This window comes from Carica papaya, chromosome 1 (assembly GCF_054855325.1).
Source record: "Carica papaya isolate Zhongbai chromosome 1, ASM5485532v1, whole genome shotgun sequence".
Taxonomy (NCBI): domain Eukaryota; kingdom Viridiplantae; phylum Streptophyta; class Magnoliopsida; order Brassicales; family Caricaceae; genus Carica; species Carica papaya.
This window is the reverse complement of record NC_142309.1, coordinates 21,353,556-21,414,503: the sequence shown is the minus strand read 5'-3', so window position 1 is coordinate 21,414,503 and position 60,948 is coordinate 21,353,556. Positions and strand designations below refer to the sequence as shown.

The 60,948-nt window shown below is 35.9% G+C and overlaps 2 protein-coding genes and 1 pseudogene across 10 annotated transcripts; 1 reads left to right on the top strand and 2 right to left on the bottom strand.

Annotated features, from left to right (window-relative positions):
- Window positions 1-680: 680 nt before the first annotated feature.
- Window positions 681-1,775, top strand: LOC110818765 (abscisic stress-ripening protein 3-like). Its single transcript, XM_022047743.2, has 2 exons — window positions 681-954; window positions 1,365-1,775. The coding sequence occupies exons 1-2, from the start codon at window positions 748-750 to the stop codon at window positions 1,545-1,547; spliced, it is 390 nt and encodes a 129-aa protein (XP_021903435.2). The 5' UTR covers window positions 681-747; the 3' UTR covers window positions 1,548-1,775.
- Window positions 1,776-2,119: 344 nt separating this feature from the next.
- Window positions 2,120-49,148, bottom strand: SAR1 (SUPPRESSOR OF AUXIN RESISTANCE1). Of its 9 annotated transcripts, none has more exons than XM_088221451.1 (28): window positions 48,616-49,142; window positions 48,352-48,484; window positions 45,970-46,234; window positions 45,797-45,857; window positions 43,995-44,152; window positions 35,569-35,654; window positions 28,466-28,570; window positions 28,242-28,339; window positions 25,234-25,363; window positions 18,411-18,593; window positions 18,112-18,301; window positions 17,412-17,959; window positions 14,567-14,729; window positions 13,162-13,439; window positions 12,827-13,014; window positions 12,491-12,567; window positions 12,000-12,358; window positions 11,436-11,504; window positions 11,016-11,325; window positions 10,732-10,860; window positions 10,325-10,433; window positions 10,171-10,242; window positions 9,927-10,062; window positions 8,160-8,267; window positions 4,337-4,477; window positions 2,872-3,045; window positions 2,646-2,790; window positions 2,120-2,527 (listed from the first exon to the last, which is right to left on the bottom strand). In XM_088221451.1, the coding sequence occupies exons 1-27, from the start codon at window positions 48,816-48,818 to the stop codon at window positions 2,749-2,751; spliced, it is 4,515 nt and encodes a 1,504-aa protein (XP_088077577.1). In that variant the 5' UTR covers window positions 48,819-49,142; the 3' UTR covers window positions 2,120-2,527; window positions 2,646-2,748. The 9 variants fall into 9 exon arrangements, with proteins under 9 accessions (XP_088077577.1, XP_088077574.1, XP_088077573.1 ...); XM_088221448.1 differs by having other exon boundaries at window positions 2,120-2,546; window positions 17,394-17,959; window positions 48,616-49,141; XM_088221447.1 differs by having other exon boundaries at window positions 17,394-17,959; window positions 48,616-49,140.
- On the bottom strand, window positions 5,754-8,153 carry LOC110818764 (small ribosomal subunit protein eS19x pseudogene; annotated as a pseudogene).
- Window positions 49,149-60,948: the final 11,800 nt, after the last annotated feature.

The following is a 60,948-nucleotide window of genomic DNA, read 5'->3' as shown; positions in this document are numbered from 1 at the left end:
AAAAATTGAAAGTGCCACTCGAGAGGTTATAGTATTTCATGCAAGCTAAGCACTTGATTTCTTGAATAATTGACATATATATATATATATGTATTATAATATGACACATGAAAGACAGGCGGTAAGAAAATAAATTGACATGTTCTCGCACGACTTCGTCACTCCCGGGGGGGCTACAACATTAATTTATGTTATAAGGAATTCAATCTAAAGAAGGAAAAAAACTAAATCCTAGACGTCTCAACCGCTGTTATAAATTTAAGCTTTAGTCTTCACACTTCATTACTTTTTTTAACATATATTCATTTGAGCCGATAAAACAACTTTTGGCCGGTACACCGTCCTCATTTTTCCAATAGTTGAAGAATATTTCAAATTCTAAAATCATCCCCAAAATATATATATATATATATATATAAAATAAGTTTCTATTTCTCTTACACTTAAATTAATCCCCATATTGATAGACACACACACATCAACGACTATACACTAGTAATAAAGTATATACAAATTCTGTCATCCTTGATAAACCTACTAATAATTATGTGAACCCCACAAACCATAACCGTGTCAGTCAGGAAAAAAGCCAATTAATTATTGCCAATCACAGTATCTCATTAAGATAATTCCCTTGTCAACACAATCCCCCAACTTCTATAAATATCCCTCCCTAGTTTCCTCATCACTTACATTTACAACTCTCTCCCTATTTATCCAGCTATAGTCAATATAACCACTACTGCGATGGCGGACAAGGAGAAGCACCACCACCACCATCTCTTCCACCACCACAAGGAGGAAGAGAATCCGGTAGAGGCCACATCGGAAACCGTTGTCTACTCTGAAGGACATAAGGAACATGAACATGATTATGGGAGAGACGAGAAGCATCACAAGCATCTTGAGCACCTTAGTGAGATGGCTGGTCTTGCTGCCGGAGCTTATGCCCTGGTATGTATATTTCTTGTAATTTTTCTTTTCTTAATCCCCAAGTCAGTTATATATACACATAAATATATTTTTGTGCATAACAAACCCTGTGTACTAATTTCGATTCAGCTATTCATCTGATACTAATTGATAATATTGTCAAATAAATTAAAATAGTAACATGACAATCAAGTTTATAAAGAAAAAAGAAACAATAAGATTTTGGTTTATAGAGTGAGCAGCAGCAACGCAAGTGCAGAAAAACTAAAAATATAGTAATAACATATTATAGAAGTACTAAAAATGATATTTAGCGTATGGAAAAACTAAAATTTCATTTTCTTTTTTAAAAATTAGCTAATTTACTCATAACTATACTGACATGAAGTATCTCTTTTTTTTTTTTTGTCTTTTGTAAATTGACTGGATAGCACGAAAAGCACGAGGCTAAGAAGGACCCTGAACATGCTCACAGGCATAAGATTGAAGAGAAGATTGCGGGGACGGTGGCAGCTGGAGCCGGTGGATTTGCACTCCATGAGCATCACGAGAAGAAAGAAGCCAAGGAAGAAGAGAAGGCTCATCATGAAAAGAAGCACCACTTCTTCGGCTAATCTATATGCATTAATTAATTATTTATTACCCATATATATATATATATATATTTCAAGCTTCAACTTCTGTATCGTCTGTCACCCTAAATAAACTCTACATGCGTGTGTGATCATGCTAGAGTGACATATTCTGAATTTCTGTTTGTTGTAAACCACTTTTGATTTGCTTCTCATTCGCTGCTACTATGTGAATAATAATTATTACAATAAATAATTTATTCTATCTTAGTTTCCTTTTTTAGTTTGTTTTAGTCGAAGCAAAAGATCTATTTTTCTAGTCTATTTTCAACGTCAATTGTGTCTAATAATTGTCTCAAGAAAGGAAGAAAAAAAAAAGAAGTGTAGTACTAATGATCTAACAATCTTGCCAAATATCTGTTTGGGGTGGGGGGGGGGGGGGGGGTGTTCTATAGAGGTTTATATTAATACTTAATCCCTATATAAGTAAAATTATTTTGTTTACTCCTGACACAATAAATTCCCAATTCAAAAGAATCTAGACAAAAGACAAGATGGGAGAATGCTTTCTTCCTGGTTTTTCTATAGCTAGATCATACAAAACAGAGATAATCTTGTCATAATAAGAAACCAACTCGCTTTCTTTCAAGATGTTTAGAAGACTATGCATATATACATATACACACATACATGCGTACATGCATGCACGCAGACACATAAATATGTATGATAATGATAGATGTACAAAGTGGATTTTACAAAAATTTATCTATGAACTAATGCGGCAGCTTAGATGAACTCTCCATCTCCATCAGTCGAATGAATTCCGAAACTAGCAATTTTCTTTTTAACTTCAAAAGATTAAAAATAATTTATAGCTCAAAAGCCAAGGAACCTACCTCTCCACTAAGCACTGTAAATGAACTATCCGTCATCACTTGCCAAAGCCTTTAAAAGTGAGATTCTTATGCACCCCCCCAAATCTCCAGACTAACCCATGTATAGTTCGTAGGTCATAGCAGCTGCAAATAATAATATCACCTGTAAGAAAAAGCTCATACCAATGGTTCGATATTATGGTCCTGTTTGCTTGCTACAAACTGCTATCTCAGAAGTAAAAATTGACGCAAAAGTACCAACCTGCAGATGGGTTGCCGGTTTCTGTAAAGAAGGATCTTCCGTTATTTTCTTTCATTTTCTCAAAACTTGAATCTGCACTATGTTAGTCACATTTTCCAACATCTTAACCAGCAGAAGAAACTGCATCATCTGAATCCACCTTCAGCTGAAAACAAGAAAATAAAAATAGTGAACAAACCAATAAACCTGCACCTAAACTACTTTCTACCGTAAGATTGTAGCACACCAGCTTCAAATGATTTAGCAAAGCTCCCTCGAGAAGCTTTTTGAGTTTATTGCACTGATCAACCATGTGATCCGAACTGATTGATTCATCAAGTCGACACCACAGTCTCTCTATTGTTGTATATGGGAACCAAACTCCAAATGGTCTTTTCCGGTTAATTATGTCTACAGGTCTCTGCAGAAGATTATCATTGGAGCACATTACCAGGTAAACATACCGCTTAGTGCAAAAAGATGTAAAATATGGAAACAATGATCAAGATTTTCCTTGAAAATAGTCATTGCAGTTCAAAGCATCCAGGAAAGGAGGACAAATAGCAAAAAATCACATCTCCCATAACCGAACACATTATAGATTAGTTCATGTTTCAAAATGATTCTAGAATATAAGATTCTCCGGAGCAGATATGTTAGACCAAATCACAATGCACAATCATTTAGTTTACAGACATTGTTCAAAACTTGATTATATTGTTGAAAGTCTTTGACTTTTGAACTTATTATACAATGTCTTTGACATTGTCAACATCTTCTAAGATTTCAGTCAATTTGTGTTAGCATAAACAATGAAGCTCGGTTTAAAATACTGGAGAAATTCTTAATACACAGCAAGTATCCTGCTAACTGGATCCACTTTTACCATTATTGGCCAGACAACTTACAAATGAGAGAAATCATTTGAAAATGATGCTAATATAGCTAGAAGTAAGTAAAGCGAACCTAGAATGCGAAAATTGGTTAGACTACCAAAATCAAAACATCAACACTTCTGTAAAGGCAAGGACAGCTGGTCTAATAACTGCCAAACCTTGCACTATTAAATGTATGGATGAAGACTGTCCTTACCAAGTTTCATTTCATATCGTCCTTGTTCATAAGTTTAAAATATTGCCTTCACAGTTCTTTCCATTTTGGCCATTTTTGTTTATGTTCTCATTGTTAGTCAAACCCTTGTTTGTATCACTCTGTTTTGCAGAACTTTTACAGTACATATCTATGTTTATCTTTATACTGAAAATAAATAAAAATTAATTAGTTATTTATTATTTCATTAATTAAAATATTAATATTAGTTTGTAAACTATTTAAAAATTATTTATATAATAGTTCAAAGTAAAGAAAAAAGAAAATATTAATATAAGCTTAAAAAAATCAAGTATAATATAAGAATTTTACTTGAAATCAAATTGACTGAATTTGATCTGAAATTAAATATAAACCCATGTGATCCCCATATACACGCACAGACCTTTTACAGAGACACTGTGATGTAAATTGAAAATTTTTTAAAACTTTTGCAACTCACTACAATAAGATTGTAAAATATTTCAACCTATACGTTAAAAGCATCAGTTCCAGGCTTATAGATATGCACTGAACAGAGTTAAAAAAAAATCCACAAACAACCTAGGAAGAATGAATTTTGATTACTAATCAAATGAATATAAAGAAAGACAGCAACTCACGGTTGATGCAAATGTCTCCATGTACTCAAGCAACAAATTCGTAGCTTCTGAATATCGATGAAAATCAACATACAGTTGAAACAAAGATGCAGGACTTGATTCTTGCCCAGTCATCCCAAAAGTCCTTACTTTTTGACCACCCTGTCAAAACACGAAAAAGAACATGACTAAGATGGGTGATATACAAGAAACTAAATTGTATGAACAGATACCATCAAGAAAACGGAAGCAATTTCTAGACGTGCTCAACCTGTCTATGCTCATTTGACAGTACAACCTGTTACTCATCTCTGAGTTGCAACAGCTTTTTGGAGCTTTAACAAGAAAAAGTACAAAAGAGATAAGTATATCTAATGTTGCCTCGAGCCTTTGGCCATAGTGGCAGAAATCCTCCTGTTTGATGTTAAGATCATGGATTTAACCTTATCATTCGATTTGGACCAGCCAAAAACAAAGTACTTCATTGCCTTGAGAGGATAAATATATATTGGGAACAACAGACAGGGAAAAAAGTGTAGAGGCTTACATGATAGAAGAGAGTTGTCTGGAAGCAACACAAAGCTACAAATTAACCAGGGAGGTTTACCTCTTATTGGTCTTTTTCTAATTTAAACCTAACTTCTGCAACTGGTAAAACAAAATCAAAGAAGAGGAACTGGCTATTGGCCACTCTGTTGCTTGAACAAAGTTTTGTCAAGAGGGGTTTTATGAGGCACACTTATTGCAAAGGTCCTCGAACAATGATATTCCTTATGATCAGAAAAATTCTAATTGTATTTTCATTTTCTTTCAAAGACAAATCACAACTTCGTTTGCTGAACCAAGTCGTAGTTCAATAGTCAACAATTACCTTGGCACAAACTCTAGCACAATAGAGAAACATTAAAATAAAACTCATTGTTATAATCAACATATGAAAGAAAAGGCTGAGGGGGGACCCACAAACAGCAAGCAGAAATAAGCAATCAGCAAACAAGAGTTGTATTCTAATTTCAGCAACAGGGGAGGAGAACAATTACTAAAAAAAAATTAGAATCCTATAACTGGGGAGATTGACGAGTTCTCTGTAACAAGCACAAATCCTAGTTCTATATATATCAGACAGATCCAAAGTCCAGGACCATAACAACTTGGTAATAAAGTGGCTGGTTATGGGAGAATTTAGTAGTTCCAACAACAATTTGTTGAAAGCTTTAGTGTGCAAACCAAGGGCCTATTTAGAGAGCTTTAGACTAGCAGAAATACAGTGCCAAAAAAGACATAAATGGTTGTAGCAAGAAATCCAACAAGAAGGCAGAAACATTTGAGAGGAAGGAAATTGCCCGCGCAACTAGTGCTGAAAGATAGTATTAGGATCTGATGATCAGTTAGTCATTTTATGGGATAAGCAAAACATGACGGTTTCTTTTTTTTAGAAGACAAAACAGACAATAATATAATTGGAATGGGTTTTCACCAACTAAATCTAAGATCAAAGAAACCCAAGGAGACAACAACTGCTTGAAGAAATAAAACCATGTTCGTTAAGTATCGAAAGTAACAACCTGAATATGAACTGACACAACGCCTATTATATCTACTCTTGACTCATGATTGATTCAAAATTTCTAAAATCTTTCAATTGATGGTGAAGCTGAATCTCTCAACGGGCAACTGCAATCCTCCCAGCAACTTGGTCAAAGTCTCGCTGGCCACTGGACGTAATTCTCCTCCCAACCTTGGGATCAACATCGATGATGTTCATATTTTGCAATTGTTGAAGTATGTGACGAGCAATAGCACCGCTGCTCTTACAGAAATGAGGAGGTCTACTGCCATTCCTCTGGCTTCCTCCATAGATCCTCTGGAAGGCACCAACACCAAGGCCCCCTCAAGTATATTTTCCTTGCCATGGAAGCCGCTCTTACAAAGTACCAGCCGGGATCGTAAGGAGCAAGCTCCTTGAATTTCCCAGTCTTGACAATATCAGTCCATGAAGGAAGTTTGATCTTGCGGACCGTTTGAGGTGGGCGGCGTATCCCTTGACGAACTCGTGGGGGGACACGTCTTTCACTGTTCTCACAGTCTCCATATTCTTCTGATTTTCAAGGCGCTCTGCCTCTACTCGTGCTTCTACTTCTGCAGCGGGAGCTCTATGACGGAGAAAACATGACAGTTTCTTGAAGAAATGAAGGGCCACAATGCGCAAATCAGCTGTGTTCTTATGTTGTCTGGCAAGCATGTACTAACTGCTACCCTTGATGGAACTATGAAGATGTAGGATGTTAAGACATATACTTATGTTGAAATACTCGGTGCTCCAGTGTAGTCTTGCGCGTGGCTATGATGATTCCTCTAGAATTTTGTTACCACTGGCCCAGACATGATTGAAAACATCTGGGACATATCTGCTGATAGGCAGATGCACTAGTTCTTATGACATACAAAATGGATTTTGTCAATCAGATTGGTTGAAAACTTTTGCATTAACATTTTATTTGGTCATCTCCATCACCCTAGGGATTTATTGGGGAAAGGCACCTAATGAACGAGGGGTGTAATGTTATAATTGATAAGCAAACAGTAAAGAGAGTCGTTCTAAACTCTTTTGTGTCTTTGGTTAGGTTTAAATATCTTCTACTTTGGAAATTAATACTTTTTAGTTATTCAAATAAATAGGCCAATTGAGAGAAGTTAAAACTGTGCTGATAAGATTTTAGCCTAAAATCACACTGATTTATCCTAGATTCTAGGAAGAAGTTAGCCCACTTATTTCTATTTACTTGCATTCAAACTTCAGCAAAGGGGGAAGAACATAATTATCAAAAGGAAGGTTTAGAGTCTTTAGACCTGGAGATCAATGGGTTTGCTCTAACAAGCCCCAAGCCCTTGTTTTATATATCTCATTCAATAACCAAATCCAAAGTCTGAGAACATGACATTTCATCTAGGTTATGTCTCTTTTTCTAGGAGATTAATGTTTCGGATATTAGATTGGATGTGAGTTGAAAAAAAAAATAGTACTCTTCACTTGCACTTTATGCTTTTTTTTCCGAAACCTCATGAACTACATATTTTAATTGTACCAATGCAGTGACAACTGTATATTCCATTAAGAGATTATTCCACTACCACATTCTGATTTACAGGGATTTCTTATCCTACCTTGTTATACCTTTTTTCTCCTCTTTTTAATAATATTTCTCTTCTCATCAATAAAATTTCTACTGCAGCACTGGAATTTTAATTGGTTTCTTTTGATTGCCATTCACCTCCATCTCATCTATATACCTTAACCTCTGTCCGATTATGTCATGAGTAGTTCATTACTAAGAGTTCCACCATTTATGTACTCAATTCCATATAAAAGAAATAGGGATAAAGTTTTAAATTAAACTCGATCAATAATAATGACCTCTGCTAGAGAACCGGAGGAGTTGTTTTTAATGAAACATGATCTCTTTCTAAGTAAGATTAAAGGCCACTTTTGCACAGTTATTTGAATTCCTAGACATCTGTGTACCAGCTAGAAGGTTGCAGCTTGCATTCATGGTGTATAAGTTTAATAATTTTGTATATTATTTTGAAATGCTTTACATGTATTGTAAAAATGAAAGAAATAATTGTAATTACTAGTTTCAGCTCATCTCGGAAGCAATGAAATCATCTTAACAAAAAATGACAATATGGGCACTGTTTTGGGTCATGGTTAACAATCATTGTAAAAGATGCATGTAAATCTATTCTTAGTCCAGCAAACCAATTCGAAAAAAAAACATGCATTACATTATCTCATACCTAAACTATAAATATAGTCAGCTTCTCCAACATATCAGAAAATTACCTTGAACATATCAACCAACCATAGAGGCAACTCAATCTGAGGATCCGAGCGAAGAAGAGTCTCAGCAACAATTACCGGTAGCCTAGCATGAATTGGTTTGTACCTTTGCTGCAAATTGAGTTTCATAGATGAGAAATAAACAGAATGGAGGCTTCATGAGGGTTGGAAACATAATGCTTAGGTGGATAAACTGAACCTTTTTGCACATTGTATGATACAAAAGACTCTTGGTCTTCACTTAAACAGATCTTAATGATGACTTCATTTAAGAGTGTGTTTAGCTTCACTTGTTTGCTAGTTATAAGTAGTTTTAAACACTGTTCAACCTATCTGTTTGGTAATACAAAAAATATCACTTGCACGATAAGACATCTGTCGTAAGCCAAAAGGTGAAGAGATTTTGGTCGTTGGGAATCTGATCACTAAAAATATCACTTTATTGACTTACTGGTTGTGAGATTTTCCTTCGGGACCAGTGGCTTTGTGCCACAGGATAATAAAGAGCAAACTCACCAGAATGGATTGCATACCAAAGGAGGAACTAGTATAACTCACAAAAGCCCAAGTAAGTTTAGGTCTCAGGGACATTCCTCATTCTGTCCTTTGCTTTCATTAAAGGTGACAGATGATCCAAAGTCCTATTTTAGGAAGACGTCCTGCTCTCTTTTTTAAAGATGAAAATAAGCACTATAAACAAGCAACAAAAGGCTGCTGTCCAGAAACTGACAAAAGATCAGAAGTCAGAATATCTAGCAGGTAACCAAGGTCCTCATCTTGAATAACTGGTTTCCCTAGTAACAGCTTCCCAAGGTCTTCCTGGGACTCTCCATTGCTTACCTTATGCCTGGACCATCATAGATTATCTTAATCAAGTCACAGTGCTATATCTTTCTATCACGTACTAAGATTCTTTTTCTTGGAACATTCACTTCATTTCCAATCTTAGTGATAGAGAGGCCACTTATTTAAACTTCACTTACCACGCTTGAAGCTTTTCATCCAGTGACTAGAACTAATAATTGTCTGTGGACATTAAATTCTCAGTCACTTTGCTTGTAAATCTTCTCTTTATAGAGGCAATTCACCAGCTCAAACTTTGGTTTTTAGTAATTCCCTTTAGAAGGTTAAAGATCAAAAAGGTTAAAACCTAACCAATTTGAGCTCTCCGATATTTGTGTGCTGCCTTGATAGAGTTCAAGAGATAATCACACATTCTTACATTGTCAGGTTTGCATGCAGGTTATTGTATAAACTTTTTGCAGTCACTGAGGAAATTTTATAGTTTGGAAGCTTCCTTTACTTTTCCACCATTTGAGAGGTTGACTTAAGGAGGAAGGAGCTTAAAAGCTTAAAACTTCATGGCATAATGTCTTTCTTGCTAGGTGTTAGGTCTTCCGATTAGATTGCATAGCCAGAGGTTTCAATAAATCTGCTCAACACTCTTACTCTTACTTGGGATAGGGTGTTGTTTTTAGCTTCTTTATGGGCTACAGCACAGGGTATTTTGAGAGCTTGGCATTATCTAATCTTGCAACACAATAGAACAACTTTCTATGTTGAGGCATTTCCATTTTCTTTTCTTCTTTTTCAGTTTTCCTTTCTGTGCTTCTGATAAACGATGCCTTATCCTCTCTTTTTCTAAAATTTTTCTGCTCTTATTAGTAATAGTTCTCTAAAAGAATCCCTAATTCTTTTTTTTTAAGGAAGAAAAGAAAATTTAGAGCTGACTGGAATATAAATCTCAAGAAGCAAGCAGAAGATACGAACAAGATACGCCTCAAGTGTTTCCCATTGACCAGTAGCCTTAGAATATGAAATAGTAAGACCAACGTCAGGTGAACCATGAAAAGTCACTTCATTCTCCGATGATGTCAACAGAAGACTATTACTTCGGAATTCATTCCTGAAAGTTACAGAAAAAAATTAAATTGTGTAACGAGGAAGAGAATTTGAAAGAGAAATACATAAACAAAGAAGAGGAAGCAAATGCAGAAGGGTAAAAGAACCAAACCCAACATATAATGGGCCCGGTCTATTTGGACAGCATTTGATTGCCATAGCAGCAAAAGCCTTTTCCAGCTCCCTGAGCAAAAGTAACCAATTTACATTCCACAGAATATATAATAAAAATGCTCTCCTGTGTAACCCTATTTCAAGAATTTCACCTCTTCAATCTTGAACCCCTCCAAAACTTCAAGATAACAGTAAAGGCCATATCATATAAATTTGAATGGACCAAGAGATCAACCAAGTCTGAAGGAGGCTTTTCAACTCCTGGAAAGAAGATTCCAAGAACAAAATAATGAACACTAAAAAGGACAACAAACACTCAAACTCTTCACTGTATAAAAATTCAAAACAAAGGCCCTTAAAACTTCTCATAATCGTTTACTTCGATAGGACAATAAGCAGGACATCGAAAAATATAAGTATATCTTTGTGTTGTCAATCACTTTAAATTTAATAGCCAAAAGATCCTATCTAAGGTTAATTCCTCCAATGACAACAATCCAAAGAAAGTGACGGGCCAAAAGAAAGTATGGATAAAGAAAATAGGTGAACAAAAAATTACCAGAATAGGTCCATTTGACATTTTCCAGTGAAAGCAAATATTCTGCTGAAGTTAGAACAAACTCATTTTCAAGTTTCTCAATATCAATACAAGATCTTGATCTCTGCAGCTGATCATCACTGCTGACTGCTGCAGCAAAAATAAAAAAGTCATTGCTTTATAAAGAAAAGTATGCTGTCGAAAAAGCCTAGTCAATAAGCTGTCCATAATACAGGTAGAAATAGACAAAAATGTGAAGACAAAATGCCAGACATGTAAAGAAGATTCATGCTCTCATTTCTTACATTGTTCTTGCAGTGCCTTTCTAGCCTTTTTACTTGGATGCTGAAGAGAAATTCCAACGGGCAGAGGATCAATCCAAGCATATTCAGGATGAACAAGATGTAAGGAATTGATAGCGGCAGAGAGCCCATTCAGCCTCTCCTGCAACACCACTGATACATTTTGTAAATCTTTAGAAACTGGTTCATTTCTCAAACGAGCTGAATATCGATACATGCAACTTGCTGCCCTTCGCCAGTTATGTCGATGCATTTCAAATGCATAAAGCAACTTATAAGGGTTCGGCTTTGCCATTACATCTGAACGTTCAGCCTTTATTTTGTGTATAAAATAAAATAAAAAAAAAAGAAGAGATTAGCATCAAAGAAAAAAATAGGAGAAATATGACAGCAGCATTCTTCTTCTTTGCATCCATGACACACCTTCCAGACAAGCTCCTGCTCGATCTTCTCTGTTAAGCCAATGAAGGGAAGTTGACCCCCACAAAGAACCTGTTAAGAAGAAAAACAAAAAACAAAAAATAAATAACTAAATACATGCTATTAGTCAGGATGGTAGGGAATATTTCAGTCTTCCCAATAAAGAATGATTATTCATTTGAATCCACAACAAAAGTCATTCGGTTGCTTACCAAACTGACTGAGACACTATCTAAGACTGGCAGATTAAGAAGAATATGCAAGACATATAATGGAAGTGCTGAGTAGTAGAAACCATTGAAATTCAAAACTTCGCAGCACTGCTCTTTCCTGTATGCTTAGAACTACTAGCAAAAATCTGTGGCTTTAGGCCAAATATTAAATATGGAATTTGTTTCAAAAGTCACTAATCGGCAACTTCCAACTAAGTTACAAAATTTTCCAAGGTTCCTAAATGAAGTTTCAAGAATGAATTTAAGCCTATGTTTCCATTATAAGTTGACAACTGATGAAGGAGACAAACAACATTGAATAACAAGGTGCATAATGTATTGTTTAAAAGGGAACCTTTACTCCACCACGCTCATATAGAACTATGATAAAACGCCTCAAGCAAATGTACTTGCTCTCCTCATCTGGATTTGAAATGATTGCACAGTAGGCATCATTCAGTAAATTAAGATCTAAAGTAAACTTGAAGACATTTGCCCAAAGTCGTCCTTTCATTGTAGTGACTGATTCAATGAATGGATCTCTGGCATCGCCACCATCTTTCAGATTAAGAGCCTCATCAACTTGCTCAAGTGCAGCAAGAGCAAACTGGCAGGCACCTTCACTAATGTTATATTGCTCAAATATTTGCATCGCCCACTGATAGTAATAAAGCTTCCATGCAGCAGCTGACACCTTACCATCTGAAGTTTTCCCTATCGCCCCAAGGCCCCAAGAGAAAGAAAACATAAATCCATCCATATCTCAAAAAAATATTAAAAAAAAGGAAAAACAAAAACCATCTGCTTGTTCAGGACATAACTATGATTTTCACCTAATAAACTTACTAAAGCTGAGATGTGGAAATCCTGCTTCATTAGACAAGTTCTGCAAAGCCTCAGAAGCACATTCTCCTGATGAAGCTCTGAAGAAACAAGAAAGATTTGTGTAATAAATGAGCAAACAAGCACATAGCTAAAACTAAAGTAACTAACTACAACCTGCTAGATATTCACCCAATAATTACTGAGGACAAACATAGCATAAACTATCAAAAGAAATTCTGCAGTTCCGTCGCATACGCAGACTAATTTGCAGCCATTTCCAGACAATAGGAAGAAAATAAAGGCTGGTACTAACATATTCACAATAATAAATTGACAAATTAAGAGAACATCAAATACCGGAAAAAACATCGAACAGCTTCCTCAATTTTTCTCTCCTTTAAGGTTCCTCTTAATCCACGCTGTGCTTGATTGAGAAAGCAACATCCCAGGAGATGTTGGAGTAGGCACCAATCACCACTAGTATCCTGAATACTTCTAAAAATTTTCTCCCTTCGTGAATTTTCCTCCACCGCAATAAGTAGGGACTTAAATGACAAAAGATTAAAAGAAAGAGTACTGGCATCAGTTAGAACAAAAAGGCAAGTTACATGTGTACCTCAAAGAAAGAAAAGCAAGTTATATGTATGGATATCTAATGAAGATTCTTTTGAAGTGGAAGGCAGGGAACTAACCTCAACAGCATCATATTGTCCATTCCTAAGTAAGATAACAGCAAGCTCAGTTGAACGTCTCAGGAATGATGAAGATTCATCTCCCATTTTACCCCATATTATCCAGCTGATAAAATTCCACATGAGAGTATTAATAATTTGTGTACTGGGGAGAAATCTTGAAGAAAGTTGTTTCTGTACTCCTGTATAACTTTGACTACTCAGTAGAAGCACCATTGCCAATGTGAAATCACATTTCCCAAGCCTCTTATCCCTTGATCTTTTATTAAAGTTGCCATCTGAGTAGATGAAAAGAGACAAGAATTTCAAGCCAAAGTCATATGACTGATTTCTGCCAATCTCAAATAATCAAAAACCTGTAACATTTTTGCAGAGCACCTAAAATGGTTGAGCACATTTCACTCTTCTCCCACCAGCCCTTAAAATGGTGACCTTAGCCCTACAAAGGAACAAATTCCTCCCAATCCAAGAGCTTTCAACACTAAATTTTACCCTCATTAAGGATAATTTCCATTAGCTTATTACTTGATTCCCTTGAACAAATTTGTTCCTTCCCATCTACCACTAAATAAACGACCTCAATTTTACAGTTACAAACGTATCACCCAAACAATTTTGAAAAGACGGAATAAAATTTATCATATGAACTAAAATTAACATTTCAAAAGAATAATTATTCTTTTTTTTTTTTACTTAGTGGCATATGTTAGAGGATAATTAAGTTCTCTTTTTCTGTTCTTTTTTTAATGAAATAGAAGAAATTTGGATATTTAATTTCGAAGAACCCATCTTAGAGTATTTATTAAATATGTAAGTCACATACTAATATCAGATAAGAAAATATAAAATTTCCAAACAACCAAAAACTTTGATAGTAGATCCAATTTTAGTTACAGTATGTTAACTTCTCGAGTCTCCTATGTTATCATTTCAATTTAAATTTCATATAGCCACTAAATTCCTCATTTGCTTCGTTTAATTACAACGGATAACATATATCAGTTCCTTTTTCTTTCTTCTTTTAATTACAAAACTGTGGGAAAATTGAATTTTTGTCTAATTTCTGTAAATTATGTTAGAGCATAATATCAAATTTAGAAATGCAAATATTAAAAATACCACATAGAATAACATATAATCTACAAACGAATATCAATAAGTATGAGGAGACTCCATTTGTAGGCATTTTCCTTCTAGAAATATATTAGAAACTATATTCTGAAAGAAAACATAGATATAAATTCTTCTGTGGATTGTAGCTGAGTCTTTGCAGCCAAATCCCAAATTTATTAAATACATTTCCCATTTTAATGAAAATAACCAAGACTATTAAATCACTATATATAAATTTTGGTATGACCAAGTCAAGCTAACAATTCTACCTTAAAACCCCAATATAACTCACCGATTTGCAATGATGAAAGCTGAGAACTAAAATCTTCAATTGAAGGCGATTCAGATGGAGAGGTGCTAAAGAAGAGAATAATGGACCACTCGAAAGCAATTTCTTGAATGAACGGAATCAGCTCGAGTTTTATTTTGCATATGTCATCATGTGACATGTTAATCTGCAAAAGAAAGAGATGAAAGTAATGAATATCAGCTTATCTAATCATGATATTTAAAAAATTCTCAAAAGAAGAAACCATATATAACACATGCAACTGCACTCGTACAAACAGAGACATAATTCAAAGAACACTTTTTTGGATGGCATTTAGAAGGTGTTTCTGGTTTCTGAAACATAGTGCTTAAAACACATAGATGCTAATGCGGAAATAGGCAGTAACATGTTTGAATAGAGGTGCTTGTTTTGGCAAAAAAAGATTAGGATAAATAAGTAATTGAACATATTAAGAAAAAATAAGCCCTTGCCAATAGATTAGAAGTCAAGAGAGATGCTTTTCTCCCGCATAAGCTGTTCTAAAAAACCTGAAAAGCAGTTTGCTTATTATATTACCAAATAAGTAAATTTAATCAGAGAGCTTCAAGTTCTTTACAAACCTAATAAGCTCAGTGGACTACCATCTTCAGTCTAACCAGTCTGCCCCTGGTGCTTGTATCAAACATTTAAAATAGGAACAACCAAGCATGAACGAGAAAACGTCCATGACAAGCACAAAGGGACTTTTTCTCATACATGTATCTGAAGTACGGTTTTACATTTGACTCTTTGCATGCCTAGGCCACTATCCTTCGAATAGCAGATTCACTTTAAGCCTAAAAGTGCAGTAACACAAGTACACTTGACATGATAAAATCCAAGTTAGAAGCTAATACTTCTCTTTCCCTAGCTAATAAATGTAAAAATCAATACTTCGCCTAAGGGAGTCTCCTATTTTCCTTGGCAAGTAAAAATTTGTAGAAGAAGACAGAACAGGTAAAACCCAGGAATAGTAGTACATATGAAAAAAATTTCCATGAACCTACCTGCAAAAAAAGCCTAACCATTAGCAAAATAAATATACTGAGCTTCCCCGACAGATGACCCTAACAAATCATCGTTCCTTTTTCATTCTTTATCTCCTTGAACGAGATTCTATTAGTACCCATTTGGTTGAACTTCAGCTTCTACTGTGCAGTAAAAGGGCAGCCCATGCCCTCCTTTAATTAGCAAATAAGCACATTATTTCTTTAATTTCCCTTACATGTTTGAACAAAAAATAGTAACAGAAGGGAGGGCGAAAGAAAGAAAGACAGTTGTATTAAAGAGAGGATATAATTAGGTCAAAGGGCATTATAGTATATTACACCCTGCGTAATTAATGGTTTGTTTTCTTTTCTATTCTTAAAAACTTGTATATACAAGAATTGTAATATTCAATAAAATACATATTCAGTCATTCTTAACATGGGATCAGAGTTCTAGGTTAAGAAACCCCTAAATTCTTTAAATTCAACCTTTATTGCTTAAATAAGGAAACTCTAAAAGGAGCCAGCCTCTATCGCCGGCCAACACCAGATTGATCATCTCCACCACAGGCCCCCTAGAACCTCATGGCCAGAAGCAGCCAAAAGGTACGGCTCAGTCACCAGTCGCCAGAACTGCACGCCTGTACCTGCACAACCCCAGCCCGACTAGCCTTGCCGCAACTGCGTGCTTAGCTGCCTTGCCTGCACACAGCCAGCCGCGCACACAACTAGCCAAGGCCCCTCCTACCACGCGCATCTTTGTCCAGGTTGTCAAGAGCCGCACTACCGCCTTTTTGCTCAGCCATTCAAGCCGGTGGTTCTGTTCAGAGCACGCAGCCCTGCTACCTACTGGAAACATCCTTCCCATGACCTTATATTTGGCTTTAATTTGTGCTATAACTCTTAGAATATGTCAGAAGTTACATCCCAAAGTACGGGAACAAATTCCCACATGGGAAACCCTACCCAAAATAATAGTGAATTTCAGTAAATCCAAACAAACTACTTATCACTACAGCGGAAAAGACTACTTGAGTTGGACGTAATTAATTTGGATCACCCTTAAGGGAAAAGGAACGCTCAGCCACCTCTTAGGCACTAGATCAAAACCAAGAGACCCAACCTTTGACACATGGGATGAGGAAAATTCAATGATTAAGCATGGCTTTGGAACTCTATGTCGCCATATATAAGTAAAACAGTTATGTTCCTGTCCACAGCCAAATAAGTGTAGGATGCAATCAAAAAAACTTATTTTAAAGTGAAAAATGCAGCTCAATTTTATGATTTGGACGTCAAGACATAATCCATGAAGCAAGAAAACAGGTCAATCATTGATATTCTAATATGCTGAAAGGTTGATGGCAGGAATTAGACCAATACCGGAGCCTTATGATGGACTACAATAGGCATGCAGCCCACCTCAAACAGTTTATGGATAAAGATCAGGCTTATCAGTTTTTAGCATGACTCAACCAGGACTTTGATCAAATAAGGGTCTAGGAGGAAATAGCAACTTCAAATTGTTTTGTTTAGAGAAGAATTAGCAGCATGCAACGATATGCATAAAATTTTCTGCAAATCAATGTCAGACCAAACATTAATCCAACTACTTGAGTTTGCTGCTAAGGAGTCCCGAGCATTTCCATGCCCGAATAATATGAAACCAAACCTATGCTAAGGCCAATTTATTTTTTATGTCAAAACAAAATTTAAGGAAGATATCTTTTAAAAATATAAAGTGTAGTATTAATATGAGCACCAAGGGGATGTCAACCCAGTACAAAAAAATACAAGATATGAAGAAAAGGAAAACTGACCTGCCCACTTATGCTCACCAGATAGTTTACAAAGAGTAGAATGCTCCATGCAGATTCAAACATCACCTTTGCAATCTGGGAAGTCATCTGGACCAGGATGGAACTGCCTATATTGAATATTGTTTCAGCACCACTGTTGTGTCTTGTTTTTTGAGGAACTAGGAATTGTAGATAGCTCTCAATTACATTCAAGACTTTTCCCCAGTAAACAGCTTTTTTAAGCAGCGCATGAAGAGACAACAGCATGTCAACAGAGAATTTTCTCAGAGATCTATGATCTGACAGTTCCTTCTCCCAAGCAATATCAGCACTAAGGTCTGACAAATTATTCAGAGCTAGTGATGAATAATCTCCTGTTTGCAGAATCTTCAGTAGGCGACGGATAATTTCCTCAGATGAAATGCTAGGTGTGCCAAAAAGTGATTCATAAAATATAGCAGAGGAGCTTTTGCCGAATTGTTGGCTTATTCTAGTGATGCATCTAATAACTTCAGTGAGAATCTCATCTTCATCATCAGGTAAATCCACACCAAAGTTTACAGGATCACCAAGTTCATCAGAAGAACCTAGAAAAGAGGTTCAAAAGAAAGTACATTCAAAAAAGGATTGCAAATTTTTTTGCTTTGCTTGCTAAAAAATAGTTGCAATACGAAACGCCACAAACAGCAAGAAAGGAAATTCATTCTGCTCTGCCAAAAAGGAAGAATCCTCTATATACCATCAACAAGCAGTTCAGTTTTTTCCAAGTCACGAAACAAAGACAAAGAATGCTTCCTGATTAAACCAACAACTCCTTCTGAAGACTGGACAAGCAAAGCAAGTGGTTCATTGCTTTTGCACCAGTAATGGAAATACCTAGCACAAAAACTCTTCCACCAGCAAATTGACATGGAACTTTCAGAAAAACCCTGGCAAGGCATAAAAAGAACATCAGCTTTCTTACACCACTATACTCATCGCATCACCACGTGAAGGACAAAGATGAAACATATAGTAAAATAACAAAGAAGCGAGGACCTCATGTTCAACCAGTGAAATGATCTCGGTTTTGAGTCTATCTGCATTTAAGGACTGAAACTCTGAGTCAGTCCAGTGCTTGTTATAATCCAGCAACGTTGCCCGTAGAACATTATTATTATAAACTCCTGGAAGAAAAAGCCTGCGTAAGAAAATAGAAGATACAAATGGCATGATTTGTTCCTGCAAAACCATAAAAATGTTGTTAGCCAACATATATTTTTATCAGAAAAAATTCCATATGATTATGAAAAAAATCATTAACGGAAGAAAGCATGAAAAGGGCACCAATTATAGGAAAAGAAATGCATTTCACTAGAGTACAACTCTGTATTTTTACTTCACAGTTTCAACCCTGTATTTTAACTAAATCAAAACAACCTTCTCATTTACTCAATCATGATATATCTAGACAACATTTCACAAGTCACATGTACAGGTGCCTCAGCTGCAATCACATTACTTGTTACTGAGAACCAATTGGTCATTCATGTTTTTTGTTATTGATTTGATAATTAAAACTCTCACCAAATAAATCGTGACATAACTGCACACGAAGTGTTCACATGAATTACATGTCTAGGAGAACTGAGGAAATGTCACTGTCATTAAGCCAATAAAGGTAAGTTCTAATCAGGAATCCCCATCTAACCTCATGGAACAAATTGGATTTTGGGTAAAGCAGCGAGAGATGAGAGGAGTTTAGGATAGACCAACCCCTAGGACGTATACCCGAAGGAGGAAAACAATAGAGAAGGGGATTTTGGTGTCATGGTAGACGTGATGTGCATGTCCAACTCTCTTTCTGTTCCAAGTTCTTATTTGCCAGCAGCTTATATTCTTCTCCAGCAACAAATTTTTGCTTACCGGCCGTATCTCTCCTTATCTCTCTCTCGATTTTCTTTCTTACTTCTATAGAAGACAAACTTTAACCTAGGTCACATTGCCGTCCATTCTCCTTGAGGGCTGCTACGAAAGTAGGTCAGAAAAGTAAAAGGGGCGGGATTTAGAAAGGGTCCGCTGGCCCTGGCCAGCTAGGAGGGGTGAATGACGTCAATTTGGAAACAGTTCTTCCTGGTAGATCATAAATCCTTTGATGTAATCAGTGAAGGAAGGGAGAAAGAAGTGATCCACATATGTGAGAACAGGAGGGGATTTAGAGTTTCGATCACACTGGTTGACAAGGATGTGGGTGGCCCATTGATGTCTTTGCCGATTTTTACTAGAGAAAAGGGGGGGGGGAGAACTTGGGGTAAACAGTTGGTTGGGGAAGATCACAATCTCTTTATCGTGGTGGGAAAGAACAGATTTGGAAGGTACCTTGTACTGACTGAGATGAGAGGAAAAGACAGAAAGCAAATTCTATACCTGAGGGCATCAAGGCTAGGGGATGGTGAAAAATGATGAAAGTTGTGTACAAGTTGATGAGACAGCCACTGACGAACCCAGATAAGGAGACTGAGGTGGAAGGAGGTAACAAGATAGAAGTTGAGATTAAAACAATTAAGCAGTGAAGTGCTTGGTTACCATGCCCGCATTATGGCACCATCCTCAAAATCTTGGTGGAAGTGGAGTGCAAACAATCCTTCGCAGATTTGATTGGAGATGGAAAGATTGATTGGAGTCGGGTAAGGAAGACAGGATCCAAGAAGCAGATGGGTCGGGAAAATTTCAAAATTCAAAAAGAAGCCTGTGGAAGTCACGTGATGGATGAAGGGAAGGAAGCTATGGTTGGGCTGGCAGGTGGTGGGCCAAAGAAAGGAAGGAATATTGACCATATGGAAGAAGATTTTGTTGGACAGGCAGGGTTTCATGAGTTATACAAGGTGGTATGTTGGTAAATGGGATAAGATAAGGTTTTGGGATGATGAATGGATTGGTAATTTCATAATAAAAGACAGATTTCAGAGAACTTTCCCCATTGCACAAAATAGAAACATGTTTATGGAAGAGGCTTACTTTGTCAGTGGGGTGGACAGAGTGTGAAATGTGCAGGTTACCAGAAATTTGAATGATTGGGAGGTGGATGACTACCAACAAGTAATGCTTATTGTGTCCCAAGCCAATCTAGGCAACTAGCCAGACCTTAGGTCATGGACTCTTGAAAAAAAAGGTTTATTCTCTGTGAAATCCTTCTACTGGCAGCTGAATAATGGTGAGGATAGAACTCTTCTCGTTTTTCCATTCAAACAGATTTGGAAGATAAAAGGTCCTCCAAGAATGGCGTTTTTACAAGGGAAGCATGCAAGGGAAGTATTCTGATGATTGACATGTTGATGAGAAGGCGCAGATGCATGGTTAAATCAATGTTTCATGTGTAAATTGGATGCAGAAACGTGTAATCATTTACTATTGTGGTGCCCAATGGTGAAATGTAAATGCATTGTACAAGGGTAGGTACCTCCTTGGTATCGATGTTTATAACATATACTACATTTTTATTTTTATTTTTTTAAAAAAAAAGTAAATTTGGTGGATGTTCATAGTGTATTGGATACCCGATTTAGGTAACAGGTAGTTCTTCCTTCTCTAAGAGCTTCGCAGGGGCTTTTAATTATACGGATACTAGGGCAACCAGGAAGGTAGATATACTAGAAGGAAATTTCTCATTGTCCTCGTTCTAGCTTTAGGGACTTACCATTATCTAATGCCCAATTTACATGGTTAGTCAATAGACAGGGAGTAGTTTCCTCTCTACTGGACCGCTTTCTGGTCTCATCACAATGGCAGGATAGTTTTCCAAATCCGGTGCAAGAGGTGATTCCTAGACCTGTCTCTAACCATTTTTCAGTCTTCCTTGAATCCCAACAGGTAAGTTGGAGCCACACCCGTTTCAGGTTTGAAAATATGTGGCTGCATCACCCAGGCTTCAAAGATGTGGTTAGAGAAAGGTGGATAGATAAGAATGACAACAGGCTGGGAGGGATTTAAACTCAAACACAAATTTAAAAATTTGAAAGAAAACATTAAAAAGTGGAACAAAGATGCATTCGAGAATGTGTTCTTAAAGAAGGTAGGCACTTTAGAAGAAATGAAACATCTTGATAAATTAGAGGTGGAGGGCACCATCTCTGTTGATCAAACTAGGAGACTTGCAGATCTCAAGGATGAGTTTGAAGTGTGTTGATTAACGGAAAAAGAACTTGGAGACAGAGGACAAAGTTAAAATGGGTTAAGGAGGCGGAGATGCCAATACTCGCCTTTTTCATAGGATGGTTAATGGTCGTCCGAGGAAGAGTATCATTAAAGGAATTAGTTCTTGATAACAATCAGAAGGTTAAAAAAAGGGAGGATGTTGGTAGGAAGATCAAAAAGTTTTTTCAGGGATTGTACTCGGAAGATAAATAACCAGAGGTCTTTCATTGAAGGCTTAGATTGGGAATTGATACGTTTTGACATGGCTAGAGGATGGGAAGACCATTTGAAAATGAGATTACGGGGGCCTATGTGGACTTTGCACAGTGATAAGGCACCAAGCTCCGATTGTTTCATTGTATGGTTCTTCAAGAATTGTTGGAAGTGGTGAAAAGGAACTTGATCAAAATTTTTGAGGAATTATTTTCTTAATGGAAAAATTTGCAAGAGTACTAATTCAAAATTTATCACCTTAATCCCGAAAAAAGATAAGCCCAGGAAGGTGTCTAATTATAGACCTATAAGTCTAGTGAGTAGTATCTATAAGATCTGTCCACCCCCTACAAATGTATATGATTTCCAGTCATCAGAGTACATTTGTAGGGGGTGGACAGATCTTAGATGCATTTCTAGTAGTAAATGAAGTTGTAGAATACACTAGAAGATCTAAAAGGAAATGATTAATCCTGACACTTGACTTCGAGAAGGCTTATGATCGAGTGAATTGGAGATTCCTAGATAGGCTATTGGAGCGAAAAAGTTTTGGGATAGATGGAGAAAATGGATATAGGGATGCTTGAGTTCTTTCTATTTTGCAGTAATTGTCAACAAGAAACCATAGAACTGGGTTAAGACTATCAAAGATTTGAGACGAGGGGATTCTCTATTCCCTTTTTTATTCATTATTGTTGACATTTTGAGCAAAATGCTCTCAAAAGATGAGAGAAGGGAATGCGTGAAGGTCTTGAGAGTTGGTGATAAAAATGTTGAGGTGTCACACATCCAGTTTGTGGATGATACAATCATTTTCCTACAACATGACAGCCAATCCATCTTAGGATTCTTATTCTTATTCAGGTATTCAGGCTTAAAGATAACCTGGGCAAGCGTGGCTTAATAAGGATCAATATAGGTTAGGTTTTGATGAATAGATTAATGACATTTTAAGTCGGAGTGGCCTATTAGCTACCTAGGGGTTCCCCCAACAGTAACCTGAGCTATAGGCGGTTTTTGGGAGAGGATAGAGAATAATATTGCTAGGAGGCTAGAGAGTTGGAAGAATAGTCTCTTCACCTTAGCAGAAGTGTCACATTGATTAAAGCGTGTCCTTCTAGCATTCCACTTTACTATTTATTCCTGTTTATGTTTAAAATGCATGGAGGGTAGTTGATAGGATTGAGAGTCACATGAGAAAATTCTTATGGTCTGGGATTAGGGATGAGTCTAAGGACCATCTAGTAAGTTGGCATATGTGTATCAGATGATTGGGGATAGAGTCGTTAAAAGCATCCACAAGAGCAGCAGAATTGGATGCGATGTCATTGCTCAAAGGTATGCCTCTCACCGAAGCCCTTAGAAAGCCATCTCACAAGTGTACCCTATATTCCTTTCTCATACCCGTCTACAAGTGGGAAATGGCTGCACGTTGAGATCTTGGGAGCTTGTTGGTTGGGTAACCAATCAATAGCCTCTAAATTTCCAAGGATACATAGGCTCTCTTCAAGATGTAATGCCCCTAAATCTCAACTCGCAACAATGCTAGGCAGGATGTCTTGGAATTTCTATTTCTCTAAAAACCTTTTGAATAGGGAGACCATTGATACGTACACCCTTTTGGATTTATGGGTATCTCCATTTCCCCCCAACCTGACAAAAGACTCTGGAACCTGAAAACCTCAGGCCTATTTTCTTGCTAATCCCTCTTTGAACACTTCACTTAAAACCCCACCGACACACATATCAATGTTGCTAAGGGATTTTGAAAAGCTTATACCCCTTCTAATGTGAAGTGCTTTGCTTGGACAGCAAGTCATCAAAGGCTTAAGACAAACGCCTTATTCCAAGTCCACTGTCCTAGTGCCTTTTCTCCTAACATGTGTGTGATGTGTTTGAGAGGTGGGGAAACTCATGCACGTTTGCTCCTTCATTGTAATATGGCTTGGAGGCTGTGGACTGATGTACTTAAGATGTTCGGGTGTTATTGGTTTTGCCTCCAAATGTTGAATGCTTCTTCTGTATGTTTATTGAAGGGAATGGGATTAGGAAGGCAGACAAACCTCTTTGGCAAGGGATTATCTTTGCAACTCGTAGAAGCATTTGCTGGTGTCTAATTCAATTATTTTTAGCAACGGGAAGCCCTCATATTTCAAGTTGTGGGAGGAGCCAACTATATTGGCCACTTTATGGGCCAAAGGGCACGGTCATTTTCCTGATATTTCTTTTACCGACCTCCACTCTCAATGGGATATTTTCATAGACGTATATAGCTTCTTTGCCAAAGGCTATTTAGTTTCTTTTTCTTTTTTGTCCTTTTTTCTAGTTGTTTGGCTTTGGGCCTTCTTTCTCTTCCCTGCTTATTGGGGTTTCTGGTATCTTTCTTCTCTTTGTTGGGTTGTACTTCTCTCTTTTTTCAATAAAATCTTCTTTTATCCAAAAAAAAAGAAACTTCAACTACAAGCTTGAGATTCTTGCAATTGGAAGTGTTAGGTGACAAAGCAAGAAATAAAGGGTGAATAAAATTTTCAAACCCCGAAATGACTATGACAAACAAAAGAACAGAAAACTAGCTTTATTATGCTATTCTGATGCCAAAATATTTGTAACTAAGACGTTAGAGAAAAGATCTAGTCAATGGGTTAGTGAACAATTAGAAGTTTCCAATCACTATTAACAAAAGTAAAAAAAAAATGACCAGTTCTAAAATCCCTAGCCACTTTCCCTGGTTGGATACAATAGACAATTATACATCTTGATTGACCTCAAAGACAATGTTAGAGCATTTCAGAAAGATAGCATAACTTCATTTTTTATATTCATCAATTGAACTTAATCACAAGTAGATGAACATCCAGAACTTCCAGAGAAGTTATTTGAAACCAATCCTAATGAAGCTTGATAATGTTTTTCTGACAATTCATTATTTTAGTGCTTAAATAAAACCTCATTAGAAAAGCAGTTCAATCCTTCTAATAAATATATAAAAAATTAACCTACGCTCCTCAAAGAAGGACAATAATTAGTCCATGAAGTCTCCAGAAATATTTTCCTATAACTAAAGCTAACACGTTGACAAGCTACAGATGTCATTCTAAGATACAAGTATAGGTTTTCAAAGTAAAGAATCGTGGCTATAATTCTATATGAACTCATTAAAGTGTTTGTGATTTATCCTGGAAGATTTTATTGCAAGTACTGACAAAGTTAAAATACGAAACTATAAAATATATGAAATGACAGCCTATACTTGTTCAGGAAAAAAATGAATGCCAAATAATGACCAATACAAGGCCTGCAACACATCCCCCAACAACATACAGTTGGAAACCACAATGAATCAAAATTAAAATTCAAAATTTCTATAAAAAATGAAATTTGAAGATCAAAGTAAATCAATTACACAAAAGCTAAGCAACAACGACAAAGAAAGATAAAGTCAAAATGACGTTTTTATGCAACGAAAACAACATACTAACAACACCTTTGCAGATGAGAAAATTGAATGCATGATCAAAAGAAGATCATCTGAAGAATGCTCAAAACTTTGAAATAGCTGATCAGCGACAAAATCCTCTTGCAAAGCATAGCACCGTGCTTCCTCCCTATCAAAGAGTCCATGCACAAATAATTGTAAGCCATCAAGAAAAAAAGTGAAGAGATTTATGCATAGAAGCTTGTCTAGATCCCTATACATGCAGCAACAAGTCATTATTTTGTGATGCAGAATGCATTTATCCTATATCTATTAAGCAGATAATCTAGAGCTAATATATTAGGATCTATTATTACAATTTTAGTAGTATCATTATCTATACTTTAAAAAATTCATAGCCTTATCTTCTTTGGGAAAGGTAATTAGATAGCAATAAAAATGCGGGCATAATCTGAATCAATGACACATATTATACTTTTTATCTAAAAAAATTCCTGCATAATCTCACTTTTGACAGCAGTCCAATTAGTAAAAAAAAATCCTTTTGAGATTTTTCTCATTCTTTCTTGTTGTGAGATGCAATTAGCCTAATGACACGTAAGAAACCTTCTCTTAGGAATCATGTCTGGGAAATTTTGGTGCAATATCAATTTTTATCTCAAATCTCAAGTAAACAAATTAGCCCTAATTTGTTCCAATCAATTGGTATCAAAGCAGAAATTCCAACACCCACAAAATCTCAAATCCGGTTAAAACAGATCCTATCATTTGAGGGAAAAAAATAAAATAAAAAACCAGAAAACACAACCCTAAACATCTATTAGATGTCAGTTGCGAAACACCCACAACCAATCGGTAATAATTGACACCAGACCCACTAACAGCTTCATACCACATTGACCAGCCTCTACCCTAAGCTCTGGCCTAAATCTGAAGGGAAACGCACCACACCCTGCTATAAATCTGCCTACCCGCTGAATTACCATATCAACAAATTCATGGCTATAAGGCATCACACTGATGCTCCATGTGCAACCACCTCTTCAAGCTTAAGTCTTGTGCTGGAAGACCGATGTCCTCCACTAACTGCAGATCGGCAACGAATATGTGTGCCCCACAAGTACACCCTTACAAATCTGCTCTATTTTGGTTGTTCTCAAACCAGGTTTGACCAAACATGTTCGAAACTGATTCAGCCTCACCCTTAGTGATTTTGCACCTGTCCAGAGTGCTCTTCTAAAAAGAAAATCTAAGAGAAGAAATTGATAAATCCTGAATTTTCGGATACGTAGAATGTTGGCAAAGAAATTGAGTGATCTTCCTTAAAGTATATTTAATTAGTTAAAAGGGACAGAAAATTGCATTCTCTAACTTTTCAAACTTTAGTCAATTGTGAGAATAAAAGTAATAGGCTTGTAATTCACGAGAGGATTTTTATATAAACAAGTCCATTTCCAATACAACCACATCCATACCAATTCATAAATTATCCTAAGTACACAAATTTGACAAGAACTAGGCGATCTAGAATAACCTTGTCATTCCCTATGGTACAAGGTGACAGGATATTCATGGTATGCACAGGAACAGATCGGATTCTATTGCCAAAATTTCACTACTCAAAAAAAGGCCCCGGAAAGTTATTTTTTTATCTCTTTCATCTTCATCCTGTCTCATAGTGGAGAAGACTGCAGCATCTTGTTTCTGAAAGATCTTTGGCTTGTTGATACCCTTAGCCAACTGATTTCCTCATTTCTATGATCTTTTTCTTCTCATAATGCCCCTATTCAAAACTTCTTTAATCATTTTGATGGGCATTCTCACGGAGCTTATACTTTTTTTGGAAACTTTAACAATCAGGAGACCATTGATAGCTTACCCTTCATAAGTTTACCACAGACTGTCCACTTTCTCACAAGGTTAATACCAAAATTTGGATTTTAGTTTAGACTCTTCCGAAAACCTACACGAATAACCTTATTTGTTAGAATACTTCCTTCCCCAATTTCTAAATTAAAAATTCTCTCTAAGATTAGGATTTTTTTTTCCTGAACCAATGTTCTCAACAAGCTTCAAACAAATGATTTGTTGCAAGCCCAAAGGCATAATCATGTTCTCTAATTACATGATTTGGGAGGGAGGAGAGCCACAATCACCTCTTCCTCACAATGATGTGGCTGAAAACTACGAAGTATGTTGTTTAATATCTTTGAGTTGGTGTTGATAGCTCACTTTCTATTGAATGTTTCATTAATTCATACTTGAACAGGGAGAGAGTGAAAAAAGATGCTAAAAAGCCTTTGGAAAGGAACCTTGATTGCAGATTTTTGGGTGTTGTTGTTGGAGCGCAATCGTACAATTTTAGAAAATCGCTACTTTTCCAATTTCTTTGGGATAGAGTGGTCTTCTTGACCACTTTATGGGCTAAGGCTGATGGAAAGTTTAAAGATATTTTTTTATCTATGTTACATAGAAATTGGGGATGACTGTGTGTTGACCTTGTTTTGTCGTTTTAGCTGCTTTGACTTCTGCTTTTCAGAGGCTTTTAGAGGATGTCTTATCCTCTGTTTTTGTATTTTTTTCCTGTCCTCTATTCTAATAACATTTCTTCTTGTATCAGAAAATACTAGTATTTATATACTTGGACATTTCTTGGTCTAATTAATTTGGGAAATATTACTTAGGAAGCACCAAAAATTTTCTTAAGGACAGTTTTCTTAAGTGTGATGCCCAATAAATATTAGATGTCATAACTATGTTTAGCTCAAATCTCCCACTAGGCATATTATCCTAATTTTTCCTCCACTTCTTTTTTCTTCTTCTAGTTTTTTATTTCAAAAAAAAAAATTATCCTCCATATTTTCTAAGAAACCTTAGAATCATTTCTAGGTATAGCATAAATCTTTGAGTAGTCAAACTAAACCTCATTTGTTCTATAATTCTAGTCAACTTATTACTTGAATTAAAACTATCATCAAAATCTTTGCTGGTGTCAAACAAAGTGCACCAGCATAGATCAAAAAGTAAGCAAATGTGTGACAACTTACTTAGCAGCATTCATACAAGATAACTTGTGAAATACTAGCCCATTATCCTTCAATATCCATATCTTGTCATAAGCAACTTTGACATCAATGTGGGCCCCCTAAATATCAGAACATAAGCAAATACAGTCAAATGAAAAAAAAAGTATATATATAAGAAAAATAAAAGAAATGGAAAATGAAAACACCAGTGTTTTGCCAAAAAAAAAGAATATGCATATTATTACCTCTTCCAAACTGATAGTTTGCATTGTGGACTCCAGCGACAAAGTCATCCTGTCGCCAAAACTAGAATGGAGACTATAGACACTGATCATATCAATGCTACCTTCCTTCAAAAGTCGGAAATGCAAATCAAACAGCAATAGTGAGAACATTCTTAATGGAACAAGAAATACTATTAAGGAGAAAAATTGAAAGAACACGACTCAGGACAAGACATCCTCCTGAAAACTAAGAAAACGAAAAAGAAACCCAATCCCTTTGCAGGTTAGATAAAAAGATATCCTAAAAAAGCCATAAGCCTTGGCCCATAAAGCAGCTAAAAAGGCTAATCTATTCCAAGAAAACGCAAAAGAAACCCAATCCCTTTGCAGGTTAGATAAAGAGATATCCTAAAAAAGCCATAAGCCTTGGCCCATAAAGCAGCTAAAAAGGCTAATCTATCCCAAGAAAAGGAAAGAGGGTTAAATCAGTCCTTTAAGATCCTAGTGTTCCCCTCCAACCACATAAAGAACACAGTTCAGGCTCAGTTATCAATAAAGAAAACTTTTTGAATAAAATCATTAAACAAAACTAAAAAGACTCTCCAGTTCAACTTAGCATTTATCTGTTGATTATCTATTGAAACCATTGATCCATACAACTGTTATGTTTTTTCTTCTGAAAGAAAAAGATTGAACATATAGCAAGGGGCAGAAAGGGGCTACGATGCATGTAAAAAGAGGAAATATTTAAAACTGATCACAATATCAACAAGGTCTCCTCATTTTTCTTAATAGAAAATAAGATCTTCTTAATACTCGTCGTAAACAAGGGACAAACCCTTAGACAAAGAACACAGGTTTTGGAGTCATAAATCTCTCAACACTACCAAGAGAAGATGACACGTCTCCAAAAGACTCCTATTCCTCTCTTACCGAAGCATCTAGAAAGTAGCCAAGGGGATTTTTTTTTTTTGAAATAAAAAGTGTAAGTAGATTAATGAAGGCACCAAGGTAGTGCCGTCCATATACAAAAAATTTACAAGTGGTCAGTAAGAATATCTACAAAGACCGCAAAATCTTCAGAACTATAAAAATCATGTCCCAAAACCATTAAGCCAAAAAAGTGTAACCATATATCTCTAATTTTGACAAATGGTTCTTCTTTTCCCACGAAAGTCCTATTGCTTCTTTCTTTCCAACTAATCCACATTATGGATAAAGGGATGAGACAGGATACACCATTATCGTTCCTCAGTCCCTCCCACGCTAATAATTCAGATCTAACCGTCCCAGCCATTACCCAGGCTGATGCCAAGAAGATTAAAAATAGAACACCATAGGCTGAAGGTGAAAGGAGACCCAATCAGACTGTAGTTACTGGACTCAGCATTGCACTTGCAAAGAAACAACTGTTCACAAGGATCTTACCACGTTTCATCAGATTATCCACAGTCAAAATTCCTTCTTTTACCGCTTCACAAGCGAAAAAAGAGAAACGAGTCGGTGCTTTTGAATTCCACACAGTTTTAGTAGGAAAAATATTGTGGTTCGTCCTGTTGTTACTCACCAAGTGATTGTAGAAGGATTTAACAGAGAAATTACCATTTTTCTTTAACTTCCAGGTGAGTTGGTCAGGGTTGCTGTTGAGTTTGACAGTGTCAAGAAGCTGTAGAAGGTCAATATATTCTCTGATTTCCCAATCTTGAAAGGTGTCTAGAAACAATCACAGACCAAATGCCATCACTGAAAGCATCCTTAACAGAAATGTGTTTGTTTTGGGCGAGAGCATAAATTTTTGGGAACTTGATCATAAGACTAACTGAACCGCACCAAGTATTGTTCCAAAAACTGGTTCTATTACCACAACCCATCAGCTAATTAGTGCAAGCAAAGACATCATTTTGTTGAAGCTGAACACTTTTCCAAAACCCATACCATGCTTTCTGCGATTGCAGGAACTGTCTGTGATTCCCAATCTTGAAAGGTGTCTAGAAACAATCACAGACCAAATGCCATCACCGAAAGCATCCTTAACAGAAATGTGTTTGTTTTGGGCGAGAGCATAAATTTTTGGGAACTTGATCATAAGACTAACTGAACCACACCAAGTATCGTTCCAAAAACTGGTTCTATTACCACAACCCATCAACTAATTAGTGCAAGCAAAGACATCATTTTGTTGAAGCTGAACACTTTTCCAAAACCCATACCATGCTTTCTGCAATTGCAGGAACTGTCTGTGATTCCCTCTCTGTTACCCCTGCCCCATTTGGTCTCAATAATCTTCTTCAATAAGTCGTCATCTTCAGTTCAATATCTCCAAATCCATTTACCCAGAAGAGATCTGTTCAGCTCTTTAAGTGATCTTAGACTGTGACAACCAGCTTTTAACGGGCGTTTCACTTCCTCCCACTAAACCAGGTGGTATTTCTTCTTTTCATTGTTATCCCCCCAAAGGAAATCACACTGAATGGTCTCTAGTTTCTTTGCAACCTTAGAGGGGATGGTACGCACTGACATGTAATAAATGGGAATGTTGGAAAGAGTGCTTTTTATCAAAGTTGATCTCCCACCTTTAGAGAGAAAATTCTTTTTTCTAACCAGCAAGTCTATTCGCAAAAATTTTGATAATTGGGTCCCAAGTTCATGCATCCTAGTACTTAGCGCCTAAGAGGAGACCAAGGTATTTGATAGGCAAGTGTGCTGCAATGCAACCCAAAACCTATGCAAGAGTGGACTCATCAATACCATTTCCAATTCTCACCAATTCTTATTTGTGCATATTGATTTTTAACCCTGAGACCGCTTGGAAGCAAAACAAAGTGCAGTGCAAGTTAAGCAGTCTGGTGATCTCAGGCTGACAGAAGATAAGGGTGTCATCCGCGAAGAATAAATGAGATATTTCAGTTTGTGACCTGCTGCCACCAGAAATTATGCCTTTAATCATACCCACTTCCTTGGCTTGTTCCAAAAGGCGATTTAAGGCCTCCATAACGATAATAAACAGGAGAAGGGAGAGCAGGTCACCTTGCCTTAGCCCCCCTGGAGGCCTTAAAGAAGGATGAAGGTCCTCCATTGACAATGACAGCAAAGCTAGAGGTTAAAATGCAGCTTCTGATCCACTTCCTCCATTTCCAGCCAAAACCCATTCTGTTCAGCAAATAATCAAGGAAATTCCAACAAACATTGTCAAAAGCCTTCTCCATGTCTAATTTGCATATAACGTCATCCCTTTTATTATTAATTATATCATCCACAACTTCATTAGCTATCAAAATGGCAACCGTAATCTGTCTCCCACCGACAAAAGCATGTTGGCAGCAACTAATAATTTGGCCCAAGATAGCGGACAGTTGTTTGGCGAGCACCTTTGAAAGAAACTTGTGTATACAACCAACTAAATTGATCGATCTAAAATCCCTGACATTATGGGCACCTTCTTTTTTTGGAATCATGACTAAGAAAGTGGAGTTGAGTGCTTTAACAAAAGAACCAGATTGATGGAATACATTGAACAGATCAACCACAACCGATTTGATAATTTACCAGTATTCTTACATAAGTTTCATGTTGAAACCGTATGGCCATGGGGCCTTATCCCCATTACACTCCCTAAGACAGCAAAATATTTCCTTATTAGTAAATGGCGCTTCAAGTTGTTTGCTAGCCTCCTCATCCAAACTCTTAAACTGTATGTCATCTAATTTGGGTCTTTTGTTGAAGTCTTTGTTGTACAAAGTCTAGAAGAAACCTTTTGCAGCTTCTCTGATATTATCATTGCCGAAAGTGCAATCAGAACCAATAACTATGTCTTCAACATAATTAGATCTTCGTCTTTGGTTTGTCAAACATTGAAAGTATCTAGTGTTCTTATCCCCGTCTTTCAACCACTTTTCTCTTACTTTCTGCTTCCAAGATATAGCCTCCAAATTAAGTTTGTGAGCAAGCTCAAGTCTAATGTTGTTCCTTTTCTCAGTATCATCAATTGTAAGACCCCCCTCACCCTCCAGCAAGTCAAAATCATCCAGCTCAGTCATTAAATCATTGATGTTACCAAACTCTTTCATTCCAATCTCACGAGTCCATTTTTTCACCTCATCTTTCAATAATTTTAGTTTTTCAACAATTCTATAGCTAGCGGTACCATCGATGTTGCTGATAGTCTAAATTCTCGTGACCATAAATCTAAAGCTGCCAAATTTAATCCATTTATTCTCAAGCCAAAAAGGAACCAGTCCCCAACGGATCCATCAGCAACCAAACAGATAGGAAAATTATCAGAGATTTGACGAGAGAGAACCTTTTGACATAGATCTGGAACAATAAGAATAAGGTCTGTAGCAACCAGGAAGCAAACAATCAATGCGGGAGAAGGAAAGCGAGTTTCTTTGGTTGCTCCAGGTCCATTTACTCCCCATAGGCGGCAGATCGGCCAATTCTACAATAAAAATCTTGTCTTGGAAATCTTGCGCACAGGAAGTGGAGAACTCATCACCCAATCTTTTTGTTCGGCTTAAAATCATATTAAAATCACCCCCAATAATACCTTGTTTCCCCAATCTCATTTGACAGTAGGCCAGTTCTCTCCAAAGACAAGCACACTCAACAATAGTACCTCTACAGTAGACCCCCACAAAGAACCATTCTTCTAAACTACTTTTGTTGACGAAGAGGCATGAAAGGGTTATAGTGTCAGCGTCAACATCTTAAAAAATAATTTTTCCCTTATTCCAAATCACCATAACGCCCCTAGCGGTGCCATTTGCAGCATTGAAATGCCAACCCAAGTCATGAGTACCATAAGCTCTTGATAATTCTCATGTCTACATCTTCCATTTTCATTTCCTGGAGACAGATCAGAGTGGGCTTCCATCTTTTCAAAACAACCCTTGATAACGTTCTTTTTCTTCACATCATTCAAACCCCGTACTTCCACGATATAATTTTCTCAAACATTTATAATAGATTTGTTTTTTGAATCTCCCACCTTCGTAACACTCTGGCTTTTCCCTTTGTAGTTAATGGATGATTGTAGTCTCCTTAGTTCTCTCGACCTACCATCCCCATGTTTTTTCTTGGTTTTCCCAGCCGAATCTTCAGTCTTCTTCTCCTCCCGTATTCTCTTTTCAATCTCAAATAACAAACTCATAGGCTGATCTTTGAAATCCTTAAACAACACCCCAAGGGACTTACTGATCCTTTGGATGTTTTTGAGAACCCATTTCGAGTATATTTGATCATCACTCAACGAAAACATCATCTCCACCATGAATAATATAGACAAGGTCAGGATTACAAGGCAAGATACAGTCACATACCTGAAAAAACCAACACCAATGCAAGACCCGTCGGGGCATTGTCATGAGCTTCAAGCATGTCTCCCGACTTTGGACTACCAGGATAAGAGGTCTCAATGGTTTCCAATGCGTTCTCATCCTCACCATGGGGCTCCATGGCAGCTTCTTTCGAAAACCCTAAAAGGCTCTCCTAGCTATTCGTTTTGCCCTTTATGTCCTCGGCAGAGTTAAATGTATCTCCCGACTGAGAGAGCCCTTCAATTACAACATCAAATGGCACTGTTTGAGTTTTCTTTTCTAGGCATCAAGTCCACTTGAAACCAGGACTTTTTTATCTTAAATTCCCTGCTCAGTCCAACCTAATCAGTCCGCTTCCCTTTCTCTAGCCAAGAGAACCTCTTGGTTGGGTCCGTCAACATTGTGCTGATACATTTTTTCTAAGCGACAAGAGCGGGATTGGTCGGCCCCCTCAGCTAACTGCGGCATTAGAACCCCTTGCTTCCTTCCGAGTTGAACAGTGGTGCGGTTAATCAGCGAGGGAAATGGAGGTGGGTGATGGAAAAGGAGAGGTGTTCGAGGAGAGGGAGAAAGAGAGAGAAAGAGAGTTTAGAGAGTCTAGAAAGAAAGAATTTTTAGCTGACTGTAGCTAAGGGGATAAGAGAAATAAGTTTTGTCCTCTTATATTTCAAAAATAAAATTGTCCTTCTCTTATCATGTAGGACACCCTGCCAGACATGAGCCTCATCTGCAATAAAGCCTACCATCATCCAATTCAGTTCCAGGAACTCAATAATTGTGTACAAAAGGCAAGAGGAGAAGGGGCATCACAAGAGAAGGTGGACTAGAAATTCTGCAGCTCTCTTACATATATAGCACCCACTAACTAAAACATTTTCTCTTTGATCACCAATGGAAAGAAAGGAGGGGTCTCAATACTAACTGGGTCATGACGGGAGAAGGAAGAGAAAAAAATTATAAAATTTCACCGAGAAAGAACCGCTAGAACGCCATTTATAAATTGGTACATCATCATCACAAAGGGAAACAAATTTCTCAGAGAGAATGTGATGAATAAATCAAGCATACTTGCCCACCTCCCAATCATTAAATTTCTTACTAATCTCCCCATCCAAAACCACATAACCAATTAAGACAAAAACAAGGTAACACAGTGGAAGCCTCCTTTCCTAGTAGGAGGAAGCACGATAAGAAAACATTGTTTCAAAACACCACCACCACGCCACTCATTAGTCTAGAACTGGCCTCTCCAACCATATACTATTCTAAACCCACAACTTTGCATCAACAGACCCACTAGCTTGCCACCTGAGATTGAGAAGATTGAGGATAGTATAGAGTAGCGTTCTAGCTTCAAGCCACCAAAAAAGCAAACGATCAAAGGATTCGTTCGTCATTTTCATTCATATATGGATAATACCTAACGACCATAAATCTTCCCCCCTCTATTAAGTTGTGATGATTAGAACCCTATACCAAGCCACTTCCTAAGCAAAATTAGCTACCAGGGTGAAGCCTTTCTCTAGGGAGGCGATTAATGATACATTAAGTTTGAGCGCATATACTTATTAAACAAAAAACCCAAACAACATAACATCCACAATTTAGCTCATTCTCTACGATATGTTAGGATGGAAAAAATAGAACAGTAAAAAAAATGCAAAAATGAGACTCAATTCATCGAACATATGAACTAGTTCCTTCTTATGCCTCATGGCTACCAAGCATAGTGGTAAAACTTTCCGCTTACATCCTCATTTTGAAAACAATCAAAAAACATAGTAAATCATTTATTTCAGAGATGCATACCATTGTTCTTTTATACAAGGCTGCCAAAGGAATAACCCCAGAATCACAATCAACTTCACCCACCCATAACCTTAAATATGAAGCCCCTGAAAAGAAGAGACCAAAAAACACAAGAAGTTCAAGTTAACTTTAAACTAATAAGAGAGCTAATAACAACATAACAAGCATGTCGTATAAACACAATAGTAATAGTACAACTGTTCAAAAAACAATCTTCCAAATCTAGAATGCGCTTGTTAATCTTTTCTTCAGATTCTTGGTGGGGGGGCAAAGGCAACACAGAAGCCTCAAGAGGCAATATGAGGTACTTGGTTTATTTTTGGACATTCATATCATGAAAGTCAAAACTTTAAGAGTTGAGAGAAACAGCAAAGGGCTAATACCAAATAAAAACAAAAAACACAATTACATAAAGTTTTAGTAAATTAACATGTTAAGAGATAAAATTCACTAACATATTAGGGTTTCGAGACTTGTTGCTCCCTAGAAAATATTTTGGTGCTAAATTCAAATTTGGGATCCTATCATTAGCAACATGGAGAAGAATCATCTTGTTGGAAGAAAATTTATCTTCCCAAAGGAGGCTCTTATTAAAAACACCCTCTCCAATTTACTCACCTATTACCTCTCTCTGTCCTATGCCTGCCAATGTCATCAAGAGTTGGAATCACTGCAATTCCATTTTCTTTGGGAAGGACTCCAAAGAGCAAGCGTGTTCCCATCTTATGGCTTGGGATATTGCCAAAACACTGATATGGTGGGAGGTTTTTCCATAACATCTTTGCTTGCTATGAATCACTGCAATATCATTTTTTTTTTGTTGTGTGTGGAAGAATAGAATGTTTTTCTCATTGAATATCAGGGCCTTATATATATAGGTGAATAGTAATAATAAAAGGAAACAATATTAATTACAAAAATCACAAAAATTATGATATATTACTAATATACCTTTTACGCTAGTGCAATCCTAATGTACACTTCTTAACACTCTCCAAATATCCATTTCACTAGCTTGGCAATAATCTCTGAAATACAGGATTGTTTAATCCTTTGGTTTATATATCAGCAAGTTGCGAAGTGGTAGACATATAAGGAGTATATATCAACCAACTATCGAGATTTTCCTTGATAAAGTATCTGTCTAGTTCAATGTATTTAGTTATGTCATATTGTGCATATTGTGAGCAATGGTATTTTTTTTTTTTTTGCAGATAAAAATAGTGTGTATATTATGTATATGACACCAAGAAGGTGTCACTCATGTACAAAAATATTTACAGATCAATTAATACATCAACTTACCCAAAATCATCTCACCCATTGAGATTATGACCCAACATTAGAGCACCAAAAGTATGTATCTATCTATATTAATTTTGGAGAAATCCCTCACACACCCATCAAATGCTCTATTGTTCCTTTCTTTTCCACACAACCCCAAAAATGATTAGAGGTATAAGCTTTACACCCATCAAATACTCTCTTGCGAGCAATACTAATTGTTGGCTTATTGTCGCAGTAGAGTCTCATAGGTTTATCCCACTATATCTCAAGTCTTCTAAAATCATTTTCAACCATAGAAGTTTACACACCCCTTGATACATAACCTTAAACTCTAACTCTACACTAAATTGGGCTAACATATTCTGCTTCTTACTTCTAATAAGTCACTAGATTCCATTAGAGAAAAGTACAATATCTAGAAATAGATCTCCAATCAACTAACAATCCTACATAGTCCGTATCAGTGTATGCTTCAATAAGCAGCCCATTTTTTCTTTTGAACATAATTTCCTTCCTCGAAGTACCCTTCAAGTAATGGAGTATCCTGTAGGCAGCTTGTAGGTGCACTTCGGGCTTGTGCATGAATTGGCTCACCATACTAATTACATATGCAATGTTTGTTCTGGCATATGACGAGTATATTAATTTTCCCACTAGTTCCTAGTACCTTTCTGTATCCACATATGCGTCTTCTTCTAGCAATCCCAAGTTTATGATTGGGATCAATCAATGTGCTAGCAGGCATGCATGCTAGTTTGTCAGTTTCCTTCAAAAGGTTTTTGACATATTTTTACTGTGAGATAAATACTTTAAACTTTGAGTAGGCTACTTCCATCCTGAGGAAATATTTTAATTTCTCCAATTCTTTAATCTCGAACACTAGCTAGTCATTGCTTGAGGACCACCTTTTTTCTTGCATCATTCTCTATAAGAATTATATAATCTACATATACCAGAAGTGCTATGACTCCCTTGACTCTAAGTGCTCAATGAATAGGGTGTGATCTCTCTAACTCTGCTTGTATCTCATGGATAGCATTACTTTTGCAAATCTTCCCAAACCATGCCTGAGGGTATTGTTCAAGCCCATACAATGTGTTTTTTTTTTAGTTTATATATCTTGTTCATTCCTACTCCCTTAGCAAACACAGGGAGAATTTCCATGTAAATTTCTTCTTCCAATTTCCCATGTTAAAAAACATTCTTAACATCAAACTGCTACAATTGCCAATTGAAGTTAGCTACTAAGGATAATAAGATACATATCGTATTCATTTTTGCAACGGGTACAAATGTCTCTTAATAGTCAATCCTGTAGGTCTGTATACTCTTTAGCCACTTATCTTGCATTGTACCTCTCTATGTTCCATGGGATTTGTACTTAATAGTGAACACCCACTTACACCCAACTGGTCTCTTTCCCTTAGGCTAGTCTACCACTTCTTAATTCTTTTCAAGTGTGTGCATTTAAATATTCCTACCATTTTTCTATTCACCACACTTTAAAGTTTAAGATAATGTTTTAGGGATGGATATTGCATTTAAACTCATGAGAAAATTATTGTGCAATGGTCAAAATTTTTCAAAAGAGACAAAATTTGAGATGGGTAGTGTTATGTTTACTAGTTAAGGATCGTGTTACCGGATAATTAACAACAAACTCGTTTTCTAACAAGGGGTTAACACCCTTATTCTTATTGCGAGAGCGACGTATTTTGTGAAAATAAAATTTAGGTCATCAAAGATAGCTGCTACCTTGGATCTCATTAGAGAGAGCTCCAATCTCGTAGTTTAAAATAATATTCTGATTTATCATTATTAATAACAAGCATATGCCTTTATATAGAGTTTACAATTTTTATTTAGGAATCTTAATTTAATTAAGAATTTAAATTTAATTAACAATACTCTACTAAAATACTAGAAATCCTATATTATTTAGGAATCCAATATTAATGAAAAATTATATACTACTTAGAAATTTAATACTAATTAATATTCCATGTTTACTATTTAGAAATCTAATACTATTTAAAATTTCATATTTAATTGAACTTCAACACCCTAATTAGGTCTTATAAATCCATCTATAACATTACTCCCCCCGGTCCTCAAGCTTGAAATGTAGACATAGCTGATTTGTTAGTTTTTTCTTATTGCTCAGGACCAGTGTCGCGCTCAATTTCAAGCCAGAACAACCGTTTACATTAGTGACCCGAACCAAATGGTTCACCACAGTTATAACACAACCCTTTCAGTCTCCTTTCTGTCATCTCTACTCTTATTAGTTTCTTTATAAATGGAGAAGTGTTACCAGATTGTGTCGTAACCTTGTTACCCTATAAAGTCAGTGTTTTCTAAACTAAATTGTTAGATTTGGTCACAGACTAACAAAGGTCACTAAATTGTATTCGGTCATATTCTACAACTGTTGTTTCTTTTCAAAAGTTCTGATCATGCTCATTGCATGCATTAGAGTGGTGGGCGATTGCATCTCGACCTCTAAACAGAGAGAATAAATCACTTTTGTTGTAAACAAATTGACTTGTTGATCACAACGTACTGTAGAGGCTCGGGCCAACAGCCTTTAAAACTATCATTGATACTCCTCAACCGAGTCCGTTTTCTTAAAGTTAACTAATTTGCACAATGGGTTGTTTTACAGGGGCGGTCCAAACTGTAAGATGCAATACTCCACGAATATTTCTCATGCCATGTTCGGCTCTTCCTACTATAACATATAGTACCAAAGTTGGGTTTCTCCTAACATGTAAAAAGTTGCCAAACTAACCTTGTTGGAAGCGACGGTCTGCTGATTAGTAAAAAATTGTCTGCATCGATTGAGTCAAATCAAATGATCTTTTGTACCATCGTAGGTCGGCAAATCCAATTTGGTGTAGTGTGGGATAATTCCTCTTTTTGCTACCTCTGTGTTTGCAGTGCACGATTCCGGCTGGTTGTCAACATGACTGAATTGAATTGTGTGGCTATTGTCGGCTTCTATTCCGCCCTCTAAATCTCTGTCGCGCAACTAGGTGGCTATCTGAAGAAGAGTCTCCATCTGTTGAGACAGCTGCCACAACTTAGCATCCATTCGGGCCTCCGATTCAATTATAAGATTTTTCAATTTCTCACGCAATCCTTCCTCGCCTATGTTGTCTAGCTCTGACAACAAATTATTGTTTCCTGGTTAAAAATCGAATCATCGGGCGATTAACAGCAAAGTCATCTTCTAACAAAAAGTTAACACTCTTATTCTTATTGCGATAGCGACCTATTTTGTGAAAATAGATTACAGCTCATTAGAGAGCTCAAATTTTATAATTTAAAATAATATTCTAACTTATCTTTATTAATAACAAGTATACCCATTTATGTAGCTATTACAATTTTTATTTAGAAATCTTAATTTATTAAGAAATCTAAATGTAATTAAGAATACTCTAGTAAAATATTGAAAATCCTATATTATTTAGGAATCCAATATTAATGGGAAATAATATACTATTTAGAAATCTAATAATAATTAAGATTTCATGTTTACTACTTAGAAATCCAATATTAATTAGCATTTCATATTTAATTGAACTTTAACATCCTATTTAGATCTTATAAATCCATCCATAACAGGTAGAATGAATGCTTAGTGCATTATCTTGTCCCTCTTCTAAGTATACAAGCGCAATATCATAAAAAAGGTGATTCTCGATGCTTACCTCATTTTCAACATTCAGTTCGGATTCTTGAACTTACTTTGAATCAAAATCCAATTTTGTTTCTTGAATACACCTGAAAAAAGTGTTGGTCTTATATGGATTGAGTTTCAGGCTCATTTTATAAGGCTTGAGGTTCAAACTTATTTTGTGTGCTTTGGTTTTCTTGCTTATCTCAAAAAAACAAAAAGTGGGCTTTGGTTTCCTAGTGACGTAGTTGTTTTAGAGAGTGTAGTGTTTAAAGGTAAGAGAGAAATGTCAAAGAACGAGTTCTCCTTATTTTCAGTATAATCTCTCCTTGGAGAAAAGGATGAGTAAGAAATGACTTGGTTTCAACAAAGGTAACATCAGCAAATACATAAAACTTTCGGATAAATGGATAATGACATTTGTATCCTTTTATGTTGATGAGTATCCAAAAAAAGACAAATTTGATGGCTCTAGGGTCAAGTTTCCCTCTTTGAAACCGATGTATGTGAAATAAGAAACACACCTAAAGACATGAAAGATTGAGGTTATTAGTGACTCTAACCTCAGGAAAGAATATAGCTTGAACTTCCATAGGACTGCAGAAGTCTAGTACTCCACATGATAATCGGTTGATAAGATAAGTAGCAATTAAAATAACTTCCCACCAATAGTGTTTGGGTACATAGTTTTGGAACAAGAAGGCATGTAAAGTGATGAGCAAGTGGCTATTTATCATTTCAACTACTGTGTCTTGTTGTGGAGCATAGACACAGAATGACTCGTGAACAATTCCTTTCTTTTTAAAGGAGGATAATGTCTGGTTAAAATAGTCAGAGACGTTATCAAAGTGAAAACATTTAATTGGTAACTCGAACTGTGTAATTAATCATAATGTGGAACTGGGAAATAATATGACTTAATTTAAAATTCCAATAAGAAAGCCAAGTGACCTGAATACAATCATCAATAAAAAAAACAAACCATCGGACCTTAGAAATATTATGAATATTTGAGTCTCTCCAAATATCACTATGAAACAAATGAAAAGAAAAATTCTCTTTTATTATTAAGAGGAAAAGGTACACATTTTTGTTTTGCCAATTCACATCCACCACAATTAAATTTCTATTATTGACATCCAAGAACCAAGAGGGAAACACAACTTTAACGATGGAGAATGATGGGTGACCTAACCTTCTGTGATAGAGTCATATCTTATCAAGGGTGATAGTGGAAATGACATTCATGGTATCTCAGGTGCATCTAGGAAGTATAACTCATCCCGAGTCTCATCATGTCTAATCTTTTTCCCCTGAGTTCTGGTCCTCAAAAAGAGAAGAAGAAAAAATCACTAACAATTGAGGTCTTGTGATAGCTTGGTTATTTATATCATATTGGTACCCAATTTCGAGATATGTAATAAGTGCAAAGTGATAGTCAAACTTTATGATTCCAACTCCTACTACTATGGTTAGTGAACTATCGGCAATAATGATTTTTTTATTGTTGGGCATGGGGCACAAGTGCTGAGAAATTAAGTGGAGTTGATCATATGGATTGTGCCTCCTGAGTATACAACTCATGGTAATACGAAAAACTTATATGAGGTATTTAAACCATAAGAGATAGAAAACGTACCTGAATGAGCAAAGTAACTGGTACCTTCTGATGTAACCTTCGACATGAGTTGGTGTTTTTAGGCAATTGAGGCCAATTAAATAAAATAAAGTTAGGGTTTACCAACTCCCTAGAACACAACTCCTTGTTTGAACGAGCTATCCGCAGATAGCGGCGCACGCAGCAGCACAGGATAGGAAAAAAAGCATAACAGGGTAGCAAAGTGAGTAACAGAGCGAGCAGCGGAGCAGGAAACAGATCAGAACAAGAAACAGAGCCGAAGAGAGCAGCTGGCACCGAAAACAGAGCTGCTGACACGAGAAACAAAGCACCCACGAAGCAGAGCACACAATAACAGGGCACTCGGAAACAAAGGCCACTGAGCAAGCCAGAAACAGAGTGCAGGCTGTTGTGGCTGTTTGCATGCAGAAACAAGAGCGGCTGAACAGGCCAGTTCAGGCAATCAAGGTCGGTTTCAGGTTTAGGGTTTATTTCGGCAACTAAGGCCTGTTTAGGGTTTGAAAGCTAAAGAAAATTTTTTTCCTTTTTCTCTTATGGCTTCGATACTTATGTGGAAGAATAGAATGTTTTTTCATTAAATATTAGGATCCTATATATACAAATGAATAACAACAATGCAAAGAAACAATATTAATTACGAAGATTACAAAGACCATGTTTTTTACTAATATACCCTTTGCCCTAATATTACTCTGACATACACTTCTAAGCATCTTATAGCAGTTATTTCTGGAAAGAGGTGATTATCGCTAAATACGAGTTAGGCAAAAGGCTTGGAAATTTTGCCAGGAGTAGCTAGATTTATGGTCCTAGTCTTTAGAAGTGGATTAGCAAGGGTTGTAGCTAATTCTTTGACTTGTCATTGTTTAGACTTGGTGAAAGTCAAGTTTTAAGCTTTTTGGTCGATAACTGTTGCAAGGCTAGACCACTCAAGAATGAGATTTTATAGTGTTTCTCTATTGCAAGGGATAAGGACTTTATAGTTAGCAATTTGTGGTCAAAATGGTTCCTCACCTCCTATGTCGGACATCCAGCTCCCATAGAATCTCAATGACTGGGAGATTAACATGTCTTCCCTTGTGAATCTTCTTAAGTCCTGCCATTTTGATCCTAGTGAATGCAATCTCCCTAGGCAGCCCTATACCAAGGACGGGATGTTCTCTTTGACATCCTTTTATGAAATTTTTTCTCACATTATTAGCTACCTGCAAAGTTCCCATGGAAACGGAGTTGGAAGAAAAAAGTCCCCACCTATGTGGCTTTCTTCGCCTGTGAGCCCACTTGGAACAAAATCTTATCTTTAAATAACTTAAGGAAGCAGGTAGACCAATTGTTAATGGATGCCCAATGTGTTTGCAAGATGATGAATCCCCTATCATCCCCTCTATGGTTTGTGGAGGGTAGAAGGCTATGGGTTTTGTCTTTGTCCCTCCTAAATTTGTCTTGGGCAGTCAACAGTTCGATTGTGGATTAATTATTGGTTTCAAATGGCATTAGAATGTGCAAGTCCAGAAGAAAAATTGTCTCTCTTCTCCTTGGTTGTCATGTGAGTCATTTACAAGGAAAGAAACAAGATGACTTTCCCTAACATTAAATTTTATTTCACTAACATCAGAGATATGTGATTCCAGATCTCGAGAAGTTTGTTGAATGGCAGCCTATTTTATTTGAAGAGAATTTTGTGAAATTCTTAGATATTTTGTTTTCTTGACTTTCATATAGTTTGTGCAGTTGAGTCGCATGCCTTTGGTGCACTATGAATATGATTCACTCCATTTTCTTCTCAAAACAGAAAACAAGATAAGAGATGGAAATTACCATCCAGCGTTGGAATTGTCAACTTATGACCAAGAACCCTGCTATAGCACAAAAGATCCCACACTTGTATAATCCCATCAATATGAAGCACAAAAAGAAGTTTTTTCTCCTGCACCTCCGATATCACCAAATCTTGAACAGCCCCTGCCATCCTACCCCTGAATAACATGTTCACTGAATTTTGTTAAATTGTATACTTTAGATATTATTGCATAAGCAACATCAGGAACAAAGAAAGGAAAATGGCAAAGAAATTCCTTTTATGGCAAAGAAATTCCTTTTTATGGAAAAAGAAATATTACTAGGGAGAAGAAATAAAAGTACACAACCAAACAAGAGCTCCTTATGAAAAGAAACTAAGAAAAAGGAAAAAAAAAAAACTACATAAAAATAATAAAGGATCCTCTTTGCATGGTAGATAAAAGAACTTCCTTAACAAAGTAGTGAGCCTTAGCTCACAAAGTGGCAGAAACGGCCAATCTATCCCACAAAAAGGACACATTAATTGGTCTTTGAAGATTCTCAAGTTTTACTCCAACCACAACACCCACAAAACAAACCAAAAAAAGCAACACACATTTAAACTCCTTTCTCTTAATCTCACCACTCAAGTGAATTTAAAAGCTTCCAGAGTAGATGAAACAACACACATCTCCCCAAGTACTGAAAGAGCATAACTACCAAGCCACCTCACAATGTAAGAACAAACGGTTATTTATCTGCAAAAAATCTAGTAATGCATCACACAAATATCAGGAGAGAGAGCTTACTTCGATCTTTGCATATGCAACAAATCTTATCATTGACATGATCAAGTACAGAATTGTGTCTGGAACAAATTGTTACTATTATTGCCCCAGTACCAAGGGAGAGATCGAAGATCATCTGCTGAAGACAGGAATCATGGGACAGCTATTGTAAGCCAAAAGATAGTTTGAGTATTGAGAATCTAGACTTATAATATTGGCTTAGAGGCTAATTGGTAATGATGTTCTTTTGGCTTTATGACACAGAGGGTAAAGAGCAAGTATGGCCTTCACTAAAATGGGTGGGCAGGATACCAAACATAGGCTAATTGGTAATGATGTTCTTTTGGCTTTATGACACAGAGGGTAAAGAGCAAGTATGGCCTTCACTAAAATGGGTGGGCAGGATACCAAACATAGAATTAACATGACCCAGAAAAGCCTCTAGAAGTTCATCTCTCATGTACATTCCTCTCTTTGTCCTTTGCTTCATTTAAGGTATGGGTAGATTCCCGTTCCTATCATGGTAAGATCCTTGGTTAGCCACTTTCTTTTCTCTTTATTATTCCCAACTTTATATATATGTTATGTCACTACAGTCCTGTATCTTTCTTTTATTCTTTATGATTTACCAAGATTCTCAATTTCTTAGGACTTTTGCAAGCTTGACAATAGAGAGACCTCTTTATTAGTATTATTGGATATCACAAAAAAGTAGCTCTCTCTCCTTATATTTGCGTGATGTGTTGCTAGAGTTGGATACATATAATGAAGTGAAGCATGTTCTAAAAGTGCTTGTATCAAGTAAAACTTCTCATCATCTCAAATAATACAAGGAATAGTTTTATTATCTCAGCTCATAGAGCATAACTAAAATGCCCGGATGCATCAGTAAGTTAAAGTTCCACCTTTATCCTTCTTTTTCCTTCTTGAGCAAATTTCTTTTCCATTGGCACAAAGGATGCACATTCACCTTCGGTTGTTACTTCAAAAGCCTATTCCTTAGTAAATAAAATGCTGCCTAATCAGCTTTCAATTAAAAGATGTAAGGTATACCTTGACACAAGGCCCCACAATCGACCAATTGCTGAATGATCCCGCAGCTCATGGACAAAACCTGAGGAGAAAAAGGTGAGAAACATATCTGTCAAGAAGCTTATTTCAAAAAAAATTATATCTGTAAAGAAGCTAAAACAAATTAGAAAAGAAAGATGGAGAATAAAGCACACCAGAAGCAGTTTGGTGAAGCGTGCCAAGTTGGAAACAAGCAACAGATCCATCACCCCTCCCAACAACAAGACATCCCGGCATTGCTGTGACACTTGTAACAGGCTCATAATTGGAATAAGCTGGAAGATTGACCTCCACAAAATCATCTTGTGGGAAAACAGAACAAGATGCATAGGCAGAAATGCTTGAAAGTTTAAGCAGGTAAGCAACTCCCGTCACAGTTAACGCATAAAGTGAGCAGAAGTTCCTTGAAGTGCTACCTATCTGCAACAGATGCATAAAAAGAAAATAATTGGTAATCCTAAAAGTAAGTCATTATGGGAGAGGTAATTAACAAAGTATCTAAAAGGCTAGAGTGCCGGAAAGGGGACTTGTTCTCTTTGGGGGATAAAGGCACTTTAATACAGACATGTTTGTCTAGCATACTATTTTATTACTAATTCTTTTTTAGATAATAGGAGAAGTGAAAGAGTGGAAGGAATTATGAGGAAGTTTCAATGAGCTGGAGCATGGAAGCAATATAGAGATCGTTAGTAAACTAGGAACTATGTTATTAGTCTAAAACTTTTTTTTGAAAATAAAATATGAAATTATATTCACAGCTACCAAAAGGGTGCAACTAGTGTACAATTGTCAGTCCAAAACTTATGATGACTTGGGCATCAGGAACTCAATATCAAAAAAATTAGCTTTATTGATTAAATAGCTACAGCATTTTTCCACAGAAACCTAGTTCTTGTGGCATAACGAGATCAAGATCATTCATGATAATCATAGAAATGGATGGGACGTTGTAACAGGAAGCCCCATCTCACACAAAAGCCCATGAAAGGCCATTTCCCAATTGCAACACCTCTACCTTCCTCTTACAAGACATAGAGTGGAAGATAGCTCAAGAATGTTGTCTTGGGAGTATCACTGGAAGATAGCTCAACCTTCCTCTTACAAGACATAAAGTGGAAGATAGCCCATGAAAGGCCATTTCCCGATTGCAACACCTCTATCTTCCTCTTACAAGACATAAAGTAGAAGATAGCTCAAGAGTGGATTAGCAGTAGCACTTTACCTAATCAATTTCCTTGTCTGTATAATATTTCATCCAGTCACAATGCACCTATTTCCCATTTTATACGTCCTACAGTCAAAATTGTTCCTTGGAACTTTCACTTTTTCAAAAACCTACCCCACCACGAGACTAATGAAATGCTAACCCTATTAAATTTCATAGAATTGTTCCACCATGTCCACTAGCCCAATAGCAGGATTTGGACCTTGGAGCCCTCAAGATTATACACATTCAAGTCTTTCTTTCACCATATAACCTATAACCCTAACTACTATTATATTCTTTCTACCAATGTATTTAAGAAAGCTAAAGTCCCTTCAAAAGTGAAAGTGTTTGCATGAACTGCTATTCTAAATAGACTCAACATTAATGATTTGCAGCAAATTTGCAGGTCTAATCAAGCTCTTTCACTGAATGTTTGTGTTGTGTGTTGCTAGAAGGGGACAAGCATTTATTTCTCCAATGCCATGTGGCTTGGAATCTGGACAATGTTACTTGATATGTTTGCATTGGCTTGAGTTGTTCCTCCTTATAATGTTCTATGAGTTCAAATCTTTATGGGGAAGGGATGACAAAGGTTATAAACCTCTTTGGCATAGTGCTCTATCCAGGGTTTCTGAACATTATGATTAGAACATAATCATAGGATTTCCAAGACCGCTTTTCCCAACTCAAGATCTATAGGAGAGGATGACATTTTAGCATTCTTATGGCGAAGACTCACAAGAAATTTCTAGCTCTTTTCAAATTATATAGGAACTGAGAGACAATAATATACTGAGCTTCAGTGGGTTCAGTTGTAATATATCATATTTTTTAGTTCTTCTTTGAGAAAGCTCTAAGAGAATATCTTACTCTCTATCATTATAGTTGTAACTTTCTAGTCCTTATAATATTTCTTCTATTGAAAAAAAAAAGAATGTTATTGGTGTTTTTTTTTAAACAAGAATGTTATTGGTGTTAATCCTGTTGAAAAGAGAAATTCATTAAAAAAATCTGAGTTTACTTTCCAAAGGCTTATAGATATTACATTATTAAGGGTATTGAGGTTGTCAATCAGAAACTCTAAAAAAATTTACAAGTATAAGCAGAAGATGACTAAAAGCTCCAAGTGCGCCAATCAGGAATGGGTAAGATAAAAGTACAGCACGAGTTTAAAAAAGAAATAACTGATCAAAACTATGACATATTTTCACTTTTATTTTCAATCCTTATTTTCATTTGCAAGAACTGGACATATTTCGTATATAAACATGTTTTTTATGAAAGCATGTACGGAGTCATGTCATGTGTATCTTGGAAAACTTCAACAAACCTGATCTTTAAAGATAAAGGCAAAAGGAGAAAGGCCATGAGGAAAGTTGAGACGGAGGCCAGTAGCAGGGAATTCTTCACCAGCAGAGAGCTGGACCAACTCGAGAGTGTGAGGTCGGACCTTGTGGATTCTCCTGTTGACATCGAGTTTTGAATTTAGGGCAACATTTTTTCTCTTTGCAGTTACAAATGGAAAAGGAAATAAACAAAACCAGTCAAGTGTTTTGCAGAAAGAAAAGGAAAATATAGCAACATAAAAACGTACCAAACGAGATATAGAGGAGGATCTCCGATGACGGAACAGGAAGCGGTATCCCGGGTTAAAGGAGCGAAAGCAGTAGTAGCAGTTCTGGTAGAGTGACCGTCGGAATGAGGAACGATGGAATTTTCACCAGAAGAAGACGGCACAGACACTTCCGTCCATTTGACAGAGTCGCTGCCCATGATTGGGACCTCCATCCCTTCCATTTTCTTCTACTTCACTCCCTCTTCCTTACAAGTGTTCCCACTGACACTGCTGAAGCTGATACGCTTTTATATCCAATAGTTGAGAAGCGCTACTTGCTGAAAAGAAGCGAATAGCAGTCTTCCTCGCCAGTGTTTGCCCGTTGGTGAAGGAGAAGCGCTCGGTGCAGACAAGAACTCGTTACAGCGGAAGAAGAACGCTGATCTCCAGAGCTAATATAGAGAGGAGAGGCGCGCGAAGAGGGAGGGAGATTTGGGGTTTATTTTCATCAGATACCAATGCAAGATCAATGCTAAATTTTGATCCAATTTGAGAGTTCAAATTCTTGGCTGGGCTGATTCGCTGAGCTGAAACTGAGTTGACGATGATGATTTTCAACTAGGTATGATATTTTGGGTTTGAACCGTTTAAAACGGCAATTGGGCTTAAATATGGGCCTCTGGTTTTGTCGCCGTAAATAGCCACAGACTAACAGTATTTTTAAATAAAATATTACTAGAATTTTAACGGAAAACATGAATAGCGTGTGAATAAAAACTTTTTTTTCACTAATAAGAATGAAATGAAAAAGTTTAAAGTATATGTTTATTATTACTTTTATATATGATGTGTTATAGCATATGAATAATAACTTTATGAATTATATTTATAATTTTTAATTTTATTAATTTATTGATTTATTTTTAAAATAAAATGTAATAATTATTTATTAAGTTTTTTAATAATTACTATTTTAAAATTTAAATAATGATGATTTGATAATTATATTAAACAAAGTAAGCATAGCAATTAAATTAAAATAAAATGCTAAATTTATTAAAATAATGTTAAATAAAAATTTAGTAATTATGATAATTATTTTTATTATTTATAAATTTATTATTTCAATATTTTTATTAATATTATTAAATATACTTAAACATAACTGTCACATTCTATATTCTAAACATTTTAAATTAAGTTTTAATAAATAGTTACTTAAATATATTCTTACTAAATATTAGTTTCAGAGTTTTTTTACTAATTTGTAAAATATATCCTTCAAACTAAACATATTCTTATTTATAAAAATTACAATGCAAATTTCTCAAGTTTGATGACTTTTTTATATTAATTATTTTAGGTTCCTAACAAATAAATAAGTTTAGTCTATAAGCCTATAACCTGTTTCCATTATAATTTTTGTATTTCATTCCAAATTATGGTTGGAAGTTTATTTTACAATATTGCAAATATATGTGATCATGTAAATATATTTTATAGTATATAATATATATTTATTATAGTTTTTTGAATAGTTCGACATTATATTTTTATAATGTGATCAATTTTTGGTTTGTAACTAAGGATGTGGAGAATTTTGCTATATTGATTAAAGTAAACTTTGGAAATTATGATTTATGAAGTTTTAAAAAGTATATCATATATTTTTCTTAAATTTTATTTTACAGTAATCTATTTATGTGTTTTAAATAACATAATATTTAATTAAAATATAGATGTTTAATGAATTCGATTATATTTATGTTTCTTTTTTATTTTAATACGAGTATACTGCTGAATAAGAAAAAAAATATATGTATTTAATGTATAAAAATTTATGATGATGATTATTATTATTATTATTATACAATGACAATAATAATAGACCAACTATTATATACCAAAATTAAAATTTTTCATATAATTACTATTTTATACTAGTCCATTGTATTTATTTCTTTTTTATTTGAGAATATTACATACAAAAAAATTATAATATAGCTTGTTAAAGTACTGAGCAAACCTCATTATCACTTTGACAAGCTTTTATGAATTGTAATATACTGATGTTATATAATTGTAATTAGTGTTTTTTTTAAAAAAAATTTATTGACAAATTAAAAAGTGTTTGCCAACATTTTTTTGTCTCCATGTAATATATAATTAAGTGAATTATCAGTTACAAATTTTTTATTTTATTTAAATATTTTATGATTCGTTATAAATAAAATCACTTGGCCATTTTAACTTTATAAATATATTAGTGAATTAAATTATTAGTATAATTTAATTAAATAGTATCAACAGATTATTTGTAATATATAATATATAAAAATAACAAATTATTTATTATTAGTCAAATTTAAAATTATAATATTCACACATAGATAAATATTTTAATAATTATATAACTGTATTGGTTTATGATTGTTGGTTGTTTAATATATAATTCTAATCTATTAAGTAATTATAAAAAGACTCAGAACCTTAAAAGAAATAAATTTATAATTTTAAATGCATAAGCGAATAATAAATTTAGAATTTATATTTCTTACACAATAATTTAGAATGTCTATTATGGCTACATGAATATTCCTTCAAAAAAAAAATAAACAATAATTAAAGAAAAGCAAATAAATAAGCATTATATAACAACCTTCACTAGTATTTGAAAGAAGTTCGAGTGGTGAACTACTCACAACTCTCTTGTTAATCAAGATCTAAATCTTAGTATTTTTAATTTGAAATGGTTAATGAAAGGGCGAACTACACTAATTTAGTAAAAATATCACACTAATCACATATACATAAAACAAAAGATTGATACAATTTATAAAATAACTAATGAAACCCTTAATTTAGGTAAATTCATTCAATATAAAAAAAACTATTTATTATGTACTTACCGTAACAAGTTTTTTAAAATTAACATATGCCCAGTATTTATACAACTCTTTATTTTCACGCAAAAGAGAACAAGAGACGATAACTTTCATTTCTTACTTACTTACCGGTACCTTTGTGGGTCCATAGAGATGTCCCCTTACTCGTGAATCTAATATTCAAATCAAATAATTAACCGGTCGTCCTCATACTCCATTCGGTAATGGACGCCAAACATTATATCGCTTCGATACCCCGTCCAGTATGAGGGTGAACCATATCTCCAAAACATTTCTAGTAAGAGATTTTCTAGCCCCGTTCAACTGAGGTAATGTTCACGATAGGATTTTCTATATATCGGGTCCGTCCACCCTTTCCCTAGGTACCCCCAGTAAGTATTTCACATAAAAATTTTCATCAATAAAACAACTAACCACTCATACTAATATCTCATATTATATTTATATATCGATTAAACTATATTCATGCTGATAGCATATAATCAAATAAACCAGATAAATTGATAAGGCTATAGAAAATATAATTTAAGAACATGCACCATTTAATAACAAGCAAATAGAGCAATACAATAAAACAAATAGGAAATTTGAACAATCGTGAACTAACCAGTTCTACCTCCACTAGTGATATGTAATTATTTTTAGAGTTGTCTTTTTATAAAAATATGAAATTATACATTATTGAGCCTCAATTTACTGTAACGGAGAATATAATGAGGGATCTTTACCCGGATTGGTATTTTGAGACGTTGCGTTGTTTACTATGCCTCCCAACGGGTACCGAATTTTATGAATTTTTACTGTAAAAATCTAAAACACTTGTCACATACTTAAAAATACCTCAAAAATCTAAAATCGGGTAAAATCGGGGTCTAAAACTCTTTTCAGCCAATTTTGAGGTTCCGGCACGAGGACGATGCCGCCCACAGCAGCGGTTCACCTCAGTATGACCGGTTTTGGCTGGTTTTGCATTTATCCCTATAGAAAATACGTTAGAGGACATCAGTTGGCTGAAAATTCATAAACACCGAACCTACCAATGGGGGGGGGGGGAGGGGTCCTCCAAGTGCGGCGACTCCACTAGTTCTCATTCGCCACTAGGATTATTTCTTCGGCTAACCTGCACAGAGAAGGATGGTGAACACAATGATCAGAAAATCACGTGAAATAGGAAGCAGGAAGGGCTTATCGGATGGACTTTTTGGGTTTTAACTGCGGTGGCTCCGTTGGGCTTTGTCTGCGGTTTCCAGTTCACCCACCATCCCTCTTGCTTCGATTTGATCACAAGGATGCTCATAATCGAATTTTGAGCGAGTAAGAAAAATTTTAACATTTTTTAGCGTTTGATGGTGGCTTCAGTGCAGCGACAGTCGACGATCGACCTCCATATCTGGCACCTATTTCTTCTTCTTTGGCGGGGGCTGGCGACTAAAGTTTGAGTTCTCATGCGATGCGAAGTATTTATACTCATATCGCGTCAATCTGGGTTATTCACCGTGATTAATTTTATCTTTCCGATCGCACCTAAAGAGGAAACAAATCTGAGCCGTCGACGTGCCCGGGATCAATCCTGGGCCATTCGATTGTTGGGCACGTGGATCGCCCGCATGGCCTCTCGCGTGGCGCCGATGTCAGCGTGTCTTGCCACGCAGCGTGCGCAAGACCATCGGGGCTGCTGACTGGGCCGTCTTACATGGGCAATTTTTTTTTTTTTGCACTTTGACCCTCCGTTTCTAATTTTTCTTTAAAAACCACTAGTTGAACTCAAATTTTTACCCATTTTTTCTAAAATTATTTTCGATTATATCCCTAACCTATTTTGTTTCAATAATTTAACAAAATTAAATTAAATTAATTTATCAATAATATTTTTATTTATTTTTAATTTGCCAAGATTGATCCCGTACCAATTTCTAAACCCCGGTATTACAACTCTCCCCTCTTAAGAAGAAATTTGGTTCCTTAAATTTATGACTCTCTCACTTAGTCAAACAGTTGGGGATACTGGGCTCTGAAATCCAATTCTACCTCTCATGTGGTCTCTTTCTGTGTGTGATTCTGTCATATGACCTTAACGAATGAAATTTCTCTGTTGCGGAGTACTCTGTTATTTCGGTATACAATGCTCACTAGTACCTCCGTATAGGATAGATTCTCTTGAAGTGAAGGGGGCTCGTGTGGCAGGATGTGTGAGGGGTCTGAGTTGTACTTGAATGAATAACACACACATAGAAATCTTACAATGGCCATAGCAGGTACGTTTGCTAGGTGACCTACACTCATAAGTACCTATCCACGTCTGAATTATATATCAGACTCTATCCATGTGTAGGTTTACCATGCCCTGCTGAACTTCAGCCACATACACACACTCCCCTCATCGATTCAGACTAAACAATAAGGTATTTAGGGTTCCTATCCTATTCACTCCCACCTTCTTATTCCAAAATTCTTAATTTATTTAAATGATCATTTCATAATCTCAATTATTATTTTTTTCTTTCTATTTTTACCTTTTTATTTTATTTATTTATTTTTTTCAATTTTTTCTTAATTGAAAATTTTTCTTTTCAATTTCATATTTCATCAGTCCAAATAACTCTCAATCCATTGGTTCTGCTTTCTGGTTTCGTCTCCTCATAAGGTTTCAATTGCTTAGGTTTATTGATCGTAGTTTAGGTTTTGTTTTTCATCAAAAATTATGTCAATGTACGTTCAAATTTCAAAATTCATAATTTAATGAAATGAATGTACCTTTCAAAATTCGAACTTGATTGAAATTTAGAAATACTTACACTCCTACGTATCTTTTCGAATATGCCTGAATGTCCAAATTTTTCTGTACACACGATATAATTTAATTAAAATACTTCAAAATAGTAAAAATTAATTTAATCAAATTACGAGTTCCAACAACCACCCAATGGAATACCCGAAACTATCTAGATCTGTACCTGAAAAACCTTTCAGCTCCCCGTTTGATGAATCGGATTTTTATTTCCCGAAAAAGACTTTTCAACTTCTAAAAAGCAAATCGAAACCCAAAAATGGTGGATCGGGTTCCCATGCTTGGGAAAGACCCTTTGGCTTCCAGAATGGATTGACTTTCCCCCTTCTTAAGGAAACCTCCTCGGTTCCCGCATGAGCGGGTGGGCTGGCCGAGCTTGCACAGCCAGCCTAACACCATCCCCACTCCATCGTCGCTCAACAACCACCAAAAACACAAAAAAGCTTTATCTTTCCAGTGTGGGGCGATTTGGCCTTAGTTTGGCTCCTGGTTGTCTTCTCTTAGTCACCCCGCGGCTCCATTTCGTGCTTGCAATTGGAATGATGATTTTCACACCAAAAAATTATTTAGTGCAAAATATAAAGAGATTGAAAGCAAAATAGGGGAAGAAAAGATGAAAATGACGAACCTCTACCTCGTTTGCCTCGGTTTCCGCTGTCACACGGCGTCTTGGTTCGTGTTCTCTTCCTCCTTCTTCCTTTCGGCTCAGCTTCCATACTCTCCCGCCTCTGCCCCTCTTTTCTTTTCTTCCTCCTTCGCGACGATCGCTCTTTGGCTCCCCTTCTCTTTCCCGCTCGGCTATTCCTCTCTTTTCTTTTTCATCCTCATTTTTTCTCTCTTTTCCCTTCCTCTTTCTGGCCTTCCTTTTTCTTTCCTCTCCTTCTTTCTTCCTCTCGGCTCCCCCCGCTCGACAGTCTCATCTCTTCCATCTTCCGTTTGGCCGCTCTTTTTTTCTTCTTTATTTTCTCCTTCTTCGGCCTCCCTCTTCCTCTCCTCTCATTTTTTCTCCTCTCTCGGCTTCTCCACGCGACCCCCTCCTCTACCTTCTCTCCTTGATCGCTCTTCTCTCTTTTCCCTCTCTCTTTTTTGGCTACTCTTCAAAACAAAGAGAAACCCTAAAATTTTTCATTTTATATCCATTTGCCCCGACACTTAGAGCTCACTAGCTCGATCTTGGCCGTCCATTCTCCATTAAATATCAGCCATTTGATCTTCTCAGACGGTTTTATCAGGATCATCCATTCGCTATTTCTTTTTGCCCCCTTCTACTTTCACTTATTTATATTTTTTCCTCATTTATTTTCTTTTAAGTCCTAATTCTAATTTTATTTTTTATTTACATTTCTTCTCTTTTTTTTTTCTTTTTTCTAAGGTGGATATTACAATTCTCTCATCCTTATAAAAATTTGGTCCTCTAAATTTGATATGTCTCTAAAACAGGTGAGGAAATCAAGTTCTTATCAAATCTTCAGTCTCCCAAGTAGCTTCTGCTGACGAATGATGTTGCCAGAGTACGTACCTTAACTATCGGAATAGTCTTATGCCTTAATACTCGTTCTTATTTTTCTAATATATCTATGGGCATTTCCTGATATGACATATCTTCCTTAATAACAATCTCCTCATATTGAATTATATGTGATGGATCAGGATGACATTTGCATAACATGGACACATAGAATACATCATGAACGTTTGCCAACTCTGGTGGCAATGCTAATTGGTAAGCAGTAGATCCAATTCTCTCCAGTATTTCGAATGGTCTAAGGAAACGAGGACTCAATTTGCCTTTCTTCCCAAATCTCATAAGGCCTTTCATTGGTAACACTTTCAAGAACACATGATCTCCTGTTTCAAATTCCAAACTCCTTCAACGGTTATCTGCATAACTCTTCTATCTACTTTGAAAAGTTTGAAGGTTTTTCTTAATTAAGACATCTTAGGTGTAGTTTCTTCAATTAATTATAGTTCAATTAATTTCCTATCCCCAATTTCTTCCCAACACACAGGTGATCTACAAGGTCTACCATAAAGTGCTTCATATGGAGCTACACTAATACTGGACTAATAGCTATTGTTATAAACAAATTCAATCAATGGTAGATGATCGTCCCAATTTCCTCTTATCTCTTGTGCAGAAGCCCTTAGCATATCTTTTAATGTTTGGATGGTTCTTTCCGTTTGGCAATTCGTTTATGAGTGAAATGTTGTCTTGAGTGATAAAGTGGTACCTAAGGCCTGTTGAATACTTGTCTAAAATCTAGAGGTGAAACGAGCATCTCGATCTTAAACTACTGATACTAGGATTCCATGAAGTCTAATAACTTCCTTAATATATAATCTGATAAATTTATCTAGAGAATTTGTAGCTTTTATTGGTAAAAAATGGGCTGACATCATTAATCAGTCCACTATTACCCAAATAATATCATGGTTTAGTTTGACCCTAGAAAAACCCATCACAAAGTCCATAGTAATGTATTCCCACATCCAAACTGAAATTGGTAGGATATCTTGCAATCATAGTCCTTAAGAAGATCCATCCATCTACGCTGGTGCATGTTTAGTTCTCCCTATGTTAAGAGATATTTTAGACTATTGTGATCACTAGAAATCACAAACATCTCTCCATACAGATAATGACGCCATATTTTAAGAACATGTACAATTGCAACTAATTCCAAGTCATGAATCGGGTAATTTCGTTCATGATTCTTCAATTATCTTGACTCGTAGGTGATGACTCTGTGATTTTGCATTAACACACATCCTAAACCCTAGCTTGACGCATCGATATATACTATATAGCCCCCTGATCCACTATGTAGTGTTAGTATTAGAGTCATCCCAAGTTGGTCTTTGAGTTCTCTGAAGCTATTTTCACAGTCTAGGGTCCATTCAAACTTAACATCCTTCTTAGTAAGCTGGGTAAGAGCGGTTGCAATTTTAGAGAATCATTTCACCAATCGGTGGTAGTATCCAACCATACCCAAAAATTTTCAGACACCCTTTAATGTAGTGAGACATTCTAATCTCATGATAGGCTCAACTTTTGTTGGATCTATAGATACTCCGTCATTAGAAACCACATGACCCAAGAAAGTAATCTGTTTAAGCCAGAATTCACATTTACTCCATTTTGCATACAACTTTTTTCTTCTAAGAGTGTCCAGAACTTGCCTTAAGTGTTCAACATGTTCTTCTCGACTCTTGGAGTAAATCAATATATCATCAATGAACACAATAACAAATTGATCTAACCAAAGCTCAAACATCTGATTCATCATATCTATAAATACTGATAGGGCATTCGTTAATCAAAAAGCTAAGACCAAGAATTCGTAATGGTCATACTTAGTTCTAAAGGCGGTCTTTGAAATATCTTCAGATTTAATCTTTACTTGATGGTAACCAGATTGTAAATCAATCTTGAAAAAGATTTGGGCCCGTTACAATTGGTCAAATAGGTCATCAATTCTAGGCAAATGATATTTATTCTTGATAGTAACCCGGTTTAGTTATCTGTAATCAATATACATTCATTTGGTTCCATCTTTCTTATTAGCAAATGTTACAGGAGCACCCCGAGGAGAAACACTAGGGCGAATGAATCCTTTCTCTTGGGGTTCTGTTAATTGCTTCTTTAATTCTTCCATTTCAGCTCTCACTAGTTTGTAAGGAGCAATAGAGATTGGTTGGGTGCCTGGTTGTAAATTAATGAAAAATTATATTTCGCGGTCTTGAGGTAATCTTGGAAGTTCTTCAGGGAATACATCTGGATACTCACGGACCACCAACACATCATAAAAATCAATCTTCTTATCTTTATCACCTACCACGTCAACCTTTACATGTTAAGCTCAATAAATTATATAACTTAAATAACCATACTATATGGTAAATAACACTGTTTAATTATAAAGTAAAAGTTTCTTCATTATGAATATTAAATACAACATTCTTGTTATAGCAATCTAAAGTCGTGTAATGAGTTGCTAGCCAATCAATTCCTATAATTACATCAAAATTCCCCACATATAAAACTACCAAATCTATTTTTAGTTCCCTACCAGCTATCTCTATTATACAATTTTTATAGATAATATCAGAAAGTAATACCTCCATACATGGTGTGGATATCATCAAGGTATGCCCCAAATAAACAGGTGTAACACCCAATCGTGGTGCAAAAGTGTGTAACACGAATGAGTGTGTCGAACCGGGATCTACTAATACCTTATCTAGGTTCTTTGAGATAAGATACATACCTTGAACCACATCTGGGCTTACTTCAGTATCTGCTACTATAAGTGTGTACACTCATCCCCGTTTTTGAGCTTCTAGCTATTCCTTCATAAGTGGGCAGTTATGGATTAGATGTTGTTGACTAATACACTTAAAACATGATTGAATGACACGATGACATAGCTGATTACCATGATTTTTTTCACAAGTATGGCAGGTCGGTGCCTTACCAGGAGTTGATGGTGGATTAAAAGATATCTCTGTTACATTTCTGGGCCTCTTATCTTGTGAATTAAACCCTGAAATCTATCTTCTTGGAGGTACCAGGGGTATAAACTTTTCTGCTCTAGAGGATAAACCCCTCAGTTTACTTTCTACTATTTCTATTTTTGCCAAAACCTCATCATAGATATTTAATTCTAGAACTACAAGAACATCCTAGATCTCTGGGTGTAGCCCCCACTGAAATTTTCTCGCCCTGTGCCCTTCATCAGCCAGAATTGCTGGAGCAAAACTGGTCAACTGAGTGAATCTTCTAGCATATTCAACCACTGACAGGTTCTCCAGAGTGAGTTGCAAGAACTCTAACTCTTTCTGATGTCGGAGTTGTGCTGAAAAGTACTCAGTGTTGAACGCCTCCAAAATTCTCTCCCAGGTGATGGAAACAGGTAAAGTAGTCTGTCTGAATTCCCACTAACGGTTCACTTCACCCGCAAGTTGGTATATAGCCAGAATCACTTTCTGTTCAGAATTTACCCCCACAACTCAGAATGCCTTTTCAATTTCTTTCAACCATCCTTCAGCTTCAATAAAATTCTTAGTACCAGCTAATATAGGAGGATGGAGTCTTAGGAACTTTCTACGACAGTCTGGGTCCATAACGACTGATTTTGGATTATATGGAGCCAGTATTGGAGGAGGGTCAGGTATCCATTCTCTAGGCTAGTTAATAAACTCCTCTACCATGTGGTATAACTGGTCAATATGCTCCTATAAAGACATGTAATCAGGAAGTTGCTTATGTGGAGTCCGTTCACGTCTCATCTTACAATCCTTCATTCAGAAAAAAAAATGAGTTAGAATATTTTAAAATAATGTTTTCTACTTCTCAAAACCCCAATAATTATAAAATATCATATATAAACTATAAAACCTTATACACAAAGGATGATTATAGGAATGTGGGCTCTGATACCACTTATCACGCCCCAATACTCAATATGAGGCACAATTCATGCACATATCATTCCCTGCAGTGGGCCCATAAATTATATACATGCATAAATGAAAAATATAATACAACTTAGCATTCCATGTGATACATACAGTAACTATATATACAAAATATAAGATCTAAATTTAGAATCTAATAGAATAAAATAAAATTTTTCGAATATGTACAAAATATACAAAAATAAGAACCCTTTTACAGGTTTCACGATTTCACATGTTTCTGATCGATCTTCTGAATTCTCTCAAATATCATATACAAACGTCAAATGTATATCTCTATATTCTCGAAGTCATAAATACATATTAATCGTCAGTTCGAAACATAATCACACCCACACAAAAGATTACAGATACACTCAAATATCAATCATCATCTCGAAACATAATTACATAATCACATACACACGAAATGCCACATATACACTTGAAAGGTCACATATACACCCGAAAGGTCATTTTAAGGTATCATTACGCGATGCTGTTTAAGTTATCATCGAAAAAAGGCGAAATAGATCCCCTGATCGCACGGATAACACACACATACACAAAAATCTTACAATGGCCAAAACAGGTACGTTTACTAGGTGACTCATACTCACAAATACCAATCCATTTCTGGATTAGGTTTCAAACTCTATTCATGTGCAAGTTCATCATGCCCTGCTGAACTTCAGCCACACACACATACTCCCTTATTCGATTCAGATAAAACGAGAAAGGATTCAGGGTCCCTATCCTATTCACTCCTACCATCTCATTCTAAAATTCTTAATTTATTTAAATGATCATTTCATAACCTCAATTATTTCTTTTTTTTTTCTATTTTTACTTTTTTTATTTTATTTATTTTTAATTTTTAATTTTTTCTTAATTAAGAATTTTTTTTTCCAAATAACTCTCAGTCTATTGGGTCAACTTTTTAGTTTCATCTCCTCATAGGGTCAATTTCTTAGGTTTACTGATCATAGTTTGGGTTCTATTTTTCATCGAAAATTAGGTCAATGTGCGTTCAAATTTCAAAATTCATAATTTATTGAAATGAATGCACCTTTCGGAATTCGAATCCAGTTGAGATTTAGAAATAATTACACTCCTACGCGTCTTTTCGGATCCTCCTGAATGTCCAAATTTTACTGTACACACGATATAATTTAATTAAAATACTTCGAAATACTAAAAATTAATTTAATCGAATTATGA

Bases quoted from the DNA above. Each gene is read 5' to 3' on its own strand.
- LOC110818765 (XM_022047743.2), top strand. From the start codon at position 748: ATGGCGGACAAGGAGAAGCACCACCACCACCATCTCTTCCACCACCAC. The intron at 955-1,364 runs GTATGTATATTT...TTGACTGGATAG, and splicing joins CTGCCGGAGCTTATGCCCTG to CACGAAAAGCACGAGGCTAA.
- SAR1 (XM_088221448.1), bottom strand. From the start codon at position 48,818: ATGGAAGGGATGGAGGTCCCAATCATGGGCAGCGACTCTGTCAAATGG. The intron at 11,505-11,999 runs GTTCCCTTTTAA...TCTTCTTAACAG, and splicing joins ATGAGCGTGGTGGAGTAAAG to GTTCTTTGTGGGGGTCAACT. The intron at 10,063-10,170 runs GTTTGGTTCTTT...TGTAACTTTCAG, and splicing joins CCGGGCCCATTATATGTTGG to GAATGAATTCCGAAGTAATA.